At 30.2% G+C, this 72,089-nt stretch overlaps 2 protein-coding genes across 2 annotated transcripts; one reads left to right on the forward strand and one right to left on the reverse strand.

Moving 5' to 3' along the window:
- Positions 1 to 5,309: 5,309 nt before the first annotated feature.
- Positions 5,310 to 9,739, forward strand: LOC132917501 (protein YIPF6). The gene is made up of 8 exons (XM_060978267.1): positions 5,310 to 5,560; positions 6,558 to 6,620; positions 7,553 to 7,672; positions 7,739 to 7,817; positions 7,895 to 7,937; positions 7,993 to 8,121; positions 9,182 to 9,339; positions 9,410 to 9,739. Exons 1-8 carry the CDS (start codon positions 5,555 to 5,557, stop codon positions 9,523 to 9,525), a joined length of 714 nt encoding a protein of 237 aa, XP_060834250.1. The 5' UTR covers positions 5,310 to 5,554; the 3' UTR covers positions 9,526 to 9,739.
- Positions 9,740 to 13,732: 3,993 nt separating this feature from the next.
- Positions 13,733 to 53,688, reverse strand: LOC132922057 (POU domain protein 2-like). Its single transcript, XM_060985371.1, has 8 exons — positions 52,568 to 53,688; positions 41,698 to 41,748; positions 24,245 to 24,301; positions 22,739 to 22,857; positions 17,341 to 17,472; positions 17,084 to 17,266; positions 16,687 to 16,999; positions 13,733 to 16,610 (listed from the first exon to the last, which is right to left on the reverse strand). The coding sequence occupies exons 1-8, from the start codon at positions 52,992 to 52,994 to the stop codon at positions 16,021 to 16,023; spliced, it is 1,872 nt and encodes a 623-aa protein (XP_060841354.1). The 5' UTR covers positions 52,995 to 53,688; the 3' UTR covers positions 13,733 to 16,020.
- Positions 53,689 to 72,089: the final 18,401 nt, after the last annotated feature.

The following is a 72,089-nucleotide window of genomic DNA, read 5'->3' on the forward strand; positions in this document are numbered from 1 at the left end:
ACTAAGTTTATTAACTAAAAGTTTGTAAACCATATAACTGTACTGTACTACTGTAACACTGTACTAGTTAGTGCTATTATTTATCATCATAACATAAATTTACTCTTATAATTTGTATTCCTTCATTACAATAAGAATTAACCAAAGTGGTTTCAAGTTAGTAGTAATATATTTAATACTTATTATAACTCTCATTATTAGATTGTCGAGATCTGAAAAAAGTTGGTAACAATTGTAGAATTATAAATTCGTTTCGCAAAATTACAAAACCGTAGGTATTAAATTATTATTTAGAGAGCATCTATGTTCAAATTATATAAGTAGTATTAAGTACTATATATATATTGATTTCAATTGTATGACCAATTTAAAAAAAACGGGTTTCATTTGATTTGTTTTTCTAACTGTGTTCACGCGATCGAGCATTTGATTGAATTAATTTTTATGACTGAAATAATAAAAATAAATTCTTCAACTAAATAGATTTCATTTTCTACAGTTATTTTATATTTATACTTGTTTTGTAAATTAATTTATTATTTAGATTTAAAAAATACGGAAGAAATTCTTAAAATGAGTTAAACTATTTAATGCAGATTGTAAAATATTGTAATAGTCCAAAAATAGATAAAAGCAATAAATTCCATAAGAATGTATTGACTGTTTCTGTGTAAACATAAAAAACCAAATACAGTGGACAATGCTAAAATGATCAGAATTCAATAGATAATAAGCGTAAAGATTACATGACCTTAGAGTTGTATTTAGGTACTATTGAATAGATACGCATATGCGTAAAATATGTCAATATTACATTATTTATCTATAATTGACAATGAGTTGTCAACTCTTAATGTCTTCATTTACGATTAACATATCCAACCTTAACACTGATAATATATTTTATTGTATTAAATGTTTGGAATTATACTACTAAGGAATAATAAAAAAACATATTACATGAATAAACTTAGAAATATTAAATTTGTTTTTAATTCGATTCCAGTCACGAATATTGATTTTTAAATACCTAAAATTTAATTGATAGTAATAAATACAACTGCAATTTGTATCTTTTTATGTACCTATATAATATAATATATAAAATGAGTCTCAAATTATTAATTTAAATCAACTTATATCGAAAACTTATTTTTGTTTTAAACTATACTATAGTCTTTGTCTATAAGTATGATTATTATAAGATGATAGTATTCTGAACATGAAAGTTCATTAAATGTTTAGTTTATAACTTAACCAGTTTATTTAACTATATTATTATAAAGCTGTTCGGTGCCTCAATGAAATCATTATGCATAATATATATTAGTGAATTTAAAGCTAATGTTTAACTTTAGATAATGTATAATGACCAAAAGATGAATTGGATATGTTTTACATGCTACATTCACCAAACAATTTAAGTCTATTGATTTAATTATAGAATTTGAATTCCTAAAATTGTATTTTTCACATTTTTTTTTTTTTGTAGAAACTAGTAGCGAAAAATGTTAATGTTTCTGAGAAATTAATTTTTCAACAAAACATGAAATATACTCGTATACTGGTTTATCAAAATATTGTATTGCATAAGTTGTTTTATTTTCAAATATTGTATTCAAAAACTGTATTTAAAAATTTTAAGATAAATTGTTTAATTGTATATTTTTTGTATGTTACTGATATTTTTTTGAAAAAATAAATAAATGCTGATTATACGTTTTTGCACGAGATTAAAGTAACCATATGAAATTGTTTAAGTGGCATTGTATTATAAATAAAAACAAAAATAATATACCCATTATTATTAATAATATAATATAATATACTTAAAAAGTTTTAAGTTCCCGTCAATAATATAGGTACTTAAATAATAACAAAGTAATTAACAACGTTATTTATCGTTTAAATAAGTAATTTTGTCCAAATTAAAACTTAAAATGTCTATACTTATATAGACTACTTATATTTTAGATGTTATACATTCAGTTTTTTTTATTTATTTATAAGATTACTTCCAAGGAAGTAACAATATGGTTTCGGTATGAACTACCACGAGAAATCTTGTATTAAATTGCCCATACTAAGATATAAAATAAAATTGTTTAAGTATAAATTTCTAGAATAATTTGTATATATTTGAGATTTTGACGATTTTTAGTTTTAAATCAACATTTATACTCGGCGAAATATTTTAAAATATTTATCCTTAATAGGAAATAATAATATATTATACATTTTGTAAAAAATTCAAGTATCTACATTTATTTGCTCCCAAGTTACATTAAACAAAAACAAAATTGATTCTAAAAAGTATTTGGAATTTTATTTTGCCCTCTTAAAATTACAAACTAGATTCAATTTTCCATCTACACCACCCACGAAAATGTAAATTGAAGTATTTTATCGATTACTTATCGTGTACTATAAAAATAAAATCAATACATTCGTCGCTGAATCTAAAATAACACGTTAGTTATTTCATAGAATTATGCGGCGCATAGTATATGCAAGACTATTACATGAATGTTATTTTGTGTTTAAAATTTTATTTTACGTGTATATTGCATGCTTATTCGGATGCAAAATTAATTATACTTCTGTTGTTTTTTATTAACCATAATTGAAAATTAATATAATTTTGAAATGTTGACGGAAAAATTGATAAAATTTCCCGATGAAACACATTTTTAGATATGAATTCCTATGTGGTAATACGTCGAACCGGGCGTATTTTTTAAGTAACTTTATTTTTACAGTCTTGGATTGGTTGTTTTATTGCCGATTTTAAAGTGAAGTACTTTTTTACTTTGTAAACAGGCACGTATACAAGGGGGGTTTTAGGGTTCAACCCCCCCCCCCCCGAAATATTTTCGATTAACGAGGAAAAAATTGTTTTATTATGTTGCGACACAATTTATATTGCTAAATTTTGTAAAACCCCGACATTTTTTTTTGTGTATACGTGCGACGTGCCTGTTTGTAACCATAATTATCAATCTACCAGAGTCCACCGATAGTAATTTTAATTTTAATTTAGAAATAGAGTATGTTAATTTTACATTTATTTACTATACAATCCGACTTCAACAATTTTTATTTGATTTAAAAATGCAAAATTTTTATTTTTTATGCAATTCAATTTTCTGAGAAATCAGTAAGTAGGTAGAATTTTAGTAGTAAATTAATTTCTAAGAAATAGTAAAGTTTTTAATAATGGGTTATATCGATCAAATAACATAATATTTTTGAAAACTCGTAAAAATACTGATTGCTATAACAAATAAACAAAAATGCCAGAAACACTACTTATTTTTAGAAATTTGATAATATTAAAAACTATATTTAAATTATTATTCGGTAAATAAATAAAATATTTCCAATTCACCTTTTGGTCGTTACTCGTTAGTCATTAATCATTATCTAAAGTAAAAAATTAACTATGAATTCACCAATTTATAAATAATTATAATGACTCCATTATAAGACATTGAGCAATTATATAATAATGTAGAACTGGTTATGTTATTGATAAAAAAATTAATAAACTTTCATGTTTCACAGTACCTATTATAGCTACTATTCTCTTGTCATGAATGACGAAATTATATAAATATTGTGTATTTTAAATCTTGTTTAGTGTTTACTAAGCATAAGAATTTTTATTAAGATGTATAGAAAGTAAAAACCGACAATAGTAGCATTAATTAAGTATAATTAATCAATGATAGAAGATTTAAAGTTCACCTCTTCATTGAGTATTTGAGCAGATCACTAATATAAAATATATAATTTTGTATTTACAATAATCTATGGTGAATGGCTTTCGTCTGAGAAAACAAACAATTCTAAACTATCAATTAGCATTTACCTCTAAGTAATTAATTCAACGGGTGTCTGAAAACGACAAACGGGCTGTCCTCAGTAGATTTGTTTATTAATTGCACAATCTACGGTATTACAAATAGAATTATAAATAATATATAATAAAATACCTATAGAAATATAGTCTGACCGACCGACCGAGACTGTTAAACTGTTTACGGACCGACCTCTGAATCGTTTATCATATAGCCATATAGGTATTAAACGATCTACAAAACAAAAAAAATGGGATGACGTTATACGCGCGTATTGTGTTGTATCCGTCTTATAACGAACGCACCACATACATTGTAAATTTCACGTTAAGTAGAATCCTTTTTACTCTAACTTTCACTCTGTTTTACAATTTATAACGTTAGAATTAATTTATCCATCATATAAAATTCACTTCAATAAAATAACAGATTAAAATACATTCTTCTGAACGTTAAATTGTCCATGTTTAAATGTTTTACGGAGCTAAACAACACAACGTGTATGGGACATGGGTATAACCAGGGCTTGAAACCGACTGGAAATCGATCGTGATATTGAATATCGATTTTGAATACCATTAAAAACCGAAATCAAAATTGGAAAACAATGAATACCGATATTCGAAATTAAAAACGGAATCGCGGGAATCGAAAAACATTAATACCATATAACCGTGTCCGTCCTCTTGACATCGAATTTAACGACTCTATTACTACGACCTATACGGCTATACCCATGATTAACTAAGTTAGTTAATCATGGCTATACCTACCTACTCCATAGGTACTCGACGCGCGACGTCGAGATATACTTCGCACCTACTAAACCATAATATAAGCTACCACTATAAAAGGGACTTTTCCGCTTTTTTTATTTAATTTAATAATAATAGTTTCCATATGTAATTACTTCCTGGATTACTATTTTATGAACATTTTATCAAATCGAAAATACTTTTAAAATTAATAAAATTATAGTTGTCTTATGCGTATATTATTAAAAATAGTAAAAGTGTGTAATTATGTTGTAATAAATAATAATACATGTACCCCGCAGTCCGCGTTCCGAGAAAGCGCAACTCCGCTGTTCGCCTGCTCATTTATAATAATAAATTGTAATAATATAGATATTTTAATAATGCACACAGAATGTCAGAATACAGTAAAGAAATAGAATATAACGATATTATTTTTATAATACCGAGTCAAATACTTAAATGAGTTAAATAGTCATTATAGATTTATACATTCTTCAGGTTATCAGGGTTATTTTTGTATCACGATATTATAACAGTTTTGGTAACCATTGCCTGCCGGCCGCCTGATTCACGTCTTATCAGCACGAATTCCTGCTTATCAGTCACTAATTTAATTATCTGCACGGGTATGTACCACGGTTTCAAAAGTGAGAAGAGTATCTATTGTGTTATCACTTATCATGACACGTCTGGATTTTCAGTTTTTTGCTATTTTGATGTTTCATATTACCTAATATTCAGTATTTAGCCAGAAGTTTTTATTTAATTAATTTGTATAATAAATAATAATGAATTTAAGTGGCCACGTATAAAATGTGTTTTAGCGCAAATTATTGTTATGCTATTTTAAATAATTTGACTAGAATCGAATGAAAACTACTACATTATTTCTACCTAATATTCTTTAGCTATTCCACACGTAAATAAATAACAACAATGGATGTAAGTTTTTTTTAAATCTAATTAGATTAAACTAGACATGCATTTGTTTACTTTTAAGTTCTTCACAATTTAATTATTTATTTATATATATTTATATATACATTTTGAGTAGAGGGGATTTATTTATGAGCATTTTAATAATTATATCATTCATTGGTATTTAATATAAAACGATGATTTACATGTAGTTTAATTAGTTCATAGTTTTTGCCATAATATTTTTTAGTTATTTCTTGTACGGATTTGCTGTACAAATTAAAAGGAGGTTTTTAATTACTAAATAAACAAAATATAATTGGTTATATGTATTTCATATTTTTATATGAGCGTATACAGGGACAGTTTTTATAAAGTAGTCATAATATTATTATAAATTATTTATTATTTGTTTCTAAAGCCTAGTTTTGACATATCTTGTTGAAAATAGTGTCTGTATTATTTTTTTAGAGGTAAATAGTCTAGTTTGAGTTAACTTTTCAAATCATTAATGGAGGTAACAAATTTCAACGTTTTTTATATGGGAAGACGAGTATAATTTAATAGGCATCAAAAAGCCCGATTTCTATTAATTTGCTTGATAAATTAAATAAATCAAGTTAAACTTTTAATAAATTGTTATTATTATCAATGTTACCAAATAAATTCCAAAATTTGGATTATAGTTATTAACATTATTAAAATAGCCTAAATCACTATTATGTTAACTTCATGAAAATCTTAGTATTTTTTCATATGAAACTGAGCTAATATTTATTTATTTTGTGTTGTAATGTGTAATTCATGAAATTTGACATTATTTACATAAACTGGTCACCCATTTTATTATATAATACTATGATACTTCTAAAATCTAAATAAGTACCTAAGTATTTTATTATTATATCTAGATTATTTAATTCATAAATAAGTTGTGTTATTTTTAAATGTTTAATGAACTTTAAATAATAAATTATTATTTAACATTATTTTTAATATAATTAATTTTTTTTTTTTTTAGTTTTTGAATACTAATACCGGACAAAATAACTTTAATAATCCAAATGGTGGTCATACTGCAATTGTAAGTAAATACTATATAAATTATTCAATTTAATATTAATTAATTAATTTTGCTCAATTAAAACATACCAAGTAAAATTTAGTTTTAGGAAGCAACATATTATGTTTTAAAATTAAATTTCTTATTTCCACAAATGAAAATTATTATTTAAAATAATATTAAACTAATAAGTGTATTTACCTACTCTAACTATATAAGTATACTTAATTGCAAAATGTATAATTTTGAAAATGCATGAACGAGGGGGTAAGTCGAGGAGCTGTCCCGTCTACCCCCCACGTATGTACAAATATTTGATATTGTCTATAAATGATGGCGGCGCCGCAGAAGCAATGCGAAAGCAGATCCCGCGGCGTCGTCAGTTATAACGGAAAAAAAAAGTATACATTTTACTTATATTACTATTAGGTTATGTACAACCCACAGTTATCTACTAGAGTAGATGACTGTGGTCCAGCCTCACTAGGAACTCTGCATAATATCATCTATAACAATTATATGGACAAAATATACATGAGGTAAATTGTATAAATAGTATAAAAAATAAAAACGTCATCAAATTTTCTCCAATTCTTTTTATAATGTATTATAATTGTTTACTTAGTATAAATATTGGCTATTAACTACCTATAATGTAAAAATAACATATTATATATTATATAAGCAAGTAGCCAAGTATACGCAGCAAAATAATAATTATTAATTTAGTAATTAATAGTTATCAACATTTTTAATAATTAGCAATTATATAATTTAATTAGCATGTATTGTAAAATTGAATAATGTAATTAAAATCCCTGCTAAAATCACTATTGTTTTTCAATATTAGATGTTTAGTTAATAATACAAGTTTATGACCACAAAATTATTATTATTTTTTACTTGCTTAACTAAGTCTTCCATTAATGTATTATAATTATTTTTAATTTTAGTATATCGATGACCGGCCAATGAATAATGTAGAAGGACGGATGACTGTGTCTGGATCATTAATGCAAAATATTGGTGACCCTGGATTCAATACATTAGATGAACCTATTAAAACTACTATTGTAATTATGTTATTTATTACACATAGTTATTATTTATATAAAATGTTTTGTATTTATTAATTTTAGATGAGAGACTTAAAAGCAGTTGGGATGAAATTTAAACATGTCTTGTATTTAAAAGAAAAAAATACACTTCTCAAAGAATGTAAGTTTTAATTAATGGTTGAAATTGTTTTTAGTTTTATATTTTCCAGTATAAATTATTATATTATATATTTTTAGGGGACTTGTGGGGCCCTTTGATGCTTTGCACATTCATGGCTATGTAAGTTCTTTAATTATTTCTATTATTGAGTTATAACTTTTATTATTTATTTAAGGGTTCTACAAGCGTCCCCAGATTCCATACAAATGGGTGATGGAGGTCCTGAGTTTGCTGAGGTTTTTGTTATTATTTGGATAGGGTCTGTGATTATTACATTAAATTCAAAATTACTCGGGGGCACAATGTAAGTATTCACTTTATATTTATTGTTTTTATTCCTATTTTATAATATTAACTTTTTTTTTTCATATAGATTAAGTTGTATAAAATATTTGTTGAAGCCCAAGGGTTAATATCTGGTTGTAGGCTCCTATCAATTTAAAACAATTCAGTTATATCATTAATTATAAATAGTATTTAAATACTATTTATAATCAATGGTTATATTCTTATCCTTGTTTAAAAATTTTAATAAATTATATTAATATACACAATATAACTTTTTAATTATTAAGAAAATGTATTGTTTCTTTTTTATTAACACATAACATATTGAAACAACGGTTTCAGTTTTAATAGCTTAAATACTAGATTGAATTTAGCTATTATCAAACTTAAAGGTAAAAACATCTATAATAATTTTATAATAATTTAATTTTTAAGTGAGTTATAAGTATAAAAATATTAATATTTATAAGTCTTTGTTATTCGCTTAAAAATTCAAATATTGTAAAAACGAGAAAATACAGATAATGTTCTTATCTTTAAGTTTGATAATAGGTCAATTCATTCTAATATTCATGCTAACCACACTATAGATTGAAACAGCTGAATCTACATTTTAGTATGCTATGCAATTAGACAGTGACAACACATTCGTGCACAATGTTCTCTTCAGCGTTTAGCTGTTAAGAAATAATATCATCATTATCGCCAATTACCAATGATTTGTTAATAATTCAAAATATTATGTATATTTAATCAATAGTATAATTTAATAGTTTGAAATCATTGTTATTATTTAAATATTTTCACAGTATATTACTTATATTAAGTTTTTATATCATAGAATTAATACTTTTTAAAATAATATACTTATTTTTTTATAATACCTACTACTTGCATTATATTACTCTTTTCAATAAATAATATATAAATATATAATTTAAGACAAATAAAAAATAAATAAATAATATTAAGTATTAACACATTTATAATATATAAATTAATATTTTTTTTTGTTTAGATTACCATTTACATATTAAACATTATTTGTGTTACTTAAATGATTGTTTTTTTTCCAGATCATTTTTCCAGAGTGTATGTGTTTTAGGTTACTGTCTATTACCAATTGTTATAGCTTTGATAGTATGCAGATTTATTTTAATATTTGAGCAAACCAATTTCTTATTTTTTATTCGATTTGCCATATCAATTGGTTCATTTTTATGGGCCACATATGGTAAGTAATAAAATATTATTACAATATTATTAACATATGAATTTCTAAATTGTATCTTTTTTTATTTTAGCTTCTGTTGTATTCCTTGGAGATAGTCAACCACAAGGCAAAAAAGCTCTAGCTGTATATCCAATATTTTTATTTTACTTTATCATGTCATGGCTTGTTTTATCACATACAGTATAGCGTTGTTGATCAAAATTACATTTTGAGAGGTTACGTGAGTTTTGTTTATGACTTGTAATTATTTATATTATTTTAAAATATTAACTATTAAGTAATTATTTGGTACTTGATGCCTCAATGTAAAAAAGCATCCTGTCATGTGTATAAAAATACTATATTAATGAAATTTTTTTCTGAATTGTTTCTGTGAAATAAATTTTTCATAATATTATTATTTATTGTATTTTTATAACTTTTTTTTCAAGTACATCAATCTTTATCTTTTTTTCTTATACTTATGTTACTTAATTTCATCGTTAATATTTATATGAATGTTAAAGAATAAGAATAGAAAATGTAATCACAATAAGTTATTTGTTTAACTCAAATAACCGTGTTTATTCACATACCAATAAATACATTATTTTCAACTTAGTACTCAGTACACATGTGATCATAATTCATTGTATATTTGTCACAATTTAAAAAAATATGTTACCATAAAGTTTATAATTAATATTTTGAATTAGAAATTATGTTTTTAGAATATACTTCATAAGTTAAATATAATTTAAAACAAATATGAAAATCTATAAGCATTTTTTTAAAATAGCCTCTCAAAAGTAACCCTTACAATTTGTCTTTCTAGCTTTTATTGTAGGAAGAAAAGTTTAAATGTTAACATTAAACAATGTGTTAAAAAACTAATTAAGTAGGGTTAGATTCTTATATTGTACAATAATTTATATTAGTTATTTTTTTAATAAATTTGATTAGTTGACCACATTGTCAATCAATTGTTATATATTTTTCTATAGCTATAATCATTAATAAACTCAAATTTTCTTGTTTTACGACTAAACATAAATTTGTTGTAATAATCTTTATGTTTGAAAATACTCTTACATAACACTTGTATAATGTCAATATTAATATATATTTGTCAATTATGAATTCATTACAAACAAATTTTATTAAAAAGATAGATATCGAATTAAAACAAAAGCAAAATTAATATTAATAAATTATTTTAATTATTCTATAATTATACACTTTATGGTAGTATTGTGTATAGACTAAACTACTGCCATGAAATATTATTTAATTTTTAAATGTTTAAAAAATAAAATTAGGTCATCAAAAGTTAAAATTTACTGGTGGGTGGGCCTCTGTGGTACATACATATTTATTTTTGTAAAAATTGAATAATAAGGTTTTTATTATCTCAGGTCTTGCTGAGATCTCATAGCATTTTTGACTTAATATCAAAATAAGTATACCAACTATTACTAAGTAGATATGTATTATAATATTTTATTTTCATACATGATTACATTTAATCTCATTATATCATATTATATAGTATATATCTATTGGCTATTATTAGAGCAGCAGTTAAAGCTATATTGGCTGGCAGTGTATTGAAGCAGGACTGAAAAATAAGCTCAATGTTATTTTTTGGGTTATATTTTCGATTTGTTATAATGTGTAAACACAGGTGCCATGAACTCATTATTTTTAATATTGATTTTAGGCTTGTTAGTTTCAGTCGTGTAATTTTACTAGCAATACATAATTAAATTTAATCAAAGTATCAAAGAGATATCATGTAATTTGTTATGATATAGAATTATAAATTCTACATTCTACAGCAATCATATTCAACCTGTAGTCTATAACTATTTTTAAGGCCTGAAATATCATAACAATTTAAAAATTATTTTTTATCATTTGTAACCCTCTCTCCCACCCTCATAATAAAAAATTTGTGGATTTTATAACATAAAAAAACTATGAATGTAGCCTAAGCTAAAAAGAAGGTAGCTGCTCTAATACAGTTTACAAATATATACAGTGTCTCACGAGGATATACCCATTGCAATATCTCCTGAAATAATGGAGATATTATAATTCTGGATTTTTTTAATAAGATTCACAGGGACAAGAACTAAAAATATTTCATGTTTTAATTTCATTAATCTCTTGATTTTTAATATTTTTTTTAATTTGCTGAAAAAAAACTGAGAATTATTTAATACGATGTGGAGTCATTGTATCAAACATGTGGTCTGCTTGCTTGTACGGTCTGCAAACCTTTCAGTATTTTTCTCAAAACTAGTAAAAGTATTAAAATTTAGGATATTAATAAAATTAAAATGTTGAAACGTCGATATTTTCAGAAAAATAAACTCTACAAAATGGCTATCTTCAATTTTCTTGAAAATAATTAAATTAAAAAAAAATATTTTTTACTGAAACATTAAAATAAATTAAAACATGAAATATTTGTAGTTCTTGTCTTCGTGAATTAAAAAACTAGAATTATAATATCTCCATTATTTCAAGAGATATCACAATGGGTAAATCCTCACAGGACACACTGTATAGCAGATAATCGATGAATAAGTTAATACTAAATTAGTATTTATTGTATTGTTTGTAAAACCTTGTTTTTAACTTTTAATTTATATGTCTTAAATAATTTTGGATTTTTGTTTAAAACACTATTACTAGTAAATTCTAGTTTTAGATTATTTTAAATATTTTCTGAAATATTTTTGTGTATATTAAATCTTTGTATTCATAGTTTACTAAAATAAAAAAATTATTTAACATTTTTTTTAAATGTTTCAATGTATTGCTTTCGATATGATTTTTATTATCCTTAATTGTTTCTAAAATTACAATTGTTAAGTGCAATATTATAATTTAGGAATTTAATTAAAATTCTAATTCCTTATCCAATTGTAAATTTTAGGAGAAGACAAATTTTAACCATCATTTAGCATTATTTTTAATACCTATGTTATTATCAAAGCCTAATCACTAGGTAAAGCTAGATACTCATCAGACTTACTAAAAGCTGAAAAGCATAATATTATAGTTAGATTTTTTACTAAAAGCATATGTATATATCTTTGTAGTATATAAAAATCATATTATACACCAGGGGCTGATGGCTCAAGTAAAAACGCAGCAATGTCTAGCTGGGCCGGTTCACCATAAAAAAATATATTAAATTATACTCTTATTTTTGTTAATGGGCTATTAAACTTCAGTCAACTACATAATTTATGCATTGTGTATGAATTATTTTAATGATTGTAACCATGGGCGTAGCTAGGATTTCATTCAGGGGAGGGGGCAGTGGCGTAATCATCTTTAAATCATTAAAACCCAATATTTATAAGGTATAAGAAATATAATTTAGTTTGAAGTGCCCCCCCTGCCCTATCCTCGCTATGCCCATGATTGTAACTGATGTTAACTATAAAGAGAATATTTAGCAGACTAAAAATTATAAAATCACGCCTTTGTTCTAGTTTATGTCATGAAAAATGTAGAATTATTAATAATTATATAATTAGAGATAAAAAAATCTTTAAAACATCTTAAGTTTATTGTATTTAGATATAATTTCAAGTTTATTCATTTATTCACAAAGTTAAAGCTTTCTTTTCTCAACACATTTATGCTGACTAAAGTTTGTTAATTTTCTCTTAAAAAGATCTCTGAACGCGCCAAAACTTTTTGAAAGTTTATTTTATAAATACTGTTATTCTTCTGCAATTAGCTTCCTTTATCTGTCCCAAACAAATCGCTTTGTTAGGCCATAACCCTTTTATTGTATGCTCCAAACTTATACTGCTCGTACAATCTGATACCTATTAACTGTAGCAAAACTGCATGCTATATTTTTATATTATATTCTTTTATGGTTGTTATCGCAGTTTTTAACTCTGTTATATTTATTTACTATATTGTAACTGCCATTTGGCAATTATATTTCATTAAATAAATAAATCTGTTTTCACTTTTATGTTATGACAATTTTCATAACATATTACCATACTACTTAATAATACTATGTTAAAAAATCTAGATTAAAGTACTCAGATTTACTCATAAATTATTTTAAAAACTTAGTAAAACACTTTATTATTGCATTATTTCTTTAATGTATGTAATATTTATGTAGTTTTCACAAAAAATTATATTAAGGAATATTTAACAAAAATAATAATAATAATAATAAATTAAAGATACGATTATGTACATACAAAAAAAAAAACAAAAACAAAAGAAATTGATCTACAATGTTTGGGGTAAAAAAAAAATAAGTAAGTTAATGCTAATAGGTTAGGTAAAACTATTATATTTTATTACATTGAAAATAGAAATAGGGGTGACATGACAGGTAACCAAAAATAAAAAAATGAACAAGGACTTTCAGTTAATCTTTGTTTTATTATCTTAATATTTTACACATACTAATAAGACTAAAATGAATTTCTCCTTAACATTTAGTTACCTGACACTTTTTGACGTATACAAAACCGATAGCACGGCCCCTAGTATTTATAATATAATAATAATAAAAAACACAAATACACTTATTAACTATTTAATTTAACTTAAATTTATAAAATTATATTATATATAATGTGTGTGCGCATGCGTGTATAACATATATATATATATATATTCATATACACACATTTATATATTAATTAATTTACGTTAACACACCTCTCTATTCTAATGATATGAACAATGGAACGGTATACATTGAATTTTTTGATGTTAAATTTGTTACTGAACTTGATAGTGCTGCTAACCTTTTTAGCACAATTAAAAACATAAGCATAGTTTAAAATAATGTTAAAAGCAAACATGTTCAATGGCCGGTTATTTGATCCGTTCACATTTTGGAGTTAAATGTATCAACAGTGAACATCCACAATATACTGTCACTGTTCTGTGCCAGAAGACAATACATCCAAGTACAACTTTAAATCCACAAAAAAACATTTATAGTATAAGATATTAAACTACTATGAAAGACTACTTTGAATTTTATTTCAGGGTTATGGGATATGTTGTAATTGGCTCTGTAAGCTATGTCAAAGAAAAAGGCTGAACACATAATTGTAGGAACAACATTTAGAAAAAAAAACATTAGAATAAAAATTAAAAATATTAATTTCTAGTTTTTTTTTTTTTAATAATAAGATTAAAAGAACCTAAATTATTAAACAAAATAAATACCTAATGTAGAGAGGCTGATAACACTAATGCATATAATATTATTCCCTACGACTATAAGACTATATTTTCATTGTATGGGATTGATAATGTTACCAACAATTTGTTGAAACCAAACAAAAATTGATTTGTTCTTTATAATATTCCTGGTGATGTTTTTAATCCCTGGTTATCGTTTAGGTTATGGTAAAACACTCAATGGAATCATTTCAAAATAATAACTGGCAAATAATCACTAGGACTTAAATTATGATAAGAATTGATTAATGACTACACAATTGCCTTACAGGCAAGACTTTAGGAACTTTTGTGAAATGAATAAAAAGGTGGATTTTAATGATATGTGAATTTAAAAAAAAGTTTCATATGCTGTGAATGGACCCAAAAACCGATAGTTATTGATTTTGAATTTAGTTTATTTAATTTGAACAGATTAAAAAAAAAAATGAAAATGTATTAAATCAATAGGTTCAAGTTATAAAGTCACGCTAATAAAACACAGCAAACAATGAATTATGAAAATTGTTATTGTCTCCTTAAATGTTTTATATTTTAAATTCTTCTTCTTCAAAAAAATTGTACTTTTTTTCAAGTCTCCAGGTTATGTATTTGTATAATTTTAACATCATTGACACTATCAGAGTGTACTTGATCCCAAAAAAATCCACCACCTGCAATGGTGTAACAATGAAAAACGATAACAAATTTAACATACATAGTGTTCTGCAAGACATTGATTGGTGGTTTTTCAAGACTAATAACTCTGAATATTTTAATACTATAGTTCAATACAATTTTTAGATTAATATAATAATCACTTACACGTATGAACTATCACTAAACAGTTTTATCGAAAACACATAAGAAAAAAAAAATACTTACATATAAATTAATTAACAAAAGAAAGAGCGCTTGTTAGCATAAAAATAAAACTTAAAAAGTTTGATTTTCAGATCGACAATGACATTATTTTGATTAATCCCCAAATTTAATTTTACTATTTACAATGTGAAAAGAAATTAAACATTTCACTAACATTGTTACAACAGATCAAAAAAAAAAATATATACTTATCTAAATTAAAGTTACTAAGTATTATTAATTATTAAAATACTAAACACTATTACTTTGTTTGTTGCAAAATAATAATTGTATGTACATACTAGTTATAAACAGTATAAACAGATATAGGTATACATATATTATAATATAAACATTATATTGTTATAAATTAAATCATTATTGATTTACTTAATTAAGTATTGCGAGGATAGATCTTTTAATTGTTTTTATTTTTATTTTTAATTATTTGTTTCAAATAGGAATTTGTGCCGATTTTCAATATGAAAGTCAATACAAAATTTTATGTGACTAACAGAGTGATAATTTGCCATCAATAGGAGCCCTGAAATATCTACGTTGGCCGAGCTCATCAAATCCATTGTTTAGGGACGATGAGATTGACCAATGTCACTCACTGTTACTTTGGTGGTGGTGATGGTGATGATGACCTCCAATCGACGGAGAAGATACAAGTGCCAATGGATGTCCTGGAGAAGTTAGCATAGGAAACATGTCACTCTGGTTTTGTACTGACATCGAAGCGGTAAACATATCTGTGTTGGTAGATGTAGTTTGACCAGCCATTGTTGTTGTTGGCGGATTAATGCGTTTCTCTTTTTGCCTGCGGTTGCAGAACCATACACGAACCACTTCTTTTTCCATGGATAGGTTATCGGCCAATATAGATATTTCTTCAGATGTAGGCTTAGGATTTGCTCTAAATGCTTTTTCTAGAGAATATCTTATAGACGTTTCAATGGACGTGCGTTTTTTGCGACGTCTTCCGATTGCTTCTGGTGTTGTCAGAGGATTACACAAAGCACTAGGATTGGTCATTGTACTATCAGCATCTACAAGCCACTTTTGCAACAGTGGTTTTAACTTGCACATGTTTTTAAAAGACAAATTCAACGCTTCAAACCTAGAAATTGTTGTTTGAGAGAAATCATTGCCATACAGTTTTCCCATTGCAAGGCCTACATCACCTTGAGTAAAACCTAAATAGAGAATTTGTGAAATTAATAAAATGTATACAATTTTTATTTTTTTATGTGCTAAATATAATATTCTTACCTAATTTAATGCGTCTTTGCTTAAAGAGTTTTGCAAACTGTTCTAATTCTTCGAGATCAGTGGTATCATCAGTGCTGGTCTTGGTTTCTGCCAGTCGGCTTAGAGCGGCTGCTGCTGATGGATCCAAGTCATTATTAGATGATTGGGTCTGAGCAGAGTGTTTAGAATGATGGGATGGTGTAGATGAACCAGCTGGACGTGTCGATTGATTTGGACCATTGCCAACTGGAGAATGCTGATGGTTGTTAGTCATATTTTGAGCCTGTTGGATCTGCTGTAGTTGAAGTGATGCTTGAGTCAATGCTTGGTGGACCTAATTTTTACATGGTTTTATTATTAATAAACAGTCAATAAATACAAATATAACAATATGTAAAATAATTTTAAATTAAATTACTTGATTTTGAAAAAAAAATGGAGTCTGGCTCTGATGTGTTGCTGTGGACTGTCTCATTAATAAATATTGAATTTGTTGCTGGAAAAGTGCTTGGAGTTCTTGAGGTGTAAGAGAAGATTGACCTCCGGGAGGACTTCCGATCAATGGATTACTTTGCGGTGATAACACTCCCAATCCAGGAATCTATAAAATATTCAAAACATATTAGATATACGTTTTGTATGTTTAATTAATATAATATATATTAATTATTATACCTGTGCGAATTGCTGACTTTGTAGTGCAGCTAATGGATCACTGCCACTTGTTACGTTTGCTGAACAATTTCCCGATGGTCCGGTACTGCTAACGCCTGAGCTCGAAGAGCTACCAGAATGTCTGTGCGAAACCTGAAAAAATAAATAAAACTGTTCAAATATTGAAACATTCATTGCTTCCTAAGAAACATATTTTTTTTTCTATGAAAATATACAAATCTTTGTCTATAAAATAAATTGATATTTCAATATTATTAATATGATATAGTGCTTTGAAAATTAAGTTGAAAAACAAAGAGAGAATCATACTGGGATTTCTGAAAAACTATATTAGTAAAAATTATGAAAATATTACAGAAGCGCAACAAGTGCACTACAATATCGTGTAAGAAATCGTGTACAACGTGTGAGTAAACATACATAATTTATAACGATTCATTTGAGAAATAAAACATAAGTAATGCATTACGAAACGAACTTAAAGGATTAATAAACTATTATAGAATTACTCGAATGTCGGACTTACTCAAACAGAAATAAAAAAAAAAAAAAAACAAACCAAATCTCCATATTATATTATAATAGTTAATGTACCGATCACGTTTATTTTGAAAATAATAAACGCTAACTCGTGGTTTTAAACAAATACCTAATTGTGTGAAAATATTTATCGCGAGTAACGCGAACCGATTAACGGAAACGCAATCTGAAGAAATAAACTAAACAAAATAATAATGTTTTATTATTATTTTTTTAAAAACAAAAAAAGAGTTTGGTGATTTCTGGGTGGGGGGCACTGTTATTTCTCGGAAAATTTAAATCTAATACGCCAAACGACAAGTGGAAAACGTTTTGCTGGAGAGTCACACGTCATTATAGTCGGTCGGTCGTCGCGGTTACGCGAGTATTGGCGCGAAAAACGAAAAAAAGACATCGAAAGTTGGCCGCCCGTGTGCTATGTCGTCTCGCTCGTTACGCACAAAAGTTTCATCGTCGTCAGTGTGCGTCGTGCCGTCGTCGTGCGGTAGGTACACATGTGTGTATACATTTAATGTCACGGCGATTTGTCGAACGATTTTTCGATCGTTTCGTCTACAAACGTTTCTGTCGTCGTTCGCATTATAATAAGTGTAATTGTGTATATATTATAATAATAATTGTATATGATGATAACGTGCGGGCGACCGACGACGACGCGCGGAAAAACGAAACTGGAAAATAACGACAAACGCGACGGCGGAGGATACGTGACATTAGACGAGGTCAGCGACGGCGGTAAGTAAGCGATCTAATAATAATAATAATAATAATAATAATAATAGTATACAAAATGATACACATTACATATAATAATATGTGTATAATGTACGAAATTGTAACACAATATACACAATAATGTCGTATCCGATAGACAATTCGGATGGATAGGCAAAAGCGCAATACGAGAAAAAAAATAACGAAATTATTGTTATCGTGCGTAATAAACACACACACACACATATTAGTTATTTACACCGAAAAAACTATGAGTTGTTTTTTGTAACCGAACACCGGCTGCCAGGTTTTTATCGAGTTTTTTTTCATTATTTCGTTATATAGGTGTATGGAGAATAGGTGGTACACGCGTCGCGTCGGTGGCACGCGATCGTCGTTATTATTATTATTTTTATCTCGACGGTTTCACACTTTTCCCGTTATCTTTTTGCGTGTTAATTGCAAAAAAAGATACCGCGAGCGCATTAATATCTTGAAAAAAAAATAAAACCCTATGACGCGAATACATCTCGACTACTGATCATCGATACGGATGGAAAAACAGTGCACGCACGCACGTTAGGGTGCTCAGATTTTAAAAATAAGAATACGGTACAAATTTCAATTATGTTTTATGAATTCCAATTTAACCTCCAGCATCAGGTAATAGGTATATCCGTCTTGTTACAACGCTATTCTTAAATAACCAAAGCTATTTTTCTACAATTAAAATTAAATGCTGCTATTATTGACTTGTTCCAAAGTCCAAGTTAATCGATTGCTTCGGTTGCAAACTATAATTATTACTATTGTGTTCAGCGAAGTACTCAAGTTAATAAATCCTAACCTACCACGATTTTATTTTATGATAATAATTGGGTGTTTGTAATAATTGATGAACAAATTTTCCCGAAGCAACGTAAATCTAACATAAATAACAATTTACCAATTTTTTTTTATAAAAGAAATAATTACAGGACAATAATTATGAATTATATACGTTATATTATAATTGAAAGAAAATGTTAACCTTTTTTTTTACTACGGTCTGAACACTCTAAAAACACACATATACACAATACGCGTATAATATATACGTGAGTATAGATTCTGGTAGGAAGTGTAGTGTATTCTATACTGGTGTGTATATATAATAATAATTGACACGTCCGACGGCGACGAGAGAGAAAACCTTTTCGACGAAAATAATAATTTGCCATCGCCGCCATCTTTACCGACGACTTTTACCGAGACCAGGAAAAGCCATTAGGAAGAACGTTCGGGCCTTATTACGGCAGGCGTTGACAACGTGGCGGGGGAGGCGCAGAGGAGTCTATATAGGTACCTACGCGTTTCGCCAAAGTTATTAATCAATTCCTATCAACCGGTAGGTATATACGGCGGGTGTGTGAGTGTGTGTCATTGTTTTCGTTGCCTCGCCGAACGAACGATGTCTTTATACGAGTGTGCGCGAGCGCGAATATATATGACGGCTGTCAAAATTCCTTTTATTTAATTATAACTTATTTCCCTCGTCGATGCGCGGTGTTGTTTTTGGGATGGGCGGCCACGTGCGCTCTAGGAGGTAAGGCATTCGACGGCGCGGTGGTTAACACCAAACTTTCGACGAGATCTAATGAAAAAAAAATAATCATTCCCCTAATATACCCACTCACCCCGCAGTCACCACCCACAAATATCGATTTTTCCAAAATTCGTATAATCGTATAATATAGTGTGGAGATGCGCGAGTATATACGTAAGCGGAACACACCTCTTGTCTGCGACAAGCATAATATAATACAGGACAACGATAATATTATGCATAATACATATATAGTTTGGTCGTATAAAAACATACAGAAGGAGTAGTAAACATATATTTAATTCGACCGGACAGACGTAGTCTTTTTGAATTATCGTGTTGGCGTGTCTATATAATATAGGTATACATTTGTATTTCGTTCCGATTAATTTTAATATTACTGTTACGTTCTTATTTATTTTATCGGCCAAAATTCTGTCGTTTTTCTACTCATGAGATTTCTAAAACAAATGATAATACGGTGTCACGACAAAATCGTAGGTATATGTTTCAAATGGAAATTCAAGATGGTAAATTTCGAATTTGAATTTTAAATTCGTATGCGGCATATAATCTTGGATGTTGAGTAAAAAAAAATAAAATTGTATATAAATTGCGGATAATATAATATAATATGGGATTCGATAAGTTATATTATGTGTGTAACTGTGCAAGACAGTTCATATGTGTGTTTTATTGTGGATACATATTCGATGAGTTCCCATATATTATATATAACACACACAGCATGTTTGCTGAAATCGAAAGGGGCTATTTTTTGTGCCTTTTATGAGTTTTTTATTTATTTAAATAGCATACGTCGGGCCCTTATTTTGACCGCAGTTCGCACTCTTTTTGAGCTAGACTATATTAAAGAAGGGTCGAATATTAGATAGCCTCGAGCCACACATATTATGTATAATATATATAGGAAACCTATCGATGTATAATCTTCAATAGACTGTAAATGTTTAAATATTCGGACGGAAGTAGTCTGACGCGTATATCAAAGGCATGTTGACCGGACACTCGGAATACATTACAGCGCTATAAGACATCGTATTATTATACAATGAAAACAGATCAGACTATACGCGTATAATAATATGTATACACCGTCTAACTTATATATTTAATATTAGGAGTGTGGAAAATTACCATTCGCGTATATATCATATCATATATTATATTATATAATATACATTATACATAAGTGCTTTGTGCGTATAATGTTATAGGTCCGAAAATTATTAATACATCACATTAGAAATAAATATAGACTGTGGAGCCGAATATAACGCAAGAGAAAAATGTACGTTCACAGGATAATTTTTTCCAAACGACTTTAATAATTATCGAGCCTGTGGGTTAACGCCCCCTGCACATGAGCGCAGTAATGCAGTATACATATCATATATGGGATATGATATTATAATATATTATACATGAAAATATATGTGTATATGTGTGCGCACACGTCAGTGTGTGTTTACTATAACACAATATATAGAAAACGTCAAACATATTGTGCGCGCGTCGTTATTACAACCGCCGTCGTGATTTCTCTGCACGAGCGTTATTGTACGAGAAATTATAAACGGATACCTATGCGTAATTAGTGGCGAGCGTGGAATTTATTAAATCGTCGGGTAGCAGCAGTTTGTGCGCCTCTAATCACGCACGTCCCCCGGGGCTCCGGTAAAACACCTAACGACAAGGCGTAAAACAAACACCACCCGACACTTTATGGCCGACTACGCTTTATATACATAACACGTGATATTAAACCGCGAGCAAAGCCCGTTTTTTGTTCTTGTGACGTTTTAATATTACAATCATTATTATCCACATTTTGTTGGCGAGTGCGTGCGCGCGGTTATTATAGGTACACGTACACACGCGGGATCGATGGTTATGTTGCATAGGTAGGTACATAATATGATATTATATTATAGGTAGGTACGCCGTAATATTCGCAGCGACCGAGCGACCTGTTATGATATCGTGTGCTCAAGTGTTGAGAAACATAATAAACGTACAATCCATCGTACCTTGTGTGCCTATACAACACAATGTGGGCGTAATCTGTAAGCGCATTTCACGAACAATCATTGCGATTTGTGATAAATACGATTAGTTTTAAATATCGAAAATATTTTAATATCGTGTAAAGATATTTCGATCGACGATATTATAATAACTAATAACTATTGAGTTTTGCAAGATTTGTCTAACTAAATCCAAATTTTTGTTTTTACTTTAAGTACAGCTGACGAATTAAATTATATAGATAACCTGCTAGCGTAATGCCGTTATGCACAATGTGTGCAGTTTTAAATACAAATAGTGAAATATATTCAAATGTGCTATTTCCTATATATTTGAATACACAGCTGTTATTAAATGTATGAGTAATAAAATGAAATAGGTATATCATATTATTTAAAAAAAATATGTTTCCAACTATATAGGCGCTTCATAAAAAATGTCATTAGTGGGAGTTGTGAAGTGAATATTTTTATTTGTTATATCTATAACATGTACTTCATTAAAATTTACCAAGTTTAATGCTCCAATTCTATCTGGTGATCCATCTGAGTTGAGCAACAAATCACTTCCAGTACTGTCCTCGCTGTGATCAACGATATCTTCCACCCTTTCCTCTTCACCATTATCATCTATAACACAAAAGATAATATTAATCATAGTTTTATAATGAAAAAAAAAATCGTTCCATAACCGATTTTAAAGTTTTAACAAGCTTCATACTAGACATTAGTATATTCAATTTATATATAAATCATTTGATGTACAATACTTTTTTTGTAGCTTGGCTCGTGCACGAAAGGGGTGTCGTTTGCCACGAGCTTCACCCTTTTTTACAAAAGGGTTTAAAAAAATGATTATCGAATAATTTACGCTTCTATAATACAGCATCATGATTGGGCCGATGATGAATCGTGTGCAGGGATAAAAGACGATTATAAAAAACTAACCCCGCATCTAAGCCATGTACTTTTGCAATTGGTTAGTTATGCAAACGAGGGTTCGCTTTGAACATGGCTTCCAACTACCCTTTTTTAACCCGTTGAATGCGTGTACACACGCCCAATTTATAAAGCCAACACAATTTTTCTAGATTTACTGACGTTTCAATTTTACTCGGTTGTAATCTTTAAATTATAGTTTCATTAACAAAACAGATTATATTATACATTATGTTAACATTTTATTTTTATATTAAACATGATTTATAATGATTATACAGATGTAATTTTTTTATACTATAAATATTATATCTACATGACTAGGTACATCCTATTATAATTAGGGCTGAATTGTGATGACCATTGATATTGAGGGTTGCACCAGATTTTATAACCAATCAGTAATATCAGATCCTCTCTTAATTATGCTGGTGCCCGTATGTCTAGTTTTGTTGAATATAAATAAAATAAATATAGTTTTAAGTGTACTCACTAATGTTAAAATTAGGACAAGTTTTGAACATTTTTAAAACTAGTAAGTATTATTATCTTTACACACAAATGAAAATCTTGCTGAATCACTTTTACCCCTATATGCGGGCTAAATTGTACTTTTTACTCCGAAAAATAAATTTTGTTCAATGTCAATCACGAAAGAAATATTTTCCCATAAACGATTAGGGGTTGATTTTAAAGCCAAAAATATAGTTTTACGGGTTCACGAGCACACAAATTGAGCCTATGCTATGTGCAGTTTTTATATTATATGCAGAAATATAGGGAGCGAATCTTTTTTACCCCATTTTCACCCTCTTATATGGTTTTACATTACTTGAATTTGACCCCTGATGTTATGATCGAGGTTAAACCAGATGAGCTGTATAATATTCACTATACGACATTGTTATTTATCAAATTCATTATTTTATAAGTATGTAAAATATACATGGTAACTACGTATAATATTGTATAAAGTAAACATGTTACAAAATATTCAGAATATTCTTACCTAAGTAGTGTATACTACTTACCAAACACAATCTACATAATCTATAGATAAAAGTAATTCTAAACTTACCTTCTTCTGGAGTTGGTGATTGAGACTTGGCACTTTTAATACTCTCGGCATCAGTACCTGTAAAAAAGAAAAAGAAAATTATTATCATTACACTATTAAATTTCATGCTATAAAGAGGGGTCTGTCTCAAAGGGTTGTGAGCTCGTGCTATGTGTTGTGTTGTGATCATGTTCTTCGCGCGTACACTGCCTAAAGGGAATCGGTCGAGATTTTTTGAATAGAGCCGGCACGAGATATTATACAAGGACCTGATTTATACACACATTTCCTATTGTTACGGGACGTGACCAAAGCGGTTATAAACGAAGGGTAATCTATTGACAAAATACAGCACGTGATATCAGAAGCTATACTTTTTTTTTTAATATTTCTAACAATTTCCAATTATATATCTATATCACTTATTTTTATATATATATAACAATATGTATATAATATAATATATAAATATTCTTAAGGAAAAATTCGAGATATATTTTCCCATGGGTAAATTCAAGTTCGTTAATGATCAAAGTTAATAAATAAGATCGTTTAATTTCTAAAACTAAATTCTACTTTTAATTTCCCGATGGACTTGAAATATCAAACCTATATAAAATAAAATGTATAGTAAAGAAAAACTTTTATTTATACATTTTTTCATATCTGACAATAACTCTGATCACGTTTTCACAATATTAATACAAATGGAAACTCGTTGAAAATAAAACATGAAAAATCTAATAGCAGTTCCTATACCTAAAAATGACCACAACGAACGTATGAACATTCACGAGTTTCATAAGAAAGACTTAGGGATTCGCAAAACACATTGAACTATTATACAAGACGAGTGAAAAAAGATAAAGGCCATAAGTAGTATGTATTCCCCAGGGTGACATTTCGTGTTCGAAAGTGCGATTTAGTCAGAAGTGATGTGTCTTATTTATACGAACGTATAACGCGCCAAAAAAGACAACCCGAACACCCTATGGCCATTTATTACGTTTAACCTCAGTGGACTATATTTTTTTTTTATAGGGGACTTCTTATTTGAGGGGAAACAAACACGAAAGGTGATGGAAAATTTAAATTTATACACCAAAGCGTCTGTCGAACGAGTCCAATAAGTCAGTTAAATATAAATAACGGTCAGTCGTTATAGTTGGTCAATTTATCTCTGAAATTCCATTTTTGAATTTTATACCAAGGCCATATGAATTAATAATTTCCTTGCGGTCAGTATGTATGTACATTTGACAACAGGGTGGAGCTGTCTATCAAGTCTGTCTTTAAATTTGACGAATCGTATACGCAACTTTAACCCAATAAAAAATTCAAGACCACGTCTATTACACATATTACTGAATTACTGACAGTGGATATTCAACGTCAAATCAAATGTTGTTTTTAAAAGAATATACTTTTTAAAGTAATAAAAATAAAACCTATTTATAAGTTATTAATATGAAAAATGTTAGGTTTTATTGGATACTTCTATAAAAATTAAAAAAATGTTTACACATTTATAATTTTAAAGGTATAACATAATATGATACGAAATACACAAAATAATATAAAATAATAGAATAATATACCTATAACTATAAGCATACTTTGTAGGTCATAATAATTAAAATATACTGACCCAACAACAAAAAAAAATGTAAAATATTGTCATATTGCAATATTTTACAAACACAAATAATGTTATTGAAATTTTGCTTTTTTGGTATTTTATATACTACTGATGTTGTAATTAATCACTAATCATATTATTGCAGAATGTCTAAGGTAGCTTTATAGGTTTATAAATGTATGTACTGATCATAGACATATTTGTAAGGTACCTATAAATAATTTTAGGTTTGAGCTTGTCTACAGCGAACAACAATTATTCTACTCATATACAAAAGGACCTTTTGATTTCACTAACTCGCAGAATGACTCATTTAGATATTGATCGTTGTTTGTGTGTGACATATTCTAATACCCTCGCAAATAAGAGCGACCGTGCATGCGTAATCCATATACATATAGGCGAAAAATCCCCAAAAATGAGGGTAGTTTTTGTCTCGAAACTGGATATATGTACACGGAATACATTATAGTAATACAGCTCTGTGAATGTTTGCCGCACGTATATTCATTATATTCCCCAATACATCGCAGATGTTGGCTCGGGGGCGGGCTATAATATAGGGGTCAGCAAATCTTGCATATACGAGTGAGCTGTAGTCTGAATCATTCACTGAAGGGAGAATAATTTGAATTGGTTTTTTTTTATGAAAAAACAAATATGAATAAATAAATAGACATCAGCAGTAAACTGGCCAAAATACAAAAAATATAATTTGAATTTCCATCAAAAAAGAATATAAAATTTAGTATTTGCGAATACTATTTTAATAATTTAAGTATGGTTCAGTGGTTCACCCTAAACAAATAAATAGTATATGTTAAAAATGAAAGGCTAAAATAATACCACCTTCTTATCTATACGGCTGGCCAAAAACGTAGGAATACATATTTGATTTATTCTGGTCACTACTTCCATAACTAGGCTGTGTATAACAATATGTAAATTAAACAAAATATTTCAAACACACGGATTATCACGATATTCGGCGGTATACATATTCCACGCGCGTGTGGCTTATAATATTTAGTAGGGTATTAAAATTGGAAGGATGTATTATGGTTTGTGTGTGTGTGTATATATTTTTGCATTATATATTTCCAATAACACCAGGCTACCATTCATTGTTAAAATATACATCATACAAAATACCACCAGCAGTTTTGAAAATGCCGATTCAGGGTCGATACGGACATTTAAAATGTATATTTTATTATTGTACATATTATAATCTTCCGACACATGTGCAGCGCGTACTATTTATGTATTATAATATGCTAATCCAGCGCTGACCACTTCGTCTGTATCCCAGGTAGAAAGAGCGATTTCTTTGAAAATAGTTTGAATACACCTTAGCACCTGACAAAAGACTGCCCTTACGCTATACACGTTGACCTGCAGATATTCCTGTATTATAATAATTTCTGTGGAAAAACGTGACCATAACTATATTCTTAAAATAAAAATAAATTTTATTTTTCCTTGTAATAAATTTAAAAATCATAATAATATAATAATTATATGTAAAAACAGGTAAGATCCTAACCTGTATAATATATTAAATCCAAGTATATTTTATACTTCAGTTTTCTTCAGTAAGTTGACAAAAACTATAGTTCTTTTCCCTCTTCAAAACTCCCTTTTCAATTATTTCCCATTAACTATTTCATTATGGTGTCCACTACTACACGCGTACAAGTTATCAGCCCCTTCCAAACACCCCAAACGGCAAACTCTAAAGGCCGTTAATAATAAATATCTATCCTCCCCTACCTCAGACATTAGTTGAAAGTTCTTCATTCCCTAAACTGAGAACCAACATGTGCACAACAGTTCCGTCATCTTGAAATCGAGTAGGTATATATTAAACGATGATAAAGTTACTCTTATTGTGACAAAATTGTAAGTACTATATAACATATTATATAATAAGTAAAACGATAAAATTTTTCTAAATGGAAATTAGAAACTCAAAGACCTACGGACAAGTTCGTATTACATTTTATTAAATTCAATAATCAAAAATACAAAATAAAACAACATATTATATTATAATACGATACAAACAATGTAGAGTTATCATAATCGTACAAGCAATAAGTATCGACTTCGTGTCTATGATTGGTCACGTAATATAGAAGAAAATAAAACGTATTAGGAAAGAATAATTTATATTCCTTATAATAAAACTTTCTCCAAGTTAAATATTTTATTTTAAAGTAACTTAGAAAGCGAACTATCATAGTTTTAAATTATAAGCGATTTAAAAATTGGAAATACAGTTATTATACCTAACACATAATCATATACCTAACAAAAATATTATGCTAAACAGCGTGTAATTGGATACTTGCCATTGATTGAACGGTACACATGATTGTATGAGTCAATAACGTTTATGTTTACATATTTGACAATAGATAGTTAAATTTTTAAATTTTGTTTGTTATTCGTATACGCAAAATACTAAAATGTAAGCATTTTATTGAATAATATTTACTATTTAGGTTATCCTAGTCATAATAAAGAATAAAAACTTACTCGGATAAGAAAAATATTTAGTGATTTCAATAAAAGGTTCCATCGTTTCTATTTCGATTAATACTAGTCATTAACATAAAACACGCGTGTATTACAGGAACAATATTTACGGATCGGACGGTTCATAAACACTTAACTTGCTATACTATTCAAAAATATATTTGGGCCTAATTTCGATGTAATGTTATCCCCTCCTACGATCAAAATTTTTGGTTTTTATTTGTGTATGTATACAACGTTACACATTTTTATTACCTACCTAAAATGTAGTTTCTCTACCTACTCGATGCATTCAATTGTATCTCAAAATTCTCGTTGAACAAAATAATATACAAAAACCATCACAAAATATTTAACGTGAAACACAGTTTGGGTGTTTGACACACGTAACATACGTCAGTGATTCATATTTCAAAAACACTTAATGTTTTATTCAAAGAGGATATTGAAAGAAGTAAAATATAAATACTGAGTATTGATAGTAATTTATACAATGATTATTGTTATAATTATTTTTTTTACGTATTTTTTATAAACAAATACGCTAACTAGACAAATTTAATAATAGAATCAAATCATACTTAATAAAAAATATAAAAATGGAACATTTTAATAATTGTATTAACAATTTGAGAAACCCTGTAAATCCGCACGCAATCCTTCAATTCATACGGCTTTACACGTTCGAAAAATTCTTGGTATCCTGCTGATTATTTTTGAATAAACATTTTACAATTGAATTTATATGATATTATTACGTGATGCTTTTTCCTTTGATGTCGGTACCTATTTTACTTATCAATAGTACCATAATATAGCTTATATATAGTAAGTTATCTTCCGGTTTTTATCAAAATCGTTTTTATTTTTTTATAGCAATCATTCTTTACTACTAAAAAAATAAAATAAATTGACCCCCACGTCACAATATGGCGACGTTACTCATTTCACGCCTTTTAAACACGATCATTCGCCCTTGGCAAAATACAGCTTATTTATGATATCCGCACGCTTGCTTATAGTACTTATTTAACGAACAGTCTACTTTAAAAACATTAGAATGGCTTAATCCTAATCATAAAAATGTAGTCACTAGAAAGTACAGAATATTTTAATTAGATCTTATGAATATTAGGGAATGTACAATAAAACACACGAAATTATCGATAAAAATAATATTTCCTAAAAATTATTTAGTTATACGAAAAATTATTCTCAAACAGAATAATAATACTTGTTGAACTTGGGTTTATCGTTCAGTCCATTTAACTACTACACATCGTTATGTAGAGGGGCTAAAAACGGTGGAGAAAATCTGAACAACTAGAGACCTAAAACGAAAAAAAATGACCGAATATAAAAAGGGGTGAATGATACACAAGCACGAGTTTATGATGGCATGTTTTCATCGTATTACAAGATGTGCCACCCTCGCATACTCGTTTGTTTTTTTATGCGCTTTTCGCATGTCTGCACATATAAATCAGAGATTCGTAACACCTGCTGTTGAAATGCAATAGTCCCTTAACATAAATATATAAAAAAAATTATACTACCGATATCCTTGCAATGTCTACATTTACAAGGCCCACCTCTTGTGTATTCCATGCAATTCAAGATATTTTCATTGTTTTTTTTTTTTTATTCTAGCTCTCGATTACTTATAGACCGTTCTTTTCAATAGCAGGTGTGTTAAAGTGTGCATAACTAATTTATAAAATTCAACTAGTTATAATAATTCACCATTTTTATTTTTGCAATAAAATTTTAATTTATTTTCACTCGAATAATTGTTGTTAAGTTTTCAACACCATTTATTTCATTATTTATGTGTATATCAAAATTATTAAAAAGGATGTCAAATAACAAAATGGTAGATCACGTTTAGTTTCAATATTTTATTATGCTCGTGTCACGTGACAAAATTTCCCTTTTTATTATTACCTGTATATTTAACAGAAGGGTTGAATGTAAGTAACGCATGCCGACATAGCTTGTGCCAGCAGTAAACCCTTTTGCAGTATTTTCAATCAATGAATAGCGAAATTGTTTATATTATATGGTACGTGTAACATTACCTACTCTCTTTTTAACATGTTGAATTTAATGCGCAGTAGTTGTTTTTCTATTCAAAAGGGGGTGAAAAAAGCACCCTATTGGCTCGAGCTATTTATTCAGCTCTTTTATTCATTTTCATATACCTGCGTTAAAAAGGGTAAAAAACGGTTGGTTTTACCACCTGCGTCACGTGCTTGTGTCGAAATGCACACCCTTTTTTGTCATCGAAAAATGTATTTGTAAAAAAATTATGTATTATAAACTTAAGATCCCGGGGTGTTAGAATGCTAAGGAGGAAGTGAAAAATTAAAGGGAGGTTCATTAATTCAACAACATTTTTCTCGTAACGGATTTTTCAAAGTACACAATGCAACAATGGTATCCCTTTGCAAAAGTAGCCTATAAAAACCGTTATGCAAAAAGGGGTGTTGTAAGGGTTGACGATATGGTAATTCGTTACCTGATTGGTTTATGTAGTTCAAAGAAAAAAAACAAAATGGTGATTAACAAATAAAGTTGACAACAAGTTTATAAAAATAATTTCTGTTATAATAATGTTACTTATTTTTTATTTGCTGAAAGTTAGTATATAATAAGTATTAACGAAATAAAGTTCACTGATGGAGTCAACAAATTCGTGTTAAGTGAACTTTTCAACGTTAAGACGAAAATAATTCAATCTTTCGCTTAAAAAACGTAATTTAAATGCCATTGACCAACCCTAAAATGCGTTCTATACACAGACTTATAGGTTTTTTATATTGTCCACCGTAATCGAATTTTGGCCGGACCCTTTCGCACGTTTCTTTAGAGTTTTACTTTAAGTGCCTTTCAATTTCGCACCCATTTACCCAAGTAGGAGTTTATTTTCTAGCTAAAAAAGTATAAAAAAACAACCACTTGGCCTTAACAGCTGTTGGCGAGTACAGGGTAAATAAATAATAGGAAGTGAATTTATTTCTTTTGTTTTGTTCGATTTCGAAATGATAAAAAAAAATCATTCAGAATTCCGAACACAGCCTTTGACGTTTTTCAAAGGGCTGAGGTCAACTACTCAACTATATATATATGCGTGTGTTTAAAAAAACCAGTCACATAATTTGAACTAAATCCGATTGAAATGTAAATAGAAATAATTCGGCGGCCAAACATTGGGCATAGAGCGAAAACGATGAATTCGTGCTTGTGTGTTCAGTGTTCCCTCAATAATCTAAAGCAGCCAAGGGAGTAAAGATGGAAAATAGGAATTTCAAAAGGTCAGTGAGGAACAATAATACGAGATAAGAAGAGACATGGCAAAGGGCAGATAGCGTGGATACAAAGGCCAGTGAATTGGAAAAAGGGGTATGTTAAAAAAACCGTCCGATGATTGAATACACATATATATGATATATACATATATATATTCTTCGTGTCCTCCCCCAATTTACTTACGAGTACATATTGTGAGATTATAGGAGTAGAAGAGGGATGTCATATGTTTTTTTTCTCTTTGACCATAGCTTTTCTGAATTTAATTCTATTAAAATACCAGTCTAACGCTTCGTACTACAGTGTTTGAAGTTTTAAATAATACCAAATTGAAAATACATTAAGCAAACATATTTATACATGAATATTTTATATATTATAATATATATTTAAATAAACGATATCTTTTAATACAATAATACAAATAATATAAACTGTAAAAATTTACCTTGGTATAAAAAGATTTAATTGAAATATGTAAGATTAACAGAGAGGTTTACCTGTTATTTATTGATTACTGTTAAGTTATTTTGAAATCGTATGTATTCAGAATACAAAACACTATAAAATGGAAAGTCAAAGTAATTTTCGTATTTTTAATATGTTTTTATATTCTTAGTTCTTGTCTTAACCGTGGGACAAAGCGTATGGGTTTTCGCAATAAGTACCGATTGTTCGTGTGCCGACGGCACGGCGCTTTCTTAATTGTTTCGCTGATCAACTTATACGCATAGGCTTCATTAGAATAATAATAACATTATAGGTATTATTATTATTATGGTTATTTGAATAGCTAGACCGCTATTTTTCTTGGGCGCTGTTTTGACAACACAGGTTTTATTGCGTAATCCTTGTGCACAACGTGTGTATCACACGTATCACATTCATATTCATTCCTCGCTAATATATATATTGATCGACAAATTGCTAACACATTCTTTTCATTTTACTTACAATTCACTAATAAGCCAACGTGTAAAATAATTAACACGTAATAGGAATATAGATAGAAATAATTAGACCGCACAGTATGACGTATTTCATAAAATATACGCATAACACATAATATGTTAAATACAAAACAACCGTACTTTTTTTTTTATCGAATTTTAAGATTGAAAATGATTTTAATTATAATATTAATTTATTAGTTATTACATAGAGGTACCTATTTATTATTTAAATTATAATACGTAACAATATTTTGAAGAAATGACGCATTATCATATCGTAAATACTGTTTCGTAAAAATTATTATTAATTAATTTTTTTTTTCATCACGTACCAATAAACAGGATTGTAAGAATTATATACCTACCTAATAATTTATTGTCACGATTACGTATTTTGTTTTGATTTTTTTCTTACATTGTACATCATGATAGTTTATAAGCATGCACCCGTGCTATCTTGCTATTATAATCGTGAAAAACGCTGTCTTGATTTACACGCAGGATTTTTTTTTATTCAAGTTCTACACGGATATATGCGTTTTTAGGATGGACCCATTGTGCTGAGTTATACCTACTGGTCTTTTTTATATGCACGCAATATCGAATGTATTCTTTCTAAATCAACACAGCTGCATTATTTTTTTTCGCATTTTTTTTTGTGCTTGGTAAAAATCATACTACCCCCCACATAACACGCACACACACACAAACAGTGTACGCAGAGCAATCACAATCGGCATGACATGTGTGTCTGACATTAAAGATACATTGGCGCAGATATATACAATATGTATAAACGGTAGAATGAAACCTAAGAAATGTTACGTGAGCATAACCTGGTTTACCGCGAAAGATAAGTAGGTTTAAGAAAAGGGGGTAAAAAACGTTATTAAAAAAAATCGATTGTTGAATGTTTAACGGAAAATACACAACGAATACATCGAATACATTTTACTAAAACGGTTAACCCGATTGGTCTTGCATGGTTTTTTGTATATGGGGTCTATATATTGAGTACAAAAAAATAGGGATCGAATAAAATGGCTGTTTTAGTCGGGAAGGGTTACACATTATGTTAATAGGGTAACCGTCTATCATTGGTAATTTTTATTAACGGAATCGAACAAATGGCGTTTGGGTACAAAATTTCCGTTAGTGTGTATGTATAAATGATTTTTATTTTTAAAATAAATTTTTTATAACTATTTATGCCTATACGTATTTAATATCCGTTAGCGTTTAATTTTAATTTTAAAGTATAATTTATAATTTACAATTAAATAAATTATATATTATACATTATAACATTTCAGTATAGTTAATGCAGTCGTTGGTTGTCTATCAATGGATAGATGATTATAATTCATAATATAATATAAGGTTACTTGTATTATGATACAAGAAAAACGAAAAATTTATAAATCTGTATAAGGTTAAAAAAAAAGTCTCACGCATAAATAATGATAAACAGCTGATCTTGAATGTATTTAATGATATTTCATATTTTCCTGTTATTCGAAATACTATCCCGAACAATACCTTCCGATTTTTTGGTTTTTATAAAAAAAATTAGGGGACTTCACAAAAAAAAAAAATCCGGAACCACTTATCTTTTTAACCCTAAAATCAAGTTATTTCCGTACCTACGTATACTACGGTAGGGGGTCAATCTCCCTCAGAAACGAAAAAAAACGGCGGCATATTTTTATAGCGTAAAAAATATCCAGTATTACGCAAAAAACAGTAATTCCCACGAAAAAATGTCCCTATTTAATAGTGTACAGATTTTTTTAAAGGGGGAATCGTTTAATTCAGGTTAAAAATATTTTTTTTTTAGTATTATTAATTCAACGGTACCTATAATATACATTATACACGTATATATATTATATATATAGAGATTTTTTTACTCAAGTTAGGAATATATTTTGGGGTTGGTTTTTTAGTAAAAAAAACGAGTTCTCACGGTTTTATTTTTATATCACGCAAAGGTAGTGTTAATTTTTTCTACGGTTATTGTTTGCAATAGATTTTTTTTATAAAAAAAGAAATGTTCCCGTATGGATGATCGGTTTCCAAAAGAGAAATTGCCGGTGTTATCCAAGGGTATGTTTGGTTATGTATATATGACGACGAAATACTCGTGGGTATTGGATTCGCCAACACCTGACAATTTTAACGAAAAAAAGAATGAATAAACTCAAACGTGTTTTCGTATTTATATAATCCAGAAAAAAAATACAACCCAGATAACATCATCTTATATTTTTTTTCCATATTATATTATTTATTTTTTCCATTACTTCTGTCTCATAGTATTGAATTAACAACATTTGAAACTGTCAAATAAATGACAAACGAATATTTTTTATGACAATAAGTACTGATCCTAATACTTTTTCTGATATAAACTAAAATCATTTATTTTAATAAATTATTAATTTTTAATAGTTTCTCAATAGTATATAAATATGCACAAATACATTCACAAAAAGTTTTTTTACTTTATACGCAATTTAACTTAAAAACAATAATGCATATATAATAGGTATATAATTTGTATCTTATCAAAATATTTACAATGATCGACGTAATTTTAATCGAAATTGTAACTCACAATATAATTGTATCAACTCAATTTTCGTCTCCACCGTACATTTCATTCGTTTGTGATATCATCATTAGTTAGAAAGACCGATTATAATTTCTCATGTGAGGTAATTCGATACATTGTCACAGGCAACGGTTCGTTTAATCGGCCGCGTCTTGGTCGATTACGCGACGACGGCACATTCGTCACCGGACACGGGGGTGTGCTCTTCCGACACGAAAGCGCGCATAGGTGTTTTTTAACGCAAGCTTTACGGTTCGAAAAATTCCAAGTGAAAAATACAGATAGAGAGATAAAGAAAAACCGTGTAATCGCAGTGACCTGTAAAAAAGTCTGTACGTTTTTTTCTCGACAATTTTTTCCGCGTTTTTCACCGTCGAATAAGCACATACAGCGGCAAAGGCATTGAAGATATTGGTGTTTACACAAAGGCAAAGGCCTCGAGCGGGGGTGGTAGTAAAAACAAACAGAATTCCCAGAACTCCTCCCGAATACAATTTCTGCACCGTGTTTGACTTATTTTTATTATTAAATTTTCTGTTCCGGAGTCGCTCCGGGGCGTTTCTATCCCGACCCGCCGGCTGTATGCACTACAAATCCTGACTGTTTTCTAATAAAATGATACACACACGGGCGCTGTGTAGTTTTTAGCTCTTGCGTATACGTTATTCGATTTTCAGAGGTCGTCTAGTTCATTCTTACTGCGGCGTTTTTCTTTCTTTCGAGACCGAATATTATTCGTACTGTATATAATAATAATAATAGTAATAATGATAATAATGTATACACACATAGACCGGCAAGGACATTGAAATGTGCAGCAACATCAATCAAACGAGATCGTTAGCTTGTACCGCGGCGCATATTCGGCAATTAGTCGGTGGCCGACGCAGGAGTCTCACGTTCCTCTTTTCAACCATATACATATAAGTTTGTTTCTTACCATCACATTATGCGTTTAATATTTACACTATTTATTTGGGTATTTTTTTTTTCTAAATCATTATTCAAAACGTTTAGCATAGTGTATAAAGATATGCTTCTCACGTAAGAATACACTTTCCAAGCAAGCACATAACCGAGGCAAACATTAATTAGTATCGTTAAATTTAGGTATTTTTGCTGGAGGGAATGCATAAAAAACTTAACTGCGCATCATTACACCCTGTATAAATTTGCTAGATTATAATGAACATTATACCTTCTTGTACAATCCTCCCACTGTAGTCACTACTGCATTGCAAGATACAAAAAAAATTAGACACGTTGCAAACGCTGTCATGTATAAATGAAACCCTACCTGTCAGTAGGTGGATAATACAATACGCGTCAGTATTATGATTGGCAAATGAATATGTCAGACGGTTTTTTTTAAGGTTTTCATAAGCTCATTTATATCCGGTACGGGGGTGAAGGATTTATAATAAAAATTCAATTAAAAAAAAAAAATTAATAGGATTAGATTAAAGGGTATCGAAATTATATTAAAGGTTTACTCACCGCCTTCAAAAGGAATTCGATATTTTCTACTATACTGCAGGAAATGGTAATAAAGAAAAAAAGTTTTTTGGTGTCTGAAAACACGTATACACGTTTAAAATGAATGCAATGAGTCATTAAAGGAAATAATTATAATAGATTATTATTTATTCGTGATGTTATTATTATAGTTTAATACTTAATCTAAATAAGAATTAAGTAAAAATAATAATTAAATATACATTCAAACAGACGCTGTTTTAAAAATTTACTTATTATAAACCGTTAATTTAGAATATACGTCCCAATGTTAGTTTGTAATTTGTATTATACAATAAAATAAAAATATGTTTTAGGAGTTACGGTACAATAAAACATTATTTAATTCTGTTCTGCCTAAATACATTTAAAACCTAACAAGATGCATTTTTCCTATAAAAAGTGTGCCATGACTCATGTGTGAATAACATTTGCAATTTTATAATATTTATATTTTGACTGAGGCGGAAGTTTACAATTATAATATATTAAGGTCATGTAAGTTGTAAGTAAAAAAAAGTATAAAATACTGGATGCGTCTTTATAATACAATGAAGATGTTTTAATTTTTAGTAAAAATGAACGTTTAATATAAGTAATAAACTATAGTTTAGTTACACATACATGTATAATGCATATTATTATAATTAGTACAATTTCAATGTCAATAGGCAAATAATTATATGTGTAATATGCATATATTATTAGAACATTGTAATACTATAATCATTGTGTGCGATAATTTAATTTACTAATAAATTGAATTATTTCTTATTTTTTCTTTATAGTATTTATAGGTATATCAACGTTGATTGAATATTATAATACAATTTTAATCGATGAACGTTATAGGGCAAAAAAAATATATATGAAAAAAAAAACAACCCAAAATACCTCTAACGTAGCTGAACCATTTTCTCAGTAGCAATAATAACAATAACATGGCAACTCGTGAGCCGTTATAGACGAAAAGTAGCTGGTACCTATAGCTAACCGAAAGCGTTTTATAAACGTCCATCGGGTCTCTAGCGATCGTTTTAATAATAAATATAAAACAGACCCGAAAAAGAGAAATACGAAACCTATACGCAGGACGGCAACGGTCTAATAGATTTAAGGTGAAAAAAAACGACTTTGATATATAACTAGGAGCCAAATACTGCACACACGCACTGACATAATAATACATATATATAAATATATTGAGTGTAAAGGAGGAAAAACGAAAAGGAAATTGAAGCGATATATTTTCGCGTGAGGGGTTAGCCGCCGGTCGTTTCGTTAATATGGAAATGGACGAGCAGCTATTATTGGGTTTCTCGTTCCACGCCGCCCTTTTTGGATTTTTGAACGCGCGTGCGTTATGATGGATGCGACGCGAATTATTACAGCTGGCGCGGGCGCACTCGCTCATTTGATGCAGACGATATCCAGGTGAAAGCACACATATGGAAACGCCACCTTCGGAGTCGAACGTAACAACGAGCGAGGGCAACCCGTCACGTAATTTTAATTTTTTAAGTCCTGTTGGCCGTTTCTGTGTAAGCGTACCGCATCCCGAACACAGTTTGATTAATTATTTTATCAAAACAACTTTAAATAAATATTAGGGAACATATTATAATATTGTTGTAGAGAGTAGAGCACATGTTTTTTTTTGGGGGGGGGGAGGGGCGATCCCAATAAGACGTGTTTAAAATGTCGTTCAGGGTAAAGTAGAAATTTTTTTCTGAACATAGGTATACTTCTTTTAATTCGTTTGTACGTGGAAACAATCGTTTAAAATAAAAATAAAATCCCACAGAAATTTGATTGCACTGCGTCTGACAGATAATATTATAATAATATGTAATATAAGTATACGTGATTGTGCTTATTAAAATATACCTACATTTTGTTAAGTAAATTATAATAAACAAATAAATAACACATTAACAGAAATTATTATCATTTGTATATTTGTTTATCTAATAATATTAATTTTAATGTTTGGATTCATTTATTATATTATCATGTTTATGAGCACGTAACTTTATGGTATAAGTAGTAACTGCAAAAAATTTTCACAATTGTAAATTGACAAAACAATTTGCATTATTCTAGATTTTTCATACTAATTGTAGGTTAATAGTTGTACATTAATCATCTTTGTATACCTACTGCCTATATCGTAACGTATTTATGTGATTCAATGTCATCATCAGTAATATTGTTATATAAATAGAGTAAATGAAAGTAATAAGTAATAAAATGTAATATATTTATAGTACTTTTCAATTAAGTCTGTATAATCTTGAATATTCAAACTATTTTATATTTAACTAACGCCCACCAAAATAAGTATTCCAAATTCTAATCAAGTATATAATATGTTTTCTAATGTTTTATTCGATAAAATACTACCGGATTGCTCATGATAAATAACCTAATTATAATTATACAATTATTTTTAAAATAACACAACAACTGATTTACATTAATATTGTTACTACTTATTAATGTGGTTTTTTTTATGCTTTCCGTTTATTTACATAACTATTTTATATTTAATTACATGTTGTTCACATCATGAATTATAAAACATACATATGTATTATCGCGTATTCGACCGATATGTGCAACTTGACATTATCGAAATAGTCTGTTGTACAATAGCAGTTGCAGTACGTGCAATAGTTCTTTGAATCGGTGTGCTCGGATTGAAGATGAGTGTACAAAACTATAAAATAAGGTAGGGAAAATAAAATACCCGTCTAGGACCAGTCTGGGGGGTACCGGCTTTAATGCAGTTGTGTAAAAAAACGTGACCAGACTGCAAGAACGTGTAGGAAATTGTCAACAAAATGCGCATACATGAATGGGAATTATATTGTTGCAGGGAGGAAAAAAAGAAAGAATTGTCCGTTTACAAGAATTTATTGTAGAATTTCCTAGTCCGGTTGAGAAACTGTGTTTGTTCGATGTGGTCCAGTAACGATTTTTTTTTTACATAATAGTACCTGTTAATTATTATATTTCTCGTACGTATTATTATAATTTATCATCGTTTCCCTTCCCCTTTCTGTATTTCCGACCCGAAGAAAGACATTAAAAATGAAATTAGTTTTTTTCTACGAATAGTTCTACTCCCACTATCTTCATAACATTAATTATGCTTTCGCTGTTACACGCAATATAATACCATGCATTTGCATAACTGATAATCAAGAGCAACATTCATGTTCTTAGTAGGTACACACTCGTTTCCGATATTGAATTTCTGCGTGCAAAAAAACTACACTATCTGAATCGTAATCTTATTCGGAATAAAAACAACGTGTGCATTTACGCGTTTTTATGTGCAGTATACTACCATACACATTTATTACTAGGAATAAAATCGCATAGAACTTTATATCCATATAAAAAGAAGTAATTTAAAATTAAATTAGATTTACGCTTGTCTGTATAAGACATGATTAATGAGAACGAGCCAGTTGTTCAGGTTTCAGTTATTTAAACAGTAGTGCAAGTCATTTTACATTTTTATCTTATTGGATTTATATGATGCAAAGATACATAACAAAAACACTAATTTTCTAATTTTTGTTTTTACATACCTATTTGTAGCCTGAGACATTTGGTTGCATTAAGATATTTCGTATTACACATTTTGGGTGATTTAAATTAACGGGAGTACAATAAAATCACTAGTATTCACGTTTCGGTTCATTACATTACTACGGGGAAGCCGGAAAGAAAGCAGACGAACAACCACCTCCCGAGAAGTTCGTGACATACCGAAACCATTAACTCGTGCTCAATACTGGATCGTTTCGGTTTAATAACGCAATTTGTCTTATACGGAAGATCACGATAATCTAATTAGATCAACATAAATATAGGTATGTTTTTACTGTTTGGAGAACTAGAAATTACTGATTGTTAAAATTTCGAAAGACAACAAAAATATCGACTATGGATTCTTAACGAGAGCAGAAAATATATTGTTTTTTTATTGAACCGAATTATTGGCACGGGAGTGAAAGTAACATATATAACATTATAATACACAACCGTTTATTGCTAATAATGAGCGTGAAATTCGGAGCCTAAAAATGTTTCAATTTTTTGTTTTGTTTTTATTTTTAATTTTGTATTACAATGCCAAATTCCATTGTCAAATATCATTCGGTCGTCTATCACGATTCGTCGTCTGCGGTCCAGTCGAAAACAATACACGAAGCTACTACTTCATTATTTCATTATTTTTTATTTTTCTTTTTTTTTTTTGTTCCATAGACCTCTAATAGACTCTCATTAATCTGTGCCGTGTTTCCCACGGAGTTAATCCTTTTACTTGTACCGATTCTCTAGTAAAAAAAAAAGAAAAAAAATCGGCACCAAACACTCATAATATAATATTCTTACACAATGCTTACGCCAACGTATATTATATTAAATATATACATGTATACTTATATATATATACATAATATAACATAATACACCTAAACACAATAAACTAACCTGGGCCAACGTTTTACAGGTAGTCGCTCGTTTAGGGTTGTGGTGACCGGTGGTAGTGGCGGTAGTGGTGGTGGCGGTTGTGCGTTGGCGCCAGTTTTCTGCACCCGAGAGCTATCATTTTTACCTCGAGCAAACACGTTTTAGAAGGAGTACTTATTCTAAGATGAGGCCTAATAGCCATAAAAATATCGTCGATATTTTTCGACCGCAACGGTAATAAAAATGCCAAGGTCACTGCCGATACAAGAACGCGAACATAATTATGTTTGGCGAAATGAAAAAAAAAAGAGGGAATTATACACTGCAGTGATGCACGGTGTACATTCTACACGTATTGTTGTATAATATGTATGTTTGTGTATAATAAATGATAAAATAGAATTTTAAAACTCACCATCTCGGCAGTAGAATTTGTGTTCGAGGTGCATCAGTCGGTCTGAAGTATCTAAAAAAAAAAAAAGAAAAGAAATGAAACACATATTATAATATTAAAGAAATAAAAAATATATATACGCTATATTGAGTATTTGAGTGTTATACACGCAGACCAGATTTCACACACTATTTTAAAGTGAAACTATGCAAACAAGAAAACAAGGTGAACGACAGTTTCGCAGAATAAAATATAATATTCCTACTAATATCGTATGTGATGATAGATAGACCGATTAAATGTTTCAATTCTGTCTCGTATAATATATTATAATTTTTCGGTAGATATTTGAGTCATTCGTACACAGGTAATAGTCATCCGGTATTTACGAGATGAATCAAATGTGTTGACGTCACCATATATTATATGTTTAACCCATTAAATCATGTACCTACACGTTATCATGTTTAACATAAACATGAACAATTATTCAATATTGTTACCAATAGAATTTTGTTCAATTAAAATATTCTCAATTGTTTTAAATATTTATATTTTCATAAACAGTTATCGGAATCATATTTTTAAAGTTGTAGTATATAGAAGCAAAAAGATTAAACCGCAACAAATGACCATTGCGGCATTAGACTTTTACTTATCTAGTTTATACCAAGAGTGGGGAAGATTAATAATCATACACAGAGTCGTGTGTGTGTCATTAGCGGGGTCCTAAAGTTTGAGGGGAGGTGGGGAGAGAATCGAAAGGCACACACTCGTTCGGACTAATGATATTTTAATGAGAAACAGAATGGGTTTGAGGCATATATATGTAAAGAATATTTCGTCGTTAAGCAATACGATATTATTTCTTTACCTCTCTTTCTTTCGGGTTCTTTTTTTTTTTTTTTTAATAACGCATGATTCAGCCCCGCGTGTCAGCCATGAATAACTAATGGCCTTCTCTCTAAACACTTTTTCATTCTTCCGGGGCTACCGCGGTTGTTATTATTATTATCAACTATTATTATTAAAATACAATTTTCGTCTATTCTAATTACGCGCCGGTTTCCATATATTATATCCACAGACGCTTTTATACACAATTAAGACCAAGGATTTCTTTCGGACCCTTTCTATCTCGCCGCTAATGAATTCCTAACGCTCGGTATATAGTGTGTGTTTTTTTTTTGTCCATCTTAATGCTTTTTTTTTACATATCAGACCGCCACCGTCGTCAACGCACATGAATAAATATATTATAATATACAATACACTATATTATACATGTATGAGAGCTACCGGGTGGCACCGAAATTCGCAGCAATAAATTCCACTATAGAGACCTTGACTTCATTTCAAGACTCCCTAGACATATCCATACAATAATCGCTTTTGTCTATATCCCGGGCCCGGTAATACTTCTCTCGGTAGGATCTCGTTTATTGTTGTGGTTTTCGTTACTATGTGTGTCAAGCACTCGAACTCGAATTCACTTTTCGAACGCTTAAAGTGTCCCGCTGGCCCTATAAATCCTATAGTCACGTTCAAGGAAATACACATATGTAATATTATATGAATATAATAAGGTGCACTATCTATGCCGAATAAGTTACAGGTAAATACAATAGAAAAGTATAGAGGTTATACAAACATCACAAATATTTGATAAAATAATGATATCATCGAATCGCGTGTAGTAACTATTTAATATAATATATATAGTTGAATTTTAAGGAAAAAACCATCGAAGTAACACATTTCGCACGTTTATAATAATATAAAAAGCGTATTGTGATATAGTTAGTTTGCAGGCGTATCTGTTCGGGTATGATAATACGTAATATAAGTGTTCTATTCGCGATAGAGATAATACACAATATATACATAGTGGCCGTCTAAATATATATCTACGACTAATTTTACTCGCGTCGAGCATATATAATATGAAGAAAAAAAATTACACTGATGGTCAACAGTGGCGGCGGGAAAGTAATAGCGTTTGATGTCGGTACCTATATATTATTTATACATATAACCACCGACACTTAATTTCGTTTTCAGGCCGCGTATATTACCTACATATATACACATATACACAAAACCGTTTAGCAGTCGGTCGTATACCGACTATTATTGTACGAAATAGGCGTAGTACAGATTTTGAAATTTGTAAAAGTGAAGAACTCGACGCGCGCGCGGAGAAGAGGCGTTTATAATATATTATTTTCCTCTTTCGTTTTGATTGAGCGCACCTGTCTCGGCGGGCGCGCGTTTATGCGTATATACGCGTACGATACATATATTATATACACATAATACACCAATGTATAATAATAACAGTATTACAGGCACTATACGTACAGCGCTGCAACCGCGACCGGCTCAAGTCTAGTCGTCGTCGGTATATCATATTATTATTATTATATATTATATCGAGTGCGCGCGCGTTCAGTAATGAAGACGTCGTCGTCGTCGTCGTCGGGCCGCGAACCGATTTACATGCAACGCGCGGCGGCATCATCATCATCATCGGTCGTCGAAACACTCGTAACATATCATATAGTATATATACTATATTATATACGTACTGTGTAAAATAAAAATAAAAAACATTCCTAGGTGCCGGTCGCCGGCCTCGGGGGCACAACCAATCCTCCTGCCACCGCCACCGCTAGATCGTGTGGTTTTATTTTTTAAATATATGTACCTACGACGTACGTGTGTGTAATATATGTATATTTTTTTTCCTTTCCACTCTTTACACGCGTTTGACAAACGACCACCGCGCGTATCTATGACGATGATGCGGCGGCGGTGATTAATCCCTTGCGCGATAATTGGACAAATTGAAACGGTGCGCCGCCGCGGGTAACTTGTTCACACCGTGTCGTCTCGTTGTACATGCGTGTTGCCGCCCGAGGAAGTATACTTTTTATTATTATTATTATTATTATTATTAAGCGCGGTAGTTGGGCGCACATATACATTATTATTATTATAATATATTACTTACCTATATCCCACCATACTATATATACATCGTGTGTGTGTGTGTGTGTGTTTAGTGGCAGGACGGACGGGCACGTTGGCAATTATTATTATTATTATTAACCGAAGACGACCGGTGCGAGGTGGGACAGGTGCGGAAACGACGGGGGCGACGGGTCCACGCGAGACCACTGTCGTCGTATGTATAGGTATAATATAATATTATTATATAACATTATATGGATAGTAGTCGATAGTAGGCGCGTGAACATATACATATTATTCAGAGTGGCGGCGGTCACCCGCCGATGCGCCGCGCGATTGTAGGTAGAGGTACACCCGCATCTCCTACAAGAGAGTAGAAACGTTTTTATTCTTTTATATACTTAATTTTTTTTTCGCTCAACTCGGATCGCCTTTCGAGTTTCGACCCCAGTGTTCGAATCCTATATAAATATAATATTAAACCCATGTGCGTTGTTTGTATTTCGAAATTGTCGGACGATACTCTAGAGAAAAACGCCAAGCTAACCAAAAACTATCGTACAAGTATCTCAACATTTTATACGTCTTATATGATTGACATTGATTACGCTAATTACAAGGACTTTCTAAATAATGTCTTATTCACGAATAATTATTATTATTTTGCAACAATGAAATTTGAAACAACAAGATTCTTTTCAATGGATGGTATTTTATTAATAATTTATGATTAAAAATCATCACTTTTTTATACTCATAGAACATGACTAAAAATATTAAATTACAAGACATTAAAAAAGGTAAATATTCTTCTAAGCAGTCATTTTAATATCAAAGTGAACGTTTTCAAGTTATAAATTATGATCAACCAACCAAATTTAAAAGATTTAAATACCAAATTTGATTTTTTTCTTTGTACAGATTTCTCTCCTTAGTTTTCTTTTGTGTCACGACATCAATCTGAATACATACATTATAATATAATAATAATGGAATTGAGAAAAAACCGCATGTGGAATGATATTATTGTCCATGTCGTCCATTGGTCGAGACACCAATAAAGAACGCATTTTACTAACAAAAGAATAATTACCCGAAACGGATTACATATATCGCCGGCATTCTTGCACGAGTCACACAATCGATGACAAATAATATTCTTAATGCATTTTTATTTTTTCTGTCTTGCTCTTTCTAAGACGTTCGTCTTCTTATATACTGTATTCATTATTGATAACTACGAAGGCCTTACACACGTGTAGTATGATACGTGTGTGTGTGTGTGTGTATGTATGAAAGGAGAAGCTAATTCCGAACCAACAAATTGTGCCGAGTCATTACCGGAGTAGAAATAATACGTTTTAGCTTCTGGGCTTTTAACCGGGCACTTCTTTTTTTCTTATATATAATAATAACGTATTCATAAGGCGGTCGCCGCGCCGGCCGTCTCTCTATGTTTCTTAGTACATTTAATTTATTTCTTTTTATTTCCCATTATTTTACTAGGTTTTTTCCCATTCTTATATACACATACCACCCTTCTGTCTCTTGTACTACCGAGTGGCGAGTTCAATTTAAATTTTTCGGAAAAGTGACTTTAACGCCCTAGGCTTTGTCGTGAGAACGAAACAATACCGACACAGTCATTCGGCGAAACCGTATATTGTATATTTATGTAGTGATATTTATCTCTGAATACGATTGTATAATGTTGTATTAAAATACACATAATATATTTTAACATCTTCTGACTAAAATCTGATAGCAAACCTGTTAAATTGACGTATCAACAGGTGGTATACAAATATGAATGCATTTAAACGTCGTGGCCCCGGGTGCAATCTACAGGGATCTTTGGAGAAAAGGCGCCACTGATTTTTAGTTATTATTGGCACTTGTCCGGGTTCACTGGGAGCGTGAGATAATGCACTTATAATTATTGTACTTGAAGGAGAGGTCAATTAAAAACCGATTTGATACATTTAGACATTAACATAAAATGTTGGATACGATATTATATGGTAATTTTACTAGTCCTTGTTCTAATGCGTTACGATGGAAACCAGGCTATACATTGCCTTTACAAAATAATCATTTCTTTGAGGTTTGATGGATATATACGTCATTACACCGTAAATGCAATTGTTCACAATATGTTCGGATAACAAAATATTATACAACCAAGGACGAAACCTATTTTATTCCTCCTTAGCACTTTTTATCTTTTGTTTTACATAATTAACTACACGGCTGTTCAATGAAAATATATATCGTCCATCGACTGAAAGACACGCATATTATTTTATTAATGCCTATAAAATGTGTGAACTCATTGTTTCTGTAGATGATTACTTTAGACATTATTCAATTTTTCATTTTTATAACCATGATATCTCATTATGTCTTATGCAAGTATAAAACGGAAATTCCTTGAGATCGCCGGTACAGATAAGACGGGATATCACCGAAATTAACGGCACTAGGTCATAATATTATTATACTAACGTGTTATTTGCATAAAATTAAAAGACTACTGTGTTACAGAGGTTGTACGTTATTGTTCCCTTTTGTTTCGAGTAATTTTTATTTAACTACACGGCGGTGCCTATATCCAATTATGGAATTAATGACATGGCAATAAAAAAAAACAGAATTTAAATTTTAAATTTTTGAGTAATAAACACGGTTTACTAATGATATAATATAAAATAAATAATATAATTTATAGGTTTGGAAATACCGAGTAGATGATCTTGTGTAAAACAAATTATAACATCAATACAGCTAAGTCGCCGATATGTACTTAGTAGTATACAATTAGTCATACGCCACTGCGAGAACGATACAAATTACTAATTAGTAATTATTGACGTTTCTTCTAATTTTATTGGTATACATGATATTTTGCAATAGGTTTTTTCCAGTAAAATAATAATAATAACAATGGCTTAATGACAATTATCTTCAAATAATAAAATGCTTTGAATAGAACGCCAACAAGACGTTTTCTCGATACGGTTACTTTATATGATATGCCTATTGCCTGCATAATAATATAATAATATCGTCAAAGGGAAAATATAAATAACACAATATTAAATAAGTACGTTATTATACGCGTGATATAATTTACGGGAAAATCATGTAATCATAACACTTATTATACAGAAAATAGCGATAATCGTGATGGGCGTGGCATACGAAAACGGTTGATATCGAACACGGTATCGTGAAGCGACATCGTACACGTGTATAGGTATAATGTACGATATTATGCTTCTCGAGCCTGCAGTCGCACGCGATTCCGAAATCCACAAAACCACAAAGTTTAACATAACGACGACGACCACTGGTTAATATACTAGATTATATAATATACCATATACCGAATACACGTCATTTTTGTTAACCCACGAACGGTCAGATACGTAGTTTCATGAAATTCAACGGCCGCCTATATACGTTTTCGGGTACAGTGCCTATATAGATGGATCAAACCCGCGCGTTTGTACGACGGGACGCGAATTCCTCGTTAGAGTCTTTAGAAAAACGCGGACACGCGCTGTTTTATATTTTTTAATCGTTATTGTTTTTTAGTACGATATTGTATTATTATATGGTTTTTGGCTCGAGCGGGGGAATTTACGAGTCTCGCGCCGAGGCAGACACTGCACGATGGTGTGTGTATTATTATATTATATACCATTATTATAAACATCTGTCCGGGGGACGCGGCGGCGGCGCACGGGCACGACCGCCGGCCCGAGAGTCACCGTGTAAATATTATAACGGCGCGCGCGAGCGATACGTAGTAACAATAGTAATGGGTACTACACATATGGGCGGGCGGGGGACGAGGAAGTGTGCCCTCCGAACAAAGTAGCCCTCGTGCCCAACCCGTTACACCGTTCAATCCGCACGGGATTCGGACCCGCAGACCTAACCGACGACGACGATGATGATGATGGGGGGTGGATGTGCCGGATGGGGTTACGCGTACGCGAGCCGTCGGAAAACAAAACGGGAAAAAAAACCGGGAGGCGCGACCCTTCCGGATAACGACTTGTGTTACCTACCTCTTTTCTTTTTTTCCGTTCTCCGTTCGCGGTATGATCGCATAGGTATACATAAAAAAGGGGTTTACCAACGCGGAAAGGACGCGTGCGATGTATCAACGATATTAGCTCGTGCAGGACAGAGACACAATCGGTAAATACAGCAATAGGATTATATAGTTAAATGGCTTCTTCGCGTCAATCGCTGGTTGTTTTAGTATTGTGTTTTATAATTTCATGATGATTTCACAATAAAAACCAACGATAACACCGTACAGGGTGATCGGGTCGTTCATCGAGGCTTAGCCCCTCTAACAATGTACTCAAAGTCGTGTCCCCCGATAATATTCACCTCCCTTTAAATTGATCATTGCCTCAGCTTGGTACTTTTTAAAAATTGGACTAAAAACAGTAAATTTGCTTAATGTTTATTATTTGATCGTAACTCCAAGAATAAAGATTTAGATACCATAATTTTAACATTTATTAAATAAACTATAAAATCTTTAAAAATATTAAAAATACAAACAATAAACGCACATGAAAAAAAGTTATAGAGAAAACCATGTGGTAAATATTTTTGGTGAAAGAACGTTATTTTTTTAAAAATTTAAAATTAATATTTAAAATTTTGAACTAAATTACTACATTTAGTTCGGTTCTAAAATCTTATAATACGGATAGTTTTCTAACTTTATGATTAGTACGCCTACAGTTTAAAATTACAAATTATAGTTAATTTTAATACACGAACTGGGTATTATACTATTAAGTATAAGGTAAACGGTAGTTAAAAATTGTAATGTTCTTGTTCTGTAAAATATTTTATCTATTCTGTTCAGTTGGGTTTGTTAACAGAAAAAAGTTCTATAAAAAAACGAGAAAAAAATAAAACAATGTAACGATCAGGCAGAGGGCAAGCCTCCACAGATCTGTTTACTACTAAATATTTTACAGGTCTCTACAAATGCGATACATGGATCATGTAACATGGTACAAAACATAAATAGCATCAAACATATAATATTAGTATAGAAACGATGTACTGGCTTTTCGGCTTGACAAATCATATATATTCACAACAGGCATATTTACATAATTTTATGATAAAATTATTTGTATAACAATTCGGGCTGTAAGAAATCCGATACATAATATAATTTGGATTCATGGCACTTAAATTTCGTTTTTATGGTATAACACCGACGCGCGCCGTGGACCGTGGCTTGAAATAATGTCATAGCGTTATTTTCATTACAAAACAAATCCCGGAAAAACTATTGGAAAGTCCACATTGATCTGGAGTTAACTATCAACAGCGGTTAACTTGTGTTAAATGCCATTGTATAGTGTATACATTCATTGTATACTTCACACCCGCGTAGTATAATATAATATTTTATTATACAAGAATATAATGAATATATTAAAATTCTGTCGTTGACGGAAATCATAATTACTTTAATATGAGTATAATAACCGAGTGCTAATAAACTTAATGTAAACTATATAAAATGTTAGTATAATGATATGTTTCAATAATTTGTAAATTATAGAAGACGTTGCCCGATGAAACGAAATAAAAAAAAACGGAGTGAAACTGAAACATTACGATAAACGGACTACGATATTGCACGCGTGTGTGTTGTTCGTTTCGCAATTAAATAATAATTTTTAGTTTTTACCGAGAATCGCGTTAAAGAACATGAGCAAAAAATAAACATTTTTTTTCTTATTGTTTTGTAGTACAACTATCCGTTTCTATTGTAATAAGTATACATTTTATGGATTTAAATACGATATGTGCATTATATATTATGATGGATGTTTATAATTCACACAATCTGCACACGAGATAAAAATGCATACAATTACTTATTTTCCTGTGTGTATCTACATAAGAATTTATAATGATAAAATGAAAACAGGTGAACTGTAAAGTAATAACTCATATATGAAATGCAAATAAACATGGTATAACATAAAGAAACATTGTAATTAATGAGATTTCTAACTGCCTTGGTTAAAATTTGATAAATAATTATAATAAAGAAATGTTTTAGCATAAACAAAACTGTTTAAAATGAAATAATACTGACTGATTATTGTATAGATTATAAATTATAATGATTAAACTAATTATATTAAATAAGTATGGAAACAAGACAGATTCCTATATTTTTTTTTGTGAAGATATTAAAAATACATGAATATATTTTTACAACGATACAGTATCATTATGCATATATGCTTCATAAATTATGTTTGAATTCTTTAAGCAATATTTTATATTAAGGTTTAACTAATTTAAAAAAATTAAATACACATTAAAAATGTAATAATAATATTAAAATAGTTACTATAAAGTTAACAAATTATCAATTAGTCAAATGCAATTATAATAATTATTGTACACATATTATTATATAAAAAAATTATGTTCAGATTTTTTTATTGTTCAACATACTGGTTACTTCATAGTTTAAAGTTAGAAAATTCTTTAAAATTCTTTTTGTAAATTAAATATGCATAACAAGCAAATTTTACATTTCTCTCGAAAAATGTTATTTATAAATTACACATTATTATTAATTTATCGTTGTATAAAAATTAAATTGTACATTATTAATTTAATTGGATCTTATTGTTCCTGATCTTATAAGAAGTTTTAAAAATAACTCTATTAGTTAGTTTTAATTTAAGGTCACGAGGAAATTAATTTTCAAACGTCATATCAAATCTAATCGTAATTTCACGGTTTACGTACACGTGCCGTCTCAAATAATCTATCAATCTCGTTTAGGTATATTCTAATTTTATATCTTGAATTTGGGAAATGTAAACGATCTTACAATGGTTACATTCAAACCCGTATCCCGTAAAAATAGAATTTCCGCGAAATGATATATTTTTTTTAATCTTAAGTACCTATTTAATTTTATTTCTATGAGGATCAAATGGTTTGCGCATTCTTTATCGTTTATTATTCAACAGAACTTAATGTAATAATATTATGTATATCTCAAATTCCCATTCAATCTAATTCCAAAATTAAGTCGTTTGACCAACCACATATCATACAATATTAATAAATAACAATCATTGCATAATGTCGAGTCACAGAGATAAATAGGTTGTGGGAATATTATATGGAATGTCAGCCGATTCCAAATAGGCATATTGTGATTCCAAAACGATTTCCAACAATAATCATGAAATAACACGTCTTTGCAGGTGCGTATACAACAGTAGGAATACCATGTTACGATTGTTTAATTAAAAAGCATACAATAATACAATATTATACTCGTAGACAATTAATATATAAGGAACCGTCTCGTCGCACCTCTTTACTTTAACCGTATAAACATGTGTATTATCTCACGCCACAATATTTATATATTTATAGTTATATTGTACTCGGATCATTATAATATTGCAACAGTGACGTAAACCGCGATTGACGAATTCGGGAAAACATGAATATTCTTTCACCGGAAATAACTCTCTCGACAGAGACACGCAGCGAGTGCAGGATTTTCGATAACCATGACTAATTGTCATGTCGTTAGTCGTAACTATATATCGATCGCTAATTATAACTGACGTCCTTGTTCTAAATATTGTACCAGACGTGTTCAATCGTTCCGAATATAACCCATCGGCTACGGTGTAAAAAGGGGACGTCGTGTGGACGTGTCGCAATCGCGAGAAACAATTAACAGGTGCCGCGGGATGGGTAGTGAGCGGCACGACGAAAGGGTCGAGGAGAAAATCGGGAAAAAAGTGTTGTTTCGCGAGAAAGATATAATACAGTTCGACCGCGATACGCGGAATCGAACAGGACACAACAATCGGCTTACCGTTTTCGTTGGGCGTGGGCGGCGGTAGCGGCGAAGACTGATCGCCGCGACTCCTCCTGCCGCCAATGCTGCCGCGTTCGTCTTCGTCGTCTTCGTCGTCGTCGTCCTCATCGTCGTCGTCGGACGACGAACCGACGGCCGCGTGGACCGCGCGCATCAGGGCCGGCGGCGGTGGCGGCGACGACACCGTCGACTTGGCGGACGACTGCTGGTGGCCGGCCGCCACCCGGCTGTGATGATGGTTGTTGTGGTGATGGTGCGCAAAGTACGGGTGCGCCCGGCCACCGTTGTTGTACTTGGGCACGGACAGCGAGCTGAGGTCGAGCGGCTGTTGGTCGGTGGCCGCGGCGGCGGCGGTGGCGTCGCACGACGACGGCCGCCGGCCGGCCAGCAGACCGCCGATCCGGTGGTGCTGTTGCAGGATCATGGCCGCGGCTGCGGCCGCCGCGACGGCTGCCTTGTCCGAAGGCGGCGAGTCGTTGTTGTTGTTGTTCTTGCTGCTGTGGTTGTTGTTGTTGTTCAGGTTGTGGAACTTGTGCAGGTTCCGGTAGAACTCGAACCCGGCCGGGTGGAACTTGTGCGCGAGCTTCGACTCGTCGTCGACCCGGCGGTACTGGGCGCCGGTGGCCGCGGCCAGCCTTAGCCCCTCTCCGCCGGCCACCGCGGGTAAGCCCTCCAGCTTAACGGACGGACGGTAACACGGACGAACGCGCGCGCGCGACGAATGATCGCACGGAAAACGTAGTGTCTCGACGACGGCACAATCGCGCGTACACAATTTTTATGAAAATTAATAATATTTACCGCAGCAGCAGCGCGTTTATTGTAATAATATTATCGTAATAATTATATTATAAAATATATAATATGCGCGCGTGTGACAACGACGACTCCGATATATTATTATAATATCGTATATCTCGACGACATGGGCACTGTGTCTCGCGACGACGATTTTTAATAATTTTTTTGTTTTTTTTTGGGTTTCCACTGTCGGGTGCGAGGAAGAATTTTTAAAAAACGTAAAATAAAAAACGGAAAAAACCCAAAAAAAAAACGGACGACAACCGCACGCGGGACGACCGTGTACGTTTGACCGGTGCGTATGACTATATGAAGGCGGCGCGCGGTGTTGTCTCATTCAGTCGTCGCCGTCGCGCCGCCGTCGGCCGCCGCCGCCGCCGCGCCACCTCCACCACCACCGCCACGCTTGTTCCAACGGGTGGGGGGGACCGTTTACACACACAGGTACTGGTGGGGCCGTCCGAGGGGGCATGACGGGCGGCGGGACCAATCGGAACACGCCCCGCGTGCGTGTGCGCGCCGGTGTTCGGCGAGCGCGCGCGCCGAGCGCCGAGCGCTGTTCGCGGGCATTTCCGTCGGAGGCGACGACGATTTTCCTCTCCGTCCCCGTCGGACGTGGCGCGTACGGATTTGCAAAACTTTCGACCCCCTCCCCCCTGCCCGCCACCCTATCGCCGTCAAAAGTCCGCCCGGCAGCTCTTGTAACTTTTCGCGGGTACGGATTTTTTTCTTGCATCTCCGGTCCCCGAAAGGACACGCCTAGTTCTTTAAATCGGACTTCCGTTTGGCCGCGCGGCTTTTTAAGGTTTTCTTCTACGGTTTTTTTTTTTTTTTATTTGTACGCTCGGCGTTTTTTCTTTTTTTTATACATAATATAATAATATAATACAATATATTTATTATACGTGCGCGTTGCTGCAGCAGGTATTTCGCGTACAAATATTATTCCTTTTTATTATTATATTTTTTTCCTAACTACGTTTTTCGAGCAAAGAGAGAGAGAGAGAGAGAGAGAGATGTTGAACATCCGTTTAAAGTTTTATATCGCCTATTTTAAATTCTACACTGATAAACGCCCTTTTCGTCCATGGTATGCAGTAAACTATTTAACATCGACTATACGTCGTTATAAAAGTATAGGTTTGACTTTACTTGTAGATATACATCAAACCGCACAATATATCATTTGTAGGTTTAATTTGATATAAGTACTTATACAATTATCCTTTATGTACCAATAAATAGTACAATTATATACGTTTATAAACAAAATAGTCCAAAATTTGTTTCCAATGTCGGAAATAGATTTTAATCATTATATTTATATACACTAATACATTATGTAAAAATACATCAATCATCGTTAAAATGTTAACGTTTCAATATAATACACACCCCCCAATAAATGTCAAACCTACATTCTATTAAAGGAATTAATTTTGAAACATACAAATAGCCAACTGGCAATACCTACTAAATAATGTTAAAAATCTTAACTAAATTAAAATCTTCATATAACTATATACAATTTAATATTTATATAAATGTGTATAATGGTGCAAAATATTTTAATTTGGCACGTAAAAGTCAGTAAATATCTATATCACTTTATTCGTCTAACACACTATAAGACGTATATATAGTTTATTATATATAGTATCTTTATATTAAATACGTAGGTAATTTATATAAACGTATAATTTTGTAATATTAATTTAAACATTTAGTAATGTTCCTACATATATTATATATATATGATTGTAGTCTGTAGAACGATAAAAACTATCGACAACTAATCCAACGGATTCGCGAACGTGTCGCTTTAGAAACTATTATACTATTATATAAAAACAACGATAAAATCCCTTTTTTGAAGTCCCCGCGGTAGTGCAAAAGTAGCCCTGCTGCACATCGCGCTAATAATATATAGCTGGTCGAGTTCGCGTATGTTACAGTTTTATATATATATACAATATACATTATATGATACTTTTATTGTAGTCATATAAGTCTACATCGGTGCAGCAACGACACACGGAGTAAACGTGTATACCTACGCGTAAAGCAGACTTGCTTAAGAATTTTATAGAATAAATAGACAATCGATCGTATGTAGTAGTATTATATGAGTGAAAACCTCTATTTTCACAGGTATCATTAAAATAAAAAGTTTTTGGCTAATCTGTTTACCTGCCGTACGGCGTACACTGCAATTTAATATAGGCAATATGATTTTAAAGCCAATAATTAATATAATATTATTCTTTATATGATATACACATCACATACCAAACCGAGACCACCAGTAACAATATAACTACAGCGGGACAAGGCGGGCGAACTGTACAATGTCCTAATGTTTTTTTTTTCTCGGCAAGGAGGAGGGTCGAGAACCCAACACGTAAACCGTAAAACGGCTGTATAATAATATAAATAACGATGAGAATATCGTTGTTTATTAATTTTTTTGCGAAAGATGGTTTTTGTAATCAGAGAGTACAATAAAGGCCGACACTATATAAAATATTATGCTTTCTAGTGAAAATTCTGTCAACACGGCACTATTATACAATACGATACGAGACGGACGCGCACATAATAGTATACTATCGCGACTCTATTTACTATCGTATTGTTATTTTTTTCGTCATCGGAGATGCGATTTCTTCTCCGTCGAGACGACAACAACACACTCGTAATCGTAATTTCCCGTCCGAGTGCCGGCCGTTTCCGTTCTCATATATGCACTGCGCATAGCATAGTACAATAATTTATGTTTCATAAAATGTAGAGATGCAGGCATATAGTAGGTACCGGCTATACCCGAGCCATATCGGAGCGCGAGACTCGGCTTTTTCGAGAACACTGTATCACCACATCCCTCCTAGGCTAGGCAGCGTTTCTTCGCTAACGCGCAGCGGCCTCGTATATAATATAGACACACACGCGGGAAATTTGTCTCGCCCACACAGTACACACACACATAACGTCGTCGTATTATAATAATAATAATATTATAGCCGGCCCTTCATCAGTGCCTTTTGTGTTTTACGGCCGAGGGTCCTCTCGCCGTACGCATATAACATATATAATATGTATGAGATGCACGCAGTATACATATGTGTGCACGGCCGACCCATCGTCGTATTCTAATTGCACTCGTAGCGTACATACATTATATTACCATGATGCTATATGGGTACGACTCGACAATACAACGGTCATTTCGCCGCGATGGACTACAATATAATAATATATAATATAATATATATTATACACGCGCGCGCACACCACCTCTGTTGTGCATAATATAATATAATAATATAACGTCGACGACGACGACGGTCGTTATACGTATATATATATATATATTATATACGAAATGGTTTTTATTTTTTCCATCATTTTATTGCTATTCGCGCCTCCGCCCCCGCGTAACTCCGGATACGGGAAGCGCTGATATTTTATGCAGCGTATATATATACATATATATATATATATATATATACGACGACACAACTGGGTCATTTCAACAGATGTTGACGTTATACACATAATAATAATAATACATACGCGTACCTATAATATTAATATATATAATGTATACCGTATCGTGCGTCGAGTGTGTATGAGTGTGTGTGTGTATGTGTGTGTATAATAGGTATATATACGCAGCCTCCACCGAATGGTCATCTCGTCGCGGCTCAAAGGTGCGGCGCGGGGGCGGTATTGATTTTTCGCATTCACACACGGGCGCCGCGCCCGCACGCACACACTTACGCACAATGGGGCCCGCGGTGTTGACCGGTGCACGACGCGCAGAGGGGACGTATTATATTATTATTTTAACCAGACGGACGCGCGTTACACTATATATGTTTTGTATAATATTATTGTATGTATATCGTTATAATAACGGATTTCTAACGCGCCAAGTATTTTTGTAATAATAGGTAATGCCACGGAGGTATACCTATAACATAATAATAATTCATACCTACGTACTCTACATATTATACGGGTTGTGTTTGACCGACTTCACTGGTCGCCGTCAACGGACGTCGCGTACCCACAACGCTTATTGTTGTAGGTACACTGTCATACGACGATCTGTAATATTATGTAGACACCGGAATTGTATTACGTACTAAATATAGATGCTAAATATTATTATGATACGTGCGGAATAAAAATAACAAAATATGCACCGATTGCCCTGGCATACGAGATGTACCGTATGTGCTATATGCGTGCATTAAAAACCCACAACCCTTTAAAAATACATCCATATGCAAAATAAAATTTGGTCTATGAAATCTGCAGTTTGGTTTGAAACGCCCGCGTGATCGTGCAAGACATGCGTATTATATAATATACTGTCAGTTTGAACAATACGCAAATATATTTAATTTCGGTCTCTATGATGTATAGTATAATAAATTAATAACCATACATATTATATAGTGATCGAACCGTGTTGAGATTTTTGGATTATTGGATCAATATTATTTCAAAAAGCAAGCGATAAATTCATTTGAAAACTTTACAAACGCAATAGGTATCACAAGTTTCAGTGCGTGTTATGTGTTAAAGATATTTTGATTTGACTCCACGCAGTCACGCGGACTTGTTTAAAGGGGAGGGGGTACTCATAATACTTTTAAGAAAAATAAATAGAAATAAAATAAAAATATCGTGATTTTTCATTGCTTTGGTACACATATATAGATTATTTTCAGATGTTCTATGCTATAGCCTAATTTACCCGACCATTAATATACAAAAAAATTTAACGAGAGTCTTGAAACTCATGATATTTTAAGGCTCGCAATCATTTTACCACGTATTTGTTATAAAATGGTTGTGTAAATATTTCGAAGTGAACAACATTAATATTTTATTTTCAATTAACTTACTATAAATTCTCAATGTCAAAACATACAGAACCAATAAAAAGAAAACAAATGAAAAGTGAATATTTTTACTTTTTAAGCGTATATTTTTAGTTTTTAAATCATAATTGCATGCGTAGGTACTATGAAAAACATGTTTAGATCATTAAAGTCTGTTTTAATGATGACCGTTTTTTACTTTAGTCATTGTCGTAATTTTAGTCGTGCTATTTCTAAAAAAATAATTGTAATATTTTCGATATATATGTAGTTTATTTTGTACCCAAAACCAATGTCTGTGCATGTATATTAATATGCCAAAAATAATAAAAATAAACAATGATATATAATATAGTATACGATGTTTTAAAACAATTCTACGCGCGATGCAAATGCACAGCATACCATAATTGCTGCTCACAAACGTCTTGTCTAGGTTATAAAATTACACTTAGTTACAGATATTAACATGTTCTAATGTTATTTTAACTACCTATATAATGATTGATAATCATAATACTTTTACAAATATATATAAAATATAAATTACTAATGTATGAATACTGCAAGCTATGTAGGTATATGTTTTCAATCAACATTTTTTCGAACGCTGGAGAGAAATCAACGTGTAATTGTATCTATACATATTATGAGTCGACTAAAACTTTATGTTGTCAAACAATATTTCTATACTCTATATATGGATAGGTAACAATGTAATATGTGTATCTAGTATGTGTGTCGTATTGCCGTATGACGATTCCGATCAGAATATCATTGATAAATAAAATAATAATATCATAGGTCTATATTAAACAAAAGACTAAAGTACTTATATTTATTTATGCATTTTATAACATGCAGTAGGTAGTTAGATGTATAGCGCTATTTGCTTTTACACTACGGTAGTGCACTGCCTTATTTTGGAGTGATTCATGCAATGCCGCAATGGTATTGGTAGCATACTGATTTGTTTCGGCATAGCAGCAGCACACTGTTTTAGCACGCTTGCTCTAGCAACAGCGATAATAGTGATAATACTATATTACGTTTGGATGTACCATTGTAAACAGCATTGCCCTATACTTTGAACGCTAGTTCAACACAATAAGTTAAAGTTTAACAAGCATTTACAACAACACTAACTAATAAAATATTTATTTTTATTCAGCAATAAAATAAATAAGATTTGTTTATAAACTGTATACATGAATCATACTTAAAAAAAATAAATTAATTTCGTATTTTTAGACACCGATGGGTTAAAAGCTATGCTTAATATTTCCTTTTCAATGCTGCAAGAGACATGTATAGATATTATTTAATTTATATATAACTAATAAAATAACGACATTTATTACGAATCGAATTTATTTACTTTTGCATATAGATACATTTACTATTTAGTAATTATTGTAGTCAATTTTATTTTGTTATTAGGTCGCGGTAGTAGTACATAGCTAGCGCATTAAATCAAACATAATTATAGTGACTATTCCAATCGACAACCACTGATAATATTATGAACCTGTGCCAAATTGCGTGCCAAACATACAATTTATAGGCAAAACATAATATTTTACTGTACAGTTACTTACACAATTGTGGCGTGATAAAGAAGCTGTTAAATATTATATCAGTTCGCATGTCACCTATAAATAATAATACCTAAGAGACATAAGAACGTGACGCATATTTCCCTCCCCCCAAAAAAAGAGAAATTTTCGAAAATATTTTGAATATAATCTGATGAGTATTTAGTGTAAAAATATTTATTTGATATTATAGTATCTTGTAGTAATTTTCAAGACGCAAAAAGGGATCAGAGACATATGTTTCTAACTCAGTGTAGTGTAATAAATTAAGAATCTATTCATATATTTTATATTTCTGGATTTAAGTGCACGTTCGTGACTTCGAGGGTTATGGAAAATCAATATCTTATAATAATTTAACATGTCTGTTTTTGTAACTTTACATGGAAGATAAAAAAAATCAATGCCTAAGTGAAGTTGATATATTGTCTTTATTATTAGAAGTTAAATACGATTTTGATAAAACTGTAACGTAATGCACAAAAGGTGTTGCTGCTGCGTCAATGTATGGTGTTCAAAGTGTCGCCTCTTATATGCGACGATATATTATTCGGAGCATTGTTGTATACACGTATTGATACTTATTTATAAATCCAATAGGTATAAGTTATATACTGCATTTGAACAAATATTATGATCAGAGCCTAACGAAGAAACAATAACAATAATATGTGAGGATAATCCTGCGCAGTAGAACAAGTAACGACTTATAGATATAACAATTAAACCGCAGACAAATGGCAGTATACAGCATTATAAACATTATATGACGTTTTAAAGGTCACGTCACTGCTGCTATTAAACTTTCACGTACATCGCACACGGTTTTATTCGCCCATATAACACACCTAAGACCTAACATTATCTAGTATGCAAATCATTATTATTATTATTGTATTAGTACACAAAAATTTTGAATTTTTATTATATTTTTATTTTTAAACTTCCTTCTTTATTGCTGGAAGTCGGAAGTCTACAATATAATATTGTTTTAACTCACCCAACGGTGCATACATAAAATCAAATTATATTAAATATATGCTTATTAATATGTACGATGATAATCATTGATAGTCATACGCATCAATCATTTCAACTGAATTCAGTATCAAATGTATGTCAATGTTCGATAAGAAATATTGTAAGTAACTTAGCAGTTGGCAGCAATTTATAGTACTTGTATGCGTTTAATAAATTCAGCCATTATTTTATAATAGATATAATAATTAAAAATGTTATGTAGGTAGCTATGATACTAAGTTGTTTAATAAAATATTAATAAGAATTTGCTTTATATACATTTTTACGTGATATTTACAATTTTCTATTACAATGATAATATACTAGGTGTTTAGGTAACCTCATACTCCTAGGCAAAAAAAGAAAAATGTTAAAAAAGAGTTATCTGACATAACTAGATAAAACTATTATTAAATATAATATTATATCTGTTTAGTATACAATATGTACTGTCTAGTGTCTGTATAGTTTGCAGATAGCCAATAATATACCGCCCGTATTATATTATTTGTTTTATTTTAATTTTTATTCTTTATTGCTACTATGTCGTTAGATTAAAGTATATTATACTACATAGTACATAGTACATTCTTACTGATAATTTATAATAAATTTAAATTTAAATTAAACGTTTCCAAACCAACAATTTTTTAATCGAATACATTTTTAAGATTTCACTGTGTAAGAACTATACAACATTATCACGTTATATATAGGGTTTTTTTCTGGTATAAACAAATAAACAAATAAATCATTTGGATTTTACAGATTTCACTTTCTACAATGCTATAAATAAAATGTTACGCACTTATTTGTCTATAGTATTATTTACATGCTACCAAATCAATGGAACAGTCTATGTCTTGATTTGGTCTTTACATTAATTGTCACAGTAAAACAAACTCTTACAGGAAATTGAACCCTTCGAAATTTTACTTGAAAATCCTTAAAGCGCACATTTATTAATATGTAGGCGTAAATAAGGTAATAATTTAAAAGTAAAGTACTATACCTATATAGGTATAGTACTTTATAGGTATAGTACTAGCTACTAGCTAGTACTCAAACCTGTATATTCTTTGCGTGTTGAATTTAACTTTTTAATACTTAAAACTACATGGGTCGTGGACACTTGAATGTAATTTAAAATATTGGTACGCATATTTTATGTAGCCAACATTTTATTTGTACATGAATAGATGAAGGGCGTGTACAACTACGTCTATTCACTTTTTTACTATAATATTAATTCATAATGTATTATTGAAATAGTTAATTACATAATAACTAAAATAATTAAAATTATGAATAGTAATACATGATTAAAATATTCTGACATGTTATAATCATTTTATTAAGTACAAAACAATCTTTTTTTTTTCAATTCACATTTAAGTTAAAAATTAATTTCATATATTTAGCCTACATTTTTCGGTATACAAATTAACATGATAATATGTTATAATTAAATTCGCATGTATTATTTATTTTTCGTTTCATATTTATAATTCTTGAAATTTGAAAATAATCAAGTAAACTATCTGTGGTTTGATATTATGAAAAAATAACATATTGGGAACGGGTTATATGTATTACTTGCAGCACTATTAATGAATGCCGCATAATATATAAATATGTATGTACATATTTATGGTTGCCGATTAATGTCAACGCGTGGACGGATAATACAACCCTGCTGTGAGGAAAAATATTCAGGAAGGGTCCAGCCCATAGGATAGGAAAATACAATAATAATCGTATTTTAAAAGTATATATTATTATATACCGTGCAGACGTGCAGTATTTTTAATACAATATGGAATAGTCTAATTACATTAAATGATACGCACAGAAAAGGTATAAATTTCCATTACCATTTTATATATGTGGGTACCGCATGTTGTTCGATCCCTCTCAACTTATTAGCTGTTTTTAATAGCGCATTAATCTTCGCCCATTTTTCATTAGCTACATGTATATTTTTGGGGTGAAATAGTTCAAAAATAATATATAATACCAGCCCTGATACAAATTGAAATATATTATTAATTCAATGTTTAGGCCTTTCTAGTGTAGCGCTTATTACAAAATATTACGACTTACTAGTATAGGTGTGTACGGAATATTATATTTACAAGCAATTATGTGTTTTTACAATAATATGCTATTGCTATATGGCCTATAGTTGGTACCACTCAAATATATTGTGCAGTTAACGTAAAAATAAATATTTTATAGTGCCTAATGCCTATACTGACGGATCGTGTTGCTTAATCGCAATAATTTGCGTCTTGAATAAAACACTTCACGCATCACCTGCACTCTTCACTCATGCTACAACAAGATATAGTTAGGTACCTACATAAAAATGATAGGCAAAATTCGTTTCCTTTCGATTCTCTCCCCCCATCTTTTGCCGTTAAATCATTCAATTTGTCGATCATCGCAGGATAAGCACAAAAATACAATGTTATAACAAACCTGACCTGAGGTTTTATCTTTTCTTTGCCATACATTGTTAAAATATAATTACATTCCGGTTCCCTGCGTGGGAGTTTCGTATATATACCTCAATAATATACCTGTTATTTTACCATCCATATTTTGCATGGACTATGTAAAAAAAAAAAAAAAAAAAGTACACACCCGAAGACTATAAAAAGAGTTTCGACCGGATTTTGATTAAATGAAAAAAAATCGCTCCCCAATCGAAGTTGACCTAGATTTCTTTATACATAATCTTGTAATTATTCTCGCAGTATCCGTCGAAATTCGCACCCATCTGTTAAAAAAACACCCCAATAACGGAATAAAAAGAGGTTGTATTTAGGAATATTTTTTCCCATGAATATCCACCTTTATGTAAGTTTTTTTCAACAAAAAAACGATGGGGATTCGTATAATAAATATACGTGTATATTTTTTTTTAGTGTGAGACCAAGATTTTTAGGTCAACGGCTGCTGGGGATTTTTACTGTTTTTTAGAAACGATACATAATACGTTGTAGTGACAACCCTCTTTGGTTTGTCTAACGTCTCCGGGGTGTATTGTGTCGATTTTTTTTTTTTACGTTTCACGGAAAAAAAACATACAAAACGTATAATATGCGTATATTCAAAGTAAATACCGATAAATTGGAAAGGGTTTACCGAAAACCAGGAAATATCAAAATGCCCATCACGGACGTTTGTATATGATGTATATAATATATAGGTACAAACGTACAATGATTCGGTTGTATGGTTGTATCATTGTGTTTAAAAGGTTATTTTTCAAACCCTTTTTTTGGGGGGTAAATCTTTGTCACAAAAATTTAAATTCATAAAATGTTATACCTCACTTTATCTTTACATGTTATTTTTCGAGTACCGTTAGAATATAACTGAAATCTGAATTCAAAGTTGATAAACACGAATTTAAATTTGGGACTGTTAGAGAAGAATGATGTATATTATGTTTAATGACTAATGGGTAATATGGTGAGTGATGACTATGTATACTTATTACTTATATATATATATATAATATATGTGTGTGTGTGTGTGTGTGTGTTTGTTGATTCAAAAAGGTGACTATGCTAATTAATGAGTATTGTGTATATCCGTTCAGTGTATAGTAGTGTTATAGTTTATATGTAGTAACTATTGTAGTAACATCAATTATTTATACATTTTACAATAATATAATAAATTTAAATTTAAATATACGTCTTATGAGAGAAATAACACATACAACGATACAACTACATAAAAGTAACAATGTTTTTATTATAATAATAAAATTACAATACAATATTATGCGTAATTAAGGATTAGTTTGGAAACGAAAATGTAAAGATTATACATTTAAATTATTTTATTTACTTATATGTATATACATAAATATTTTATAAATACCAAAGAGCACTTCAAGAATCAAGAATGCTTTCCAACTTCGAGCACGGGTTATTTTAATTAAATTATAAAGATATATAGGTATCGAACATTTTTGTCTTCTAACCATGTTTTTGTTGCAATGACATCATTTGATGTTGTTTAACAATTAGTGAAATGCTTCATTTATTTTTTTATTTACCGATTTGATTTATACATGTCTAATTCTATGATTACATTTCACATCTTTGATGTAGAACATCGAAGTCTCAATTGAACTATTGCGTTTTTAATTTTGGATCGGTTTTTTTGTTATTTTGTCCTAGACATGATTTATTATATGGTTGTTTTATGGTGACAAATTGCAATATTGTAACATATTATCACGCTTGGAATGAATAGCCTATTTAATATTGCATTGGTCAACTATTATAATATATATATGATAAATGTCAAAACTTTTATTTCAAACGTTTTTTTAAAAATAATTGAGCCAAATGCATATGTCTGGGGGTGGGAACAGATGTGTATTGTGCACATCTGTAAAAAACGCTATATCACGACATCATTTTTACTGGCGTCTGGCAGGCTTGTTTCGCTCAACAACAGTGATTTGAATACGCATAATATATATATATTTCGTTTCACGCATCACAATAGGAGGCGTATGTTTCACGGGTAAAAAGATATTGAACGACGGACCATTAATAACGCGAAACTGAGACCGTTGTGCAGCGGGGTATTATGCGCATACATGTAAGGTTAAGAAAAAGAAAAAACAGTGTTTTTTTTTTTGGTCCCTGCAGCAGTGTGTTGGCCCCCAAACGAATTTACATAATATAAAACGACTGCGTGTCAAAAGAATTTCGCATAACTATATAGTCTCTTGTTAGCTCCAGTCAATCGTAACACCCTATATAAACTACAGGTATATAATAATATATTATCATATGTGCGTGTGCAGTGAGCATATAATATAGTAGTATACATACACATATATACGTACGTATATAATGTAATATATGCGACGGAAAACACTGTGCTTTGCATCTATAGGAGGGGTGGGTTACTGCAGGGACATCCCTGAAAGTTTGTTGATCCATCAACAGGTGAAGGAGGTATTATTTATGTATACCGTAATGTATGCGCGACTGCGTACGCAAATCAGAAAAAAGGGGTGTGCCGTTTTTTAACCCACGCTAAAAAATGATCCTTCAAAATACGCATGCACAATATACTACACTATAGTACAATATATTATAACGACCAAATGTAATAGCAAAATGGCGATAATCTAATTGCCAAAAGAGAATATTTTAATATTGCTATTGATATATATCTATACAGTTATTAGTTATTATTGTTTTATTAGCATAATATGAGTTACATTTGTAGCTCTCTCTCTTTCTATAGCTAGTCTATACTATCATTCATGCGTTACCTACATTCATATGTTAATTAAATATTTAATTTTTAAATTGTAAATGGTTAATTAAACTTAACATTTTTACATAATATTATTAAGATGACTATATTATAGGTGCATGTTAATTATTTAACGAATAATTTAAATTAATGAGATAATTAAAGCTTATAAAAATGTTTTAAGTGTTGTAGATGTATTCATTTATTCATTATGTTAAACTCATCATTGATATTATTAAAGATTATGTATTGATTAAAACATTTAAGACAATAGACAAGTATAATACTTGGAGTATTATGATCTTGGTAGAAATATTGAAATAAAATTCATGAAAATCATAAATATAATAAATGTATAGACTTCCATAACATTCATCGTTAATGATCCCAATTCACTATTCAGTTACATATTGCTAAACTGCCGTTCTGGGGTAAAAACAAAATACATTTTTCCGTTTTATAAATATCTATAAATAATTTGATAGACGTTACACGACATGTTTATTCTACCTGGCTACCCTCGAATATATTAATAAAAAATATTATTTTCTTGTTTAGAACCAACTTCTGCTCATATGCAATATCGGTTATTTTAAATCAATCAAATGTGTGTTTGTACAAATTTATGATTAAAAAAATAATAATAACTATGCCACCCTTACAATTAAATGATCTTCGTTCTCGAGCGACCGCTAAGTTTTCACGGGCTGATTGGAGTCAGGTCTTGGGTAACTTATTGTCTAAGTCCTCTTCGCGGGCTAGCCTATGCTCACCGCTCTATTAATTCACATATTGGATCTGTCTCTCAAATATTTTGGTGATTTATAGCTCCAGACATTTTATGCTCAAGCCGCTCCTGTACAGTACTTTATTAATTATATTATAATATTAGGTGTATATTGATTATTGAGTACATGACGAAATTACTAATGTGGAGTTTAAGATCATTTTATGCATGGGCGCCCGCAGAACATTTATCAGGGAGGGGCATAATGAAATCAAACACCAAAAAATACATTAAAAACAATTATACATCATATAATATATATATTATATATAACAATTATATTCCTCGTAAATTACAAAATGTGTTAGAATTATATGAAATCAAATACCAACCCCACACACTAAAGTAAAAATATCGATGAAATGTATATAAATCAAAATAAAAGTTAAAATTTTCAACATTCTATTTGAATTCCGGGGGGGGGGGAAATTCCCTGTCTTGTCCCCCCCCCTTCCGGGCGTTCACAATTTTATGTTGTGTATAATATAGTGTTGAATGCTGCTAACAAACATTTCATTTTTGTAAAAGCTTCGTGTTTACATAATTAAATTTATTAAGGATTTAACGAAAGTACCTAAATAATATTTAATATTCGTGATAAAATGGTCTAGACATAACATACCTACTATTAACAAACGTAGTGATTAATACAGAAGTACCTATTCATAATTCATGATAAGACACAGCTAGATAATAGTTAATGAGTACTTATACATTTAACATTTAGTTTTCTTTCGCTTCATTACGTATATTATTTATATTTTAGTCGCAGTAGAATAAAGTCATGTTACATTAATTCATAAAGTACACTAGTAAGTAAAGTTAAACCAATAAATAAATAAATAAATTTGAAATGATTATGATAATATTATTGTATTTAAAATTTAAATTAACTTTCATTCAAAAAATAAGCATAATATGTAACACAAAAATACAGTGACCACAATGGGAATGTGGTCGACTTTACTTTACGTATACATATACTATACAGTATATACAAGTGACCTTATATTAGAGAAAGAAATATATGATCGCGTGATATACATTTACAATAACAGTATCATGCAACGTTTATGCAATATGTTGTAATCTTAAATAATATACTAATATTGTATTTTTAACAATTTTCATGAAGTTTCTATTTAGTATTTTATGCTTTGAAATGAATACGATGTAAAAAGTTAAAACGTTAAGTAAAATGTATTGATTGAACTAAATAATAATTGTGATGTTGTTACATATTTATAATCATATATATGTATATATAATATATTGTATTATTAACTATAATATTTATTATTGATTTTATTTTATAGAATAGCCCCAATAGTAGAAAACATACATAAATATTCACAACAGCCATGTTATTATGTGCATTAAATCATGTATGTACAATATATATATATATATTATATATATGTATATGTAAGTATAAACTTCCGTTGAATCGTTTACTAAATATTAAATACTAATATTTGAAAATATTACTATAACTATGCAAATAAACTGCACAAATTAACTATTACAGCTACACTGGGTAGTGAAACAAAAATAACTACGTTCCATCACGAAAAAAACAAGTGGTTTATAAACCTTCAAATGTATTTAAATATAATTTCTTGACTTCTGACCTATGTAAAAGTCATTTTGTGGTTTATAGCAATAACTGGCTATAGATTTTACAGACTACAAATACAATAGCAAAGTGTTAAGTGTTTAGTTGAGTTTGCAATTGGTGATAATTAGCCACCCAAGTCGGTCACGATATTATCTATTGTATATTTTTACCAGGACTGTATTACATTCGATTTCCATAACTCTTTCTCTCTATCCCCCCTCTCTTAGTCAATATTACTATTTTTCCTATTAATAATTATAACATTATCGTCGCCCAATGATATATTTATGGTAAAGTAATAGTGTAATACTTCAAAAATTAAACATTCGAAAAAATATAATCATTATAACAATATACGCAGCTATATAACGGAATTTTGTTCGTATAAGCACAGATTATAAATATTAAATATCATATGATTAAAATAGAATGTGGCGTCACCAATTGTCAAATTCTATGTCAATACCTACCTATAATGCAGTTATAGGAATAGGAACATACGAATAATTTATCATATTAAAATCACGTTTCGTACATAATAAAACTATAATATGAGTTCCGGATAAATTTTAAGCTTGTATGCATTATAATAACTTATTATGAAATCTAATGAATGAATTAATATCTACAGCACGTTATAATCCTCCGATGTTACATAGTATTGAGTATTGAATATAATATGTCATCGACACTCTTAATGTAAATTAATAGTAATCCTAAATAATTTCGTTTGCTATTTAGTCATAACTCATAATGTAATTCAAATTCAATTCAATTGACAAATAAGCAAAAACGTGATTTTTATATTTAATTTTATGCATTTAGAGGCATTAAATATATAGATATTTCTAACTATTTATACACACATCTATAGTAAATAAATTATGACGTATTAATTATTAAATTAAACAACTATTTAGACTGAGTCTAAGTATTATTTTAACCTAATACTGAACAGTTATATAGTCTAGCTAATTTTTAATAACATATTTTACCACACATCACTAATTGCTTTATCATATTAATAAATACCTAATAATTAACGTATGATAATATCTATTGATGAGCTATAATGAAGAACACTAATTTTGATAATTAATAATGTGATCATGTTGTAGACTTGACAAGATATTAAAATAATAATGAGTAATGACTATTAATCACTCTTATCCTCCGTGTAAATGGGGTAAATTATAACGGGTAAACACTGTTGCAGTGCATGTAGCCTGTAGGTATATGCCGGTAATACATCCTGTTTATACGCGCATGTAATAGCGTATCTTTTGAAAAACTTGTAAGAAAATGATTTGCTGTTGCCTGTTATATTATCGTATATATTAATAGTTTAAAATTAAAATTGATAATTTGTTCAACGCACATTCAAATCAGTATAAATTCTCCTTTGATTACAAGTTAATCTGATTAGGATATAATAAAATAGACGATAGTAAGTATAGTAGGTACTTACGTATAATGCCCGCGATAGGAATCCTATTGCAGACTATATTTTATAACGTTTATGTGCATTTTGTGAGTTAATGAATGTTATAATCAATTGAACTGGGATTCAACTAGTTAAATTAATATTGAAATGTTATGTCAATTTGAAATGAATTAGTATACTATTGTCTATAATTATATACCAAGTCACTAATTCATTAGGTATATTATTATTTATCAATTAGATACCATTTTTAAACAAATTATTCTCATGTTGATTACCATTTATTATTTAAACATATACCTATTATGTATAATATATATAATAATAGGTATACAGTGCGCCAGTGGTGTATTGAGAAGTATATACGGCGTGTATTCACCTATATAGGTAGATAATATAGGTTTTTTTAACATACCTACACTCGCTAAATGTACGATGATACTCAGATATTCTGTCGTATTACATGGCGTAAACTATTAGAATTTTCAGTGACTGTAACAAAATACTCTATAATTATTTAAAATTTTCAACTTTCGAATAATACTTAGTATAAGGGGTGATTAATTTAACGTAGAACACTTATTATATCCGAAAACACATAATATTTTTTTAAAACTTATATATTTAAATAATTATTTTAAGTCATTACAAAACAATATTTTTGTACAAAATAAAATATATTATATCGTTATAATTATTTAAGTTTTTACTTTTTCAAATAACATCATACATTTTTAATTTTATATTCTGGAGTAAAATATTATTCGGAGTATTTCGATATATTAAAATCAAATTTCGGACAAGTACTTTATTAGTAGTTATAACTGTTATAATATTATTAAAAGTTTAATAATTGAACTTTAGTAAAGTGGTTAGCAGACTAAAATTTTACGGAGTGCCCTTGTACCACTTCACTTCGCTCATCTAAACTTAAAATACTTATAAGACTTGTAAACTACTCGTCCAAAATTCGATTCTTATCTATTAAAGTATTCCAAAAAATATTTTGGTTTGGAATTAGGAATTAAAAATGAATTTTGTCATTAAAAAAGTAAATATTTTAAAAATATTATAAATATATTTTTTTAGAAAACTATTGTTTTCAACAACTTGAAAATTGAAATAATATAACAAATATATATTTAAAAACGTTAATAATTGCTGAAATAATGCATATATTACATCAAATGAATCATCCGGTAGATATCATATGATTATAAAATAAAACCTTTGGAAAATAAATCAATGACCAAACCAAGATGAGAATCTATAACTTCAATAATTACTAACTATTAATGTTTACCCATTTAAAAAAAAAACTATAACGTTATGTTTATGATCTTTCAAAAATAATATGTGAATATTTTAAAGTATATTTTTTTTGTATCAAATAATTTATAAATTGGTCTTGTATAAATTCATGTATAACACATACAAATAATTTTCATGACTTTTTTTAAAAAACAAGGTTTTAGGTAATATCCAAAAATGACCTTCTTATAATGAGTATAATAACTGTATTTGATCTAAATTTTCATCATAGAGCTTGAGGAAAATATCTATTATCGAGCGATACCATAATTTTTTTTTTTAACTTTAATGATAAGTTTTATACCATTGTTACCTTTCTATACGTGTATTGCCCACACATTTTTTTAGCAATACATCACTGATAACATAATTTACTATGTATCTATCTTATTTACTATCTACTTACTTATTTTTAGGGTTAGAATTATTTTAAATAATTTATTATAACCATTTCAAAATATTTTATTTACAATACATAAATTAACTCTATAATATAATGTTGAATTTCTGAGTTTTTCTATTCGCTAGATTTTCTTATTACCTCGTGGATCTTGTATTTCAGATGATGGTTACAGATAAACAATAAAAAATATTTTTCAATAAAATAAAAGTCTTTAGTATATAAAAGTACTTTTAGCTGGTATTTGTTGAAAATAATAAGACCTGTGTTCCTATGTATGTCGGTTTTAAAGGATACAACTAAGTTTATTTAATACATTTTCGAATTTCGAATAAAAGTTTACCTTATAAATT

The sequence above is a fragment of the Rhopalosiphum padi genome, chromosome 1, assembly GCF_020882245.1.
Source record: "Rhopalosiphum padi isolate XX-2018 chromosome 1, ASM2088224v1, whole genome shotgun sequence".
In the NCBI taxonomy this organism is placed as follows: Eukaryota; Metazoa; Arthropoda; class Insecta; order Hemiptera; family Aphididae; genus Rhopalosiphum; species Rhopalosiphum padi.

Bases quoted from the DNA above. Each gene is read 5' to 3' on its own strand.
- LOC132917501 (XM_060978267.1), top strand. The intron at 7,673-7,738 runs GTAATTATGTTA...TATTAATTTTAG, and splicing joins AACCTATTAAAACTACTATT to ATGAGAGACTTAAAAGCAGT. The intron at 7,938-7,992 runs GTAAGTTCTTTA...TATTTATTTAAG, and splicing joins CTTTGCACATTCATGGCTAT to GGTTCTACAAGCGTCCCCAG.
- LOC132922057 (XM_060985371.1), bottom strand. From the start codon at position 52,994: ATGATCCTGCAACAGCACCACCGGATCGGCGGTCTGCTGGCCGGCCGG. The intron at 41,749-52,567 runs GTAAGCCGATTG...TTTTTTTTTTAG, and splicing joins GCCCACGCCCAACGAAAACG to ATACTTCAGACCGACTGATG. The intron at 24,302-41,697 runs GTGAGTTTTAAA...TCTTTTTTACAG, and splicing joins CAAATTCTACTGCCGAGATG to GTACTGATGCCGAGAGTATT.